Raw genomic sequence first — 72,089 nt, 5'->3', positions numbered from 1 at the left:
CACTAATAGTTCTATATGAATCCCTACACTAATAGTTCTATATGAATCCCTACATCAATAGTTCTATATGAATCCCTACACTAATAGTTCTATATGAATCCCTACACTAATAGTTCTATATGAATCCCTACACTAATAGTTCTATATGAATCCCTACACTAATAGTTCTATATGAATCCCTACACTAATAGTTCTATATGAATCCCTACAATAATAGTTCTATATGAATCCCTACACTAATAGTTCTATATGAATCCCTACACTAATAGTTCTATATGAATCCCTACACTAATAGTTATATATGAATCCCTACACTAATAGTTCTATATAGATCCCTATACTAATAGTTCTATATGAATCCCTACACTAATAGTTCTATATGAATCCCTACACTAATAGTTCTATATGAATCCCTGCATCAATAGTTCTATATGAATCCCTACACTAATAGTTCTATATGAATCCCTACACTAATAGTTCTATATGAATCCCTACATCAATAGTTCTATATGAATCCCTACACTAATAGTTCTATATGAATCCCTACACTAATAGTTCTATATGAATCCCTACACTAATAGTTCTATATGAATCCCTACACTAATAGTTCTATATGAATCCCTACACTAATAGTTCTATATGAATCCCTGCATCAATAGTTCTATATGAATCCCTACACTAATAGTTCTATATGAATCCCTACACTAATAGTTCTATATGAATCCCTACACTAATAGTTCTATATGAATCCCTCCACTAATAGTTCTACATGAATCCCTACACTAATAGTTCTATATGAATCCCTACACTAATAGTTCTATATGAATCCCTACACTAATAGTTCTATATAGATCCCTATACTAATAGTTCTATATGAATCCCTCCACTTATAGTTCTATATGAATCCCTCCACTAATAGTTCTATATGAATCCCTACACTAATAGTTCTATATAGATCCCTACACTAATAGTTCTATATGAATCCCTACACTAATAGTTCTATATGAATCCCTACACTAATAGTTCTATATGAATCCCTACACTAATAGTTCTATATGAATCCCTACACTAATAGTTCTATATGAATCCCTTCACTAATAGTTCTACATGAATCCGTACACTAATAGTTCTACATGAATCCCTACACTAATAGTTCTATATGAATCCCTACATCAATAGTTCTATATGAATCCCTACACTAATAGTTCTATATGAATCCCTACACTAATAGTTCTATATGAATCCCTACACTAATAGTTCTATATGAATCCCTACACTAATAGTTCTATATGAATCCCTACACTAATAGTTCTATATGAATCCCTACACTAATAGTTCTATATGAATCCCTACACTAATAGTTCTATATGAATCCCTACATCAATAGTTCTATATGAATCCCTACACTAATAGTTCTATATGAATCCCTAGACTAATAGTTCTATATGAATCCCTACACTAATAGTTCTATATGAATCCCTACACTAATAGTTCTATATGAATCCCTACACTAATAGTTCTATATGAATCCCTACACTAATAGTTCTATATGAATCCCTACACTAATAGTTCTATATGAATCCCTACACTAATAGTTCTATATGAATCCCTACACTAATAGTTCTATATAGATCCCTATACTAATAGTTCTATATGAATCCCTACACTAATAGTTCTATATGAATCCCTACACTAATAGTTCTATATGAATCCCTACACTAATAGTTCTATATGAATCCCTACACTAATAGTTCTATATAGATCCCTATACTATTAGTTCTATATGAATCCCTACACTAATAGTTCTATATGAATCCCTGCATCAATAGTTCTATATGAATCCCTACACTAATAGTTCTATATAGATCCCTATACTAATAGTTCTATATGAATCCCTACACCAATAGTTATATATGAATCCCTATACTAATAGTTCTATATGAATCCCTACATCAATAGTTCTATATGAATCCCTACATCAATAGTTCTATATGAATCCCTACACTAATAGTTCTATATGAATCCCTACACTAATAGTTCTATATGAATCCCTACACTAATAGTTCTATATATGAATCCCTACATCAATAGTTCTATATGAATCCCTACACTAATAGTTCTATATGAATCCCTACACTAATAGTTCTATATGAATCCCTACACTAATAGTTCTATATGAATCCCTACATCAATAGTTATATATGAATCCCTACACTAATAGTTCTATATGAATCCCTACACTAATAGTTCTATATAAATCCCTACACTAATAGTTTTATATGAATCCCTACACTAATAGTTCTATATGAATCCCTACACTAATAGTTCTATATGAATCCCTACACTAATAGTTCTATATGAATCCCTACACTAATAGTTCTATATGAATCCCTTCACTAATAGTTCTACATGAATCCCTACACTAATAGTTCTATATGAATCCCTACATCAATAGTTCTATATGAATCCCTACACTAATAGTTCTATATGAATCCCTACACTAATAGTTATATATGAATCCCTACACGAATAGTTCTATATGAATCCCTACACTAATAGTTCTATATGAATCCCTACACTAATAGTTCTATATGAATCCCTACACTAATAGTTCTATATGAATCCCTACACTAATAGTTCTATATGAATCCCTACACTAATAGTTCTATATGAATCCCTACACTAATAGTTCTATATGAATCCCTACACTAATAGTTCTATATGAATCCCTTCACTAATAGTTCTATATGAATCCCTACATCAATAGTTCTATATGAATCCCTACACTAATAGTTCTATATGAATCCCTACACTAATAGTTCTATATGAATCCCTACACTAATAGTTCTATATGAATCCCTACACTAATAGTTCTATATGAATCCCTACACTAATAGTTCTATATGAATCCCTACACTAATAGTTCTATATGAATCCCTACACTAATAGTTCTATATGAATCCCTACACTAATAGTTCTATATGAATCCCTACATCAATAGTTCTATATGAATCCCTACACTAATAGTTCTATATGAATCCCTGCATCAATAGTTCTATATGAATCCCTACACTAATAGTTCTATATGAATCCCTACACTAATAGTTCTATATGAATCCCTACATCAATAGTTCTATATGAATCCCTACACTAATAGTTCTATATGAATCCCTACACTAATAGTTCTATATGAATCCCTACACTAATAGTTCTATATGAATCCCTACATCAATAGTTCTATATGAATCCGTACACTAATAGTTCTATATGAATCCCTGCATCAATAGTTCTATATGAATCCCTACACTAATAGTTCTATATGAATCCCTACACTAATAGTTCTATATGAATCCCTTCACTAATAGTTCTATATGAATCCCTACACTAATAGTTCTATATGAATCCCTGCATCAATAGTTCTATATGAATCCCTACATCAATAGTTCTATATGAATCCCTACACTAATAGTTCTATATGAATCCCTACATCAATAGTTCTATATGAATCCCTGCATCAATAGTTATATATAAATCCCTACACTAATAGTTATATATGAATCCCTACACTAATAGTTCTATATGAATCCCTACATCAATAGTTCTATATGAATCCCTACACTAATAGTTCTATATGAATCCCTACACTAATAGTTCTATATGAATCCCTACACTAATAGTTCTATATGAATCCCTTCACTAATAGTTCTACATGAATCCCTACACTAATAGTTCTATATGAATCCCTACATCAATAGTTCTATATGAATCCCTACACTAATAGTTCAATATGAATCCCTACACTAATAGTTCTATATGAATCCCTACACTAATAGTTCTATATGAATCCCTACACTAATAGTTCTATATGAATCCCTGCATCAATAGTTCTATATGAATCCCTACACTAATAGTTCTATATGAATCCCTACACTAATAGTTCTATATGAATCCCTACACTAATAGTTCTATATGAATCCCTACACTAATAGTTCTATATGAATCCCTACACTAATAGTTCTATATGAATCCCTACATCAATAGTTCTATATGAATCCCTACACTAATAGTTCTATATGAATCCCTACACTAATAGTTCTATATGAATCCCTACACTAATAGTTCTATATGAATCCCTACACTAATAGTTCTATATGAATCCCTACACTAATAGTTCTATATGAATCCCTACACTAATAGTTCTATATGAATCCCTACACTAATAGTTCTATATGAATCCCTACACTAATAGTTCTATATGAATCCCTACACTAATAGTTATATATGAATCCCTACACTAATAGTTCTATATAGATCCCTATACTAATAGTTCTATATGAATCCCTACACTAATAGTTCTATATGAATCCCTACACTAATAGTTCTATATGAATCCCTACACTAATAGTTCTATATGAATCCCTACACTAATAGTTCTATATAGATCCCTATACTAATAGTTCTATATGAATCCCTACACTAATAGTTCTATATGAATCCCTACACTAATAGTTCTATATGAATCCCTACACTAATAGTTCTATATGAATCCCTACACTAATAGTTCTATATAGATCCCTATACTAATAGTTCTATATGAATCCCTACACTAATAGTTCTATATGAATCCCTACACCAATAGTTATATATGAATCCCTACACTAATAGTTATATATGAATCCCTACATCAATAGTTCTATATGAATCCCTACATCAATAGTTCTATATGAATCCCTACACTAATAGTTCTATATGAATCCCTACACTAATAGTTCTATATGAATCCCTACACTAATAGTTATATATGAATCCCTACATCAATAGTTCTATATGAATCCCTACACTAATAGTTCTATATGAATCCCTACACTAATAGTTCTATATGAATCCCTACACTAATAGTTCTATATGAATCCCTACACTAATAGTTCTATATGAATCCCTACACTAATAGTTCTATATGAATCCCTACACTAATAGTTCTATATGAATCCCTGCATCAATAGTTCTATATGAATCCCTACATCAATAGTTCTATATGAATCCCTACACTAATAGTTCTATATGAATCCCTACACTAATAGTTCTATATGAATCCCTACATCAATAGTTCTATATGAATCCCTGCATCAATAGTTATATATAAATCCCTACACTAATAGTTCTATATGAATCCCTACACTAATAGTTCTATATGAATCCCTACATCAATAGTTCTATATGAATCCCTACACTAATAGTTCTATATGAATCCCTACACTAATAGTTCTATATGAATCCCTACACTAATAGTTCTATATGAATCCCTTCACTAATAGTTATACATGAATCCCTACACTAATAGTTCTATATGAATCCCTACATCAATAGTTCTATATGAATCCCTACACTAATAGTTCTATATGAATCCCTACACTAATAGTTCTATATAAATCCATACACTAATAGTTCTATATGAATCCCTACACTAATAGTTCTATATGAATCCCTGCATCAATAGTTCTATATGAATCCCTACACTAATAGTTCTATATGAATCCCTACACTAATAGTTCTATATGAATCCCTACATCAATAGTTCTATATGAATCCCTACACTAATAGTTCTATATGAATCCCTACACTAATAGTTCTATATGAATCCCTACACTAATAGTTCTATATGAATCCCTACACTAATAGTTCTATATGAATCCCTACACTAATAGTTCTATATGAATCCCTGCATCAATAGTTCTATATGAATCCCTACACTAATAGTTCTATATGAATCCCTACACTAATAGTTCTATATGAATCCCTACACTAATAGTTCTATATGAATCCCTACATCAATAGTTCTATATGAATCCCTACACTAATAGTTCTATATGAATCCCTACATCAATAGTTCTATATGAATCCCTACACTAATAGTTATATATGAATCCCTACACTAATAGTTCTATATGAATCCCTACACTAATAGTTCTATATGAATCCCTCCACTAATAGTTCTACATGAATCCCTACACTAATAGTTCTATATGAATCCCTACACTAATAGTTCTATATGAATCCCTACACTAATAGTTCTATATAGATCCCTATACTAATAGTTCTATATGAATCCCTCCACTAATAGTTCTATATGAATCCCTCCACTAATAGTTCTATATGAATCCCTACACTAATAGTTCTATATAGATCCCTACACTAATAGTTCTATATGAATCCCTACACTAATAGTTCTATATGAATCCCTACACTAATAGTTCTATATGAATCCCTACACTAATAGTTCTATATGAATCCCTACACTAATAGTTCTATATGAATCCCTTCACTAATAGTTCTACATGAATCCCTACACTAATAGTTCTATATGAATCCCTACATCAATAGTTCTATATGAATCCCTACACTAATAGTTCTATATGAATCCCTACACTAATAGTTCTATATGAATCCCTACACTGATAGTTCTATATGAATCCCTACACTAATAGTTCTATATGAATCCCTACACTAATAGTTCTATATGAATCCCTACACTAATAGTTCTATATGAATCCCTACACTAATAGTTCTATATGAATCCCTACATCAATAGTTCTATATGAATCCCTACACTAATAGTTCTATATGAATCCCTAGACTAATAGTTCTATATGAATCCCTACACTAATAGTTCTATATGAATCCCTACACTAATAGTTCTATATGAATCCCTACACTAATAGTTCTATATGAATCCCTACACTAATAGTTCTATATGAATCCCTACACTAATAGTTCTATATGAATCCCTACACTAATAGTTCTATATAGATCCCTATACTAATAGTTCTATATGAATCCCTACACTAATAGTTCTATATGAATCCCTACACTAATAGTTCTATATGAATCCCTACACTAATAGTTCTATATGAATCCCTACACTAATAGTTCTATATAGATCCCTACACTAATAGTTCTATATGAATCCCTACACTAATAGTTCTATATGAATCCCTCCACTAATAGTTCTATATTAATCCCTACACTAATAGTTCTATATAGATCCCTATACTAATAGTTCTATATGAATCCCTACACCAATAGTTATATATGAATCCCTACACTAATAGTTCTATATGAATCCCTACATCAATAGTTCTATATGAATCCCTACACTAATAGTTCTATATGAATCCCTACACTAATAGTTCTATATGAATCCCTACACTAATAGTTCTATATGAATCCCTACATCAATAGTTCTATATGAATCCCTACACTAATAGTTCTATATGAATCCCTGCATCAATAGTTCTATATGAATCCCTACACTAATAGTTCTATATGAATCCCTACACTAATAGTTCTATATGAATCCCTACACTAATAGTTCTATATGAATCCCTACACTAATAGTTCTATATGAATCCCTACACTAATAGTTCTATATGAATCCCTACATCAATAGTTCTATATGAATCCCTACACTAATAGTTCTATATGAATCCCTACACTAATAGTTCTATATGAATCCCTACACTAATAGTTCTATATGAATCCCTACACTAATAGTTCTATATGAATCCCTACACTAATAGTTCTATATGAATCCCTACACTAATAGTTCTATATGAATCCCTACACTAATAGTTCTATATGAATCCCTACACTAATAGTTCTATATGAATCCCTACACTAATAGTTATATATGAATCCCTACACTAATAGTTCTATATAGATCCCTATACTAATAGTTCTATATGAATCCCTACACTAATAGTTCTATATGAATCCCTACACTAATAGTTCTATATGAATCCCTACACTAATAGTTCTATATGAATCCCTACACTAATAGTTCTATATAGATCCCTATACTAATAGTTCTATATGAATCCCTACACTAATAGTTCTATATGAATCCCTACACTAATAGTTCTATATGAATCCCTACATCAATAGTTCTATATGAATCCCTACACTAATAGTTCTATATGAATCCCTACACTAATAGTTCTATATAAATCCATACACTAATAGTTCTATATGAATCCCTACACTAATAGTTCTATATGAATCCCTGCATCAATAGTTCTATATGAATCCCTACACTAATAGTTCTATATGAATCCCTACACTAATAGTTCTATATGAATCCCTACATCAATAGTTCTATATGAATCCCTACACTAATAGTTCTATATGAATCCCTACACTAATAGTTCTATATGAATCCCTACACTAATAGTTCTATATGAATCCCTACACTAATAGTTCTATATGAATCCCTACACTAATAGTTCTATATGAATCCCTGCATCAATAGTTCTATATGAATCCCTACACTAATAGTTCTATATGAATCCCTACACTAATAGTTCTATATGAATCCCTACACTAATAGTTCTATATGAATCCCTACATCAATAGTTCTATATGAATCCCTACACTAATAGTTCTATATGAATCCCTACATCAATAGTTCTATATGAATCCCTACACTAATAGTTATATATGAATCCCTACACTAATAGTTCTATATGAATCCCTACACTAATAGTTCTATATGAATCCCTCCACTAATAGTTCTACATGAATCCCTACACTAATAGTTCTATATGAATCCCTACACTAATAGTTCTATATGAATCCCTACACTAATAGTTCTATATAGATCCCTATACTAATAGTTCTATATGAATCCCTCCACTAATAGTTCTATATGAATCCCTCCACTAATAGTTCTATATGAATCCCTACACTAATAGTTCTATATAGATCCCTATACTAATAGTTCTATATGAATCCCTACACTAATAGTTCTATATGAATCCCTACACTAATAGTTCTATATGAATCCCTACACTAATAGTTCTATATGAATCCCTACACTAATAGTTCTATATGAATCCCTTCACTAATAGTTCTACATGAATCCCTACACTAATAGTTCTATATGAATCCCTACATCAATAGTTCTATATGAATCCCTACACTAATAGTTCTATATGAATCCCTACACTAATAGTTCTATATGAATCCCTACACTGATAGTTCTATATGAATCCCTACACTAATAGTTCTATATGAATCCCTACACTAATAGTTCTATATGAATCCCTACACTAATAGTTCTATATGAATCCCTACACTAATAGTTCTATATGAATCCCTACATCAATAGTTCTATATGAATCCCTACACTAATAGTTCTATATGAATCCCTAGACTAATAGTTCTATATGAATCCCTACACTAATAGTTCTATATGAATCCCTACACTAATAGTTCTATATGAATCCCTACACTAATAGTTCTATATGAATCCCTACACTAATAGTTCTATATGAATCCCTACACTAATAGTTCTATATGAATCCCTACACTAATAGTTCTATATAGATCCCTATACTAATAGTTCTATATGAATCCCTACACTAATAGTTCTATATGAATCCCTACACTAATAGTTCTATATGAATCCCTACACTAATAGTTCTATATGAATCCCTACACTAATAGTTCTATATAGATCCCTACACTAATAGTTCTATATGAATCCCTACACTAATAGTTCTATATGAATCCCTCCACTAATAGTTCTATATGAATCCCTACACTAATAGTTCTATATAGATCCCTATACTAATAGTTCTATATGAATCCCTACACCAATAGTTATATATGAATCCCTACACTAATAGTTCTATATGAATCCCTACATCAATAGTTCTATATGAATCCCTACACTAATAGTTCTATATGAATCCCTACACTAATAGTTCTATATGAATCCCTACACTAATAGTTCTATATGAATCCCTACATCAATAGTTCTATATGAATCCCTACACTAATAGTTCTATATGAATCCCTGCATCAATAGTTCTATATGAATCCCTACACTAATAGTTCTATATGAATCCCTACACTAATAGTTCTATATGAATCCCTACACTAATAGTTCTATATGAATCCCTACACTAATAGTTCTATATGAATCCCTACACTAATAGTTCTATATGAATCCCTACATCAATAGTTCTATATGAATCCCTACACTAATAGTTCTATATGAATCCCTACACTAATAGTTCTATATGAATCCCTACACTAATAGTTCTATATGAATCCCTACACTAATAGTTCTATATGAATCCCTACACTAATAGTTCTATATGAATCCCTACACTAATAGTTCTATATGAATCCCTACACTAATAGTTCTATATGAATCCCTACACTAATAGTTCTATATGAATCCCTACACTAATAGTTATATATGAATCCCTACACTAATAGTTCTATATAGATCCCTATACTAATAGTTCTATATGAATCCCTACACTAATAGTTCTATATGAATCCCTACACTAATAGTTCTATATGAATCCCTACACTAATAGTTCTATATGAATCCCTACACTAATAGTTCTATATAGATCCCTATACTAATAGTTCTATATGAATCCCTACACTAATAGTTCTATATGAATCCCTACACTAATAGTTCTATATGAATCCCTACACTAATAGTTCTATATGAATCCCTACACTAATAGTTCTATATAGATCCCTATACTAATAGTTCTATATGAATCCCTACACTAATAGTTCTATATGAATCCCTACACCAATAGTTATATATGAATCCCTACACTAATAGTTATATATGAATCCCTACATCAATAGTTCTATATGAATCCCTACATCAATAGTTCTATATGAATCCCTACACTAATAGTTCTATATGAATCCCTACACTAATAGTTCTATATGAATCCCTACACTAATAGTTATATATGAATCCCTACATCAATAGTTCTATATGAATCCCTACACTAATAGTTCTATATGAATCCCTACACTAATAGTTCTATATGAATCCCTACACTAATAGTTCTATATGAATCCCTACACTAATAGTTCTATATGAATCCCTACACTAATAGTTCTATATGAATCCCTACACTAATAGTTCTATATGAATCCCTGCATCAATAGTTCTATATGAATCCCTACATCAATAGTTCTATATGAATCCCTACACTAATAGTTCTATATGAATCCCTACACTAATAGTTCTATATGAATCCCTACATCAATAGTTCTATATGAATCCCTGCATCAATAGTTATATATAAATCCCTACACTAATAGTTCTATATGAATCCCTACACTAATAGTTCTATATGAATCCCTACATCAATAGTTCTATATGAATCCCTACACTAATAGTTCTATATGAATCCCTACACTAATAGTTCTATATGAATCCCTACACTAATAGTTCTATATGAATCCCTTCACTAATAGTTATACATGAATCCCTACACTAATAGTTCTATATGAATCCCTACATCAATAGTTCTATATGAATCCCTACACTAATAGTTCTATATGAATCCCTACACTAATAGTTCTATATAAATCCATACACTAATAGTTCTATATGAATCCCTACACTAATAGTTCTATATGAATCCCTGCATCAATAGTTCTATATGAATCCCTACACTAATAGTTCTATATGAATCCCTACACTAATAGTTCTATATGAATCCCTACATCAATAGTTCTATATGAATCCCTACACTAATAGTTCTATATGAATCCCTACACTAATAGTTCTATATGAATCCCTACACTAATAGTTATATATGAATCCCTACACTAATAGTTCTATATGAATCCCTACACTAATAGTTCTATATGAATCCCTGCATCAATAGTTCTATATGAATCCCTACACTAATAGTTCTATATGAATCCCTACACTAATAGTTCTATATGAATCCCTACACTAATAGTTCTATATGAATCCCTACATCAATAGTTCTATATGAATCCCTACACTAATAGTTCTATATGAATCCCTACATCAATAGTTCTATATGAATCCCTACACTAATAGTTCTATATGAATCCCTACACTAATAGTTCTATATGAATCCCTACACTAATAGTTCTATATGAATCCCTACACTAATAGTTCTATATGAATCCCTACACTAATAGTTCTATATGAATCCCTTCACTAATAGTTCTACATGAATCCCTACACTAATAGTTCTATATGAATCCCTACATCAATAGTTATATATGAATCCCTACACTAATAGTTCTATATGAATCCCTACACTAATAGTTATATATGAATCCCTACACTGATAGTTCTATATGAATCCCTACACTAATAGTTCTATATGAATCCCTACACTAATAGTTCTATATGAATCCCTACACTAATAGTTCTATATGAATCCCTACACTAATAGTTCTATATGAATCCCTACATCAATAGTTCTATATGAATCCCTACACTAATAGTTCTATATGAATCCCTAGACTAATAGTTCTATATGAATCCCTACACTAATAGTTCTATATGAATCCCTACACTAATAGTTCTATATGAATCCCTACACTAATAGTTCTATATGAATCCCTACACTAATAGTTCTATATGAATCCCTACACTAATAGTTCTATATGAATCCCTACACTAATAGTTCTATATAGATCCCTATACTAATAGTTCTATATGAATCCCTACACTAATAGTTCTATATGAATCCCTACACTAATAGTTCTATATGAATCCCTACACTAATAGTTCTATATGAATCCCTACACTAATAGTTCTATATAGATCCCTACACTAATAGTTCTATATGAATCCCTACACTAATAGTTCTATATGAATCCCTCCACTAATAGTTCTATATTAATCCCTACACTAATAGTTCTATATAGATCCCTATACTAATAGTTCTATATGAATCCCTACACCAATAGTTATATATGAATCCCTACACTAATAGTTCTATATGAATCCCTACATCAATAGTTCTATATGAATCCCTACACTAATAGTTCTATATGAATCCCTACACTAATAGTTCTATATGAATCCCTACACTAATAGTTCTATATGAATCCCTACATCAATAGTTCTATATGAATCCCTACACTAATAGTTCTATATGAATCCCTGCATCAATAGTTCTATATGAATCCCTACACTAATAGTTCTATATGAATCCCTACACTAATAGTTCTATATGAATCCCTACACTAATAGTTCTATATGAATCCCTACACTAATAGTTCTATATGAATCCCTACACTAATAGTTCTATATGAATCCCTACATCAATAGTTCTATATGAATCCCTACACTAATAGTTCTATATGAATCCCTACACTAATAGTTCTATATGAATCCCTACACTAATAGTTCTATATGAATCCCTACACTAATAGTTCTATATGAATCCCTACACTAATAGTTCTATATGAATCCCTACACTAATAGTTCTATATGAATCCCTACACTAATAGTTCTATATGAATCCCTACACTAATAGTTCTATATGAATCCCTACACTAATAGTTATATATGAATCCCTACACTAATAGTTCTATATAGATCCCTATACTAATAGTTCTATATGAATCCCTACACTAATAGTTCTATATGAATCCCTACACTAATAGTTCTATATGAATCCCTACACTAATAGTTCTATATGAATCCCTACACTAATAGTTCTATATAGATCCCTATACTAATAGTTCTATATGAATCCCTACACTAATAGTTCTATATGAATCCCTACACTAATAGTTCTATATGAATCCCTACATCAATAGTTCTATATGAATCCCTACACTAATAGTTCTATATGAATCCCTACACTAATAGTTCTATATAAATCCATACACTAATAGTTCTATATGAATCCCTACACTAATAGTTCTATATGAATCCCTGCATCAATAGTTCTATATGAATCCCTACACTAATAGTTCTATATGAATCCCTACACTAATAGTTCTATATGAATCCCTACATCAATAGTTCTATATGAATCCCTACACTAATAGTTCTATATGAATCCCTACACTAATAGTTCTATATGAATCCCTACACTAATAGTTCTATATGAATCCCTACACTAATAGTTCTATATGAATCCCTACACTAATAGTTCTATATGAATCCCTGCATCAATAGTTCTATATGAATCCCTACACTAATAGTTCTATATGAATCCCTACACTAATAGTTCTATATGAATCCCTACACTAATAGTTCTATATGAATCCCTACATCAATAGTTCTATATGAATCCCTACACTAATAGTTCTATATGAATCCCTACATCAATAGTTCTATATGAATCCCTACACTAATAGTTATATATGAATCCCTACACTAATAGTTCTATATGAATCCCTACACTAATAGTTCTATATGAATCCCTCCACTAATAGTTCTACATGAATCCCTACACTAATAGTTCTATATGAATCCCTACACTAATAGTTCTATATGAATCCCTACACTAATAGTTCTATATAGATCCCTATACTAATAGTTCTATATGAATCCCTCCACTAATAGTTCTATATGAATCCCTCCACTAATAGTTCTATATGAATCCCTACACTAATAGTTCTATATAGATCCCTACACTAATAGTTCTATATGAATCCCTACACTAATAGTTCTATATGAATCCCTACACTAATAGTTCTATATGAATCCCTACACTAATAGTTCTATATGAATCCCTACACTAATAGTTCTATATGAATCCCTTCACTAATAGTTCTACATGAATCCCTACACTAATAGTTCTATATGAATCCCTACATCAATAGTTCTATATGAATCCCTACACTAATAGTTCTATATGAATCCCTACACTAATAGTTCTATATGAATCCCTACACTGATAGTTCTATATGAATCCCTACACTAATAGTTCTATATGAATCCCTACACTAATAGTTCTATATGAATCCCTACACTAATAGTTCTATATGAATCCCTACACTAATAGTTCTATATGAATCCCTACATCAATAGTTCTATATGAATCCCTACACTAATAGTTCTATATGAATCCCTAGACTAATAGTTCTATATGAATCCCTACACTAATAGTTCTATATGAATCCCTACACTAATAGTTCTATATGAATCCCTACACTAATAGTTCTATATGAATCCCTACACTAATAGTTCTATATGAATCCCTACACTAATAGTTCTATATGAATCCCTACACTAATAGTTCTATATAGATCCCTATACTAATAGTTCTATATGAATCCCTACACTAATAGTTCTATATGAATCCCTACACTAATAGTTCTATATGAATCCCTACACTAATAGTTCTATATGAATCCCTACACTAATAGTTCTATATAGATCCCTACACTAATAGTTCTATATGAATCCCTACACTAATAGTTCTATATGAATCCCTCCACTAATAGTTCTATATGAATCCCTACACTAATAGTTCTATATAGATCCCTATACTAATAGTTCTATATGAATCCCTACACCAATAGTTATATATGAATCCCTACACTAATAGTTCTATATGAATCCCTACATCAATAGTTCTATATGAATCCCTACACTAATAGTTCTATATGAATCCCTACACTAATAGTTCTATATGAATCCCTACACTAATAGTTCTATATGAATCCCTACATCAATAGTTCTATATGAATCCCTACACTAATAGTTCTATATGAATCCCTGCATCAATAGTTCTATATGAATCCCTACACTAATAGTTCTATATGAATCCCTACACTAATAGTTCTATATGAATCCCTACACTAATAGTTCTATATGAATCCCTACACTAATAGTTCTATATGAATCCCTACACTAATAGTTCTATATGAATCCCTACATCAATAGTTCTATATGAATCCCTACACTAATAGTTCTATATGAATCCCTACACTAATAGTTCTATATGAATCCCTACACTAATAGTTCTATATGAATCCCTACACTAATAGTTCTATATGAATCCCTACACTAATAGTTCTATATGAATCCCTACACTAATAGTTCTATATGAATCCCTACACTAATAGTTCTATATGAATCCCTACACTAATAGTTCTATATGAATCCCTACACTAATAGTTATATATGAATCCCTACACTAATAGTTCTATATAGATCCCTATACTAATAGTTCTATATGAATCCCTACACTAATAGTTCTATATGAATCCCTACACTAATAGTTCTATATGAATCCCTACACTAATAGTTCTATATGAATCCCTACACTAATAGTTCTATATAGATCCCTATACTAATAGTTCTATATGAATCCCTACACTAATAGTTCTATATGAATCCCTACACTAATAGTTCTATATGAATCCCTACACTAATAGTTCTATATGAATCCCTACACTAATAGTTCTATATAGATCCCTATACTAATAGTTCTATATGAATCCCTACACTAATAGTTCTATATGAATCCCTACACCAATAGTTATATATGAATCCCTACACTAATAGTTATATATGAATCCCTACATCAATAGTTCTATATGAATCCCTACATCAATAGTTCTATATGAATCCCTACACTAATAGTTCTATATGAATCCCTACACTAATAGTTCTATATGAATCCCTACACTAATAGTTATATATGAATCCCTACATCAATAGTTCTATATGAATCCCTACACTAATAGTTCTATATGAATCCCTACACTAATAGTTCTATATGAATCCCTACACTAATAGTTCTATATGAATCCCTACACTAATAGTTCTATATGAATCCCTACACTAATAGTTCTATATGAATCCCTACACTAATAGTTCTATATGAATCCCTGCATCAATAGTTCTATATGAATCCCTACACTAATAGTTCTATATGAATCCCTACACTAATAGTTCTATATGAATCCCTACATCAATAGTTCTATATGAATCCCTGCATCAATAGTTATATATAAATCCCTACACTAATAGTTCTATATGAATCCCTACACTAATAGTTCTATATGAATCCCTACATCAATAGTTCTATATGAATCCCTACACTAATAGTTCTATATGAATCCCTACACTAATAGTTCTATATGAATCCCTACACTAATAGTTCTATATGAATCCCTTCACTAATAGTTATACATGAATCCCTACACTAATAGTTCTATATGAATCCCTACATCAATAGTTCTATATGAATCCCTACACTAATAGTTCTATATGAATCCCTACACTAATAGTTCTATATAAATCCATACACTAATAGTTCTATATGAATCCCTACACTAATAGTTCTATATGAATCCCTGCATCAATAGTTCTATATGAATCCCTACACTAATAGTTCTATATGAATCCCTACACTAATAGTTCTATATGAATCCCTACATCAATAGTTCTATATGAATCCCTACACTAATAGTTCTATATGAATCCCTACACTAATAGTTCTATATGAATCCCTACACTAATAGTTCTATATGAATCCCTACACTAATAGTTCTATATGAATCCCTACACTAATAGTTCTATATGAATCCCTGCATCAATAGTTCTATATGAATCCCTACACTAATAGTTCTATATGAATCCCTACACTAATAGTTCTATATGAATCCCTACACTAATAGTTCTATATGAATCCCTACATCAATAGTTCTATATGAATCCCTACACTAATAGTTCTATATGAATCCCTACATCAATAGTTCTATATGAATCCCTACACTAATAGTTATATATGAATCCCTACACTAATAGTTCTATATGAATCCCTACACTAATAGTTCTATATGAATCCCTCCACTAATAGTTCTACATGAATCCCTACACTAATAGTTCTATATGAATCCCTACACTAATAGTTCTATATGAATCCCTACACTAATAGTTCTATATAGATCCCTATACTAATAGTTCTATATGAATCCCTCCACTAATAGTTCTATATGAATCCCTCCACTAATAGTTCTATATGAATCCCTACACTAATAGTTCTATATAGATCCCTACACTAATAGTTCTATATGAATCCCTACACTAATAGTTCTATATGAATCCCTACACTAATAGTTCTATATGAATCCCTACACTAATAGTTCTATATGAATCCCTACACTAATAGTTCTATATGAATCCCTTCACTAATAGTTCTACATGAATCCCTACACTAATAGTTCTATATGAATCCCTACATCAATAGTTCTATATGAATCCCTACACTAATAGTTCTATATGAATCCCTACACTAATAGTTCTATATGAATCCCTACACTGATAGTTCTATATGAATCCCTACACTAATAGTTCTATATGAATCCCTACACTAATAGTTCTATATGAATCCCTACACTAATAGTTCTATATGAATCCCTACACTAATAGTTCTATATGAATCCCTACATCAATAGTTCTATATGAATCCCTACACTAATAGTTCTATATGAATCCCTAGACTAATAGTTCTATATGAATCCCTACACTAATAGTTCTATATGAATCCCTACACTAATAGTTCTATATGAATCCCTACACTAATAGTTCTATATGAATCCCTACACTAATAGTTCTATATGAATCCCTACACTAATAGTTCTATATGAATCCCTACACTAATAGTTCTATATAGATCCCTATACTAATAGTTCTATATGAATCCCTACACTAATAGTTCTATATGAATCCCTACACTAATAGTTCTATATGAATCCCTACACTAATAGTTCTATATGAATCCCTACACTAATAGTTCTATATAGATCCCTACACTAATAGTTCTATATGAATCCCTACACTAATAGTTCTATATGAATCCCTCCACTAATAGTTCTATATGAATCCCTACACTAATAGTTCTATATAGATCCCTATACTAATAGTTCTATATGAATCCCTACACCAATAGTTATATATGAATCCCTACACTAATAGTTCTATATGAATCCCTACATCAATAGTTCTATATGAATCCCTACATCAATAGTTCTATATGAATCCCTACACTAATAGTTCTATATGAATCCCTACACTAATAGTTCTATATGAATCCCTACACTAATAGTTCTATATGAATCCCTACATCAATAGTTCTATATGAATCCCTACACTAATAGTTCTATATGAATCCCTACACTAATAGTTCTATATGAATCCCTACACTAATAGTTCTATATGAATCCCTGCATCAATAGTTCTATATGAATCCCTGCATCAATAGTTCTATATGAATCCCTATACTAATAGTTCTATATGAATCCCTGCACCAATAGTTATTCAGTGCCCTAGGGATAGTTATATGAATCCCTAGGGATAGTTATATGAATCCCTTCATCAAAAGTTCTATATTAATCCTTAGGGATAGTTATATGAATCCCTTCATCAATAGTTCTATATGAATCCCTAGGGATAGTTATATGAATCCCTACATCAATAGTTCTATATGAATCCCTAGGGATAGTTATATGAATCCCTACACCAATAGTTATTCAGTCCGTAATTATTGGGACAGTGAAGCATTGTTTAGGCTCTATACTCCAAAAGTTTGGATTTGAAATCAATGACTGACATTAAAGTGCAGACAGTCAGCTTTAATTTGAGGGTATTTTCATCCATATCAGGTGAACCGTTTAGAAATTACAGCACTTTTATACATAGTCCCCCCATTTTAGGGAACCAAAAGTAATGGGTTATACATTAGTTATACATTAATTATTTACCATTAGTTATACAGTACCAGTCAAAAGTTTGGACACACCTACTCATTCAAGGGTTTTTCTTTATTTTTACTATTTTCTACATTGTAGAATAATAGTGAAGACATCAAAACTATGAAATAACACATATGGAATCATGTAGTAACCAAAAAAGTGTTAAACAAATCAAAATTCTTCAAATAGCCACCCTTTGCCTTGATGACAACTTTGCACACTCTTGGCATTCTCTCAACCAGCTTCATGAGGAATTGCTTTTCCAACAGTCTTGAAGGAGTTCCCACATATGCTGAGCACTTGTTGGCTGCTTTTCCTTCACTCTGCGGTCCGACTCATCCCAAACTATCTCAATTGGGTTGAGGTCGGGGGATTGTGGAGGCCAGGTCATCTGATGCAGCACTCCATCACTCTCCTTCTTGGTAAAATAGCCCTTACACAGCCTGGAGGTGTGTTGGGTCATTGTCCTGTTGAAAAACAAATGATAGTCCCACTAAGCCCAAACCAGATGGGATGGCGTATCGCTGCAGAATGCTGTGGTAGCCATGCTGGTTAAGTGTGCCTTGAATTCTAAATAAATCACAGACAGTGTCACCAGCAAAGCACCCCCACACCATAACACCTCCTCCTCCATGCTTCACGGTGGGAAATACACATGCGGAGATCATCCGTTCACCCACACTGCGTCTCGCAAAGACACGGCGGTTGGAACCAAACATCTCAAATTTAGACTCATCAGACCAAAGGACACATTTCCACCGGTCTAATGTCCATTGCTCGTATTTCTTGGCCCAAGCAAGTCTCTTCTTCTTATTGGTGTCCTTTAGTAGTGGTTTCTTTGCAGCAATTCGACCATGAAGGCCTGATTCACACAGTCCCCTCTGAACAGTTGATATTGAGATGTGTCTGCGACTTGTTTGTGAAGCACAAAAATGTATGCACGCATGACTGTAAGTCGCTTTGGATAAAAGCGTCTGCTAAATGGCATATTATTATTATTATTATTATTATTATTATTAAGCATATTTAGTTATACATTAATTCCTTTACCATTAGTTATACATTAATTCCTTTACCTTTAGTTATACATTAAAGGCAATGAGGCCGGCCCCTTACCTACTTCCCCAGAGTCAGATGAATGCCCCTTATCTACTTCCCCAGAGTCAGATGAATGCCCCTTACCTACTTCCCCAGAGTCAGATGAATGCCCTTTACCTACTTCCCCAGAGTCAGATGAATGCCCCTTATCTACTTCCCCAGAGTCAGATGAATGCCCCTTACCTACTTCCCCAGAGTCAGATGGATGCCCCTTACCTACTTCCCCAGAGTCAGATGAATGCCCCTTATCTACTTCCCCAGAGTCAGATGAATGCCCCTTACCTACTTCCCCAGAGTCAGATGAATGCCCTTTACCTACTTCCCCAGAGTCAGATGAATGCCCCTTACCTACTTCCCCACAATCAGATGAATGCCCTTTACCTACTTCCCCAGAGTCAGATGAATGCCCCTTACCTACTTCCCCAGAGTCAGATGAATGCCCTTTACCTACTTCCCCAGAGTCAGATGAATGCCCCTTACCTACTTCCCCAGAGTCAGATGAATGCCCCTTACCTACTTCCCCAGAGTCAGATGAATGCCCCTTACCTACTTCCCCAGAGTCAGATGAATGCCCCTTACCTACTTCCCCAGAGTCAGATGAATGCCCTTTACCTACTTCCCCAGAGTCAGATGAATGCCCCTTACCTACTTCCCCACAATCAGATGAATGCCCTTTACCTACTTCCCCAGAGTCAGATGAATGCCCCTTACCTACTTCCCCAGAGTCAGATGAATGCCCCTTACCTACTTCCCCACAATCAGATGAATGCCCTTTACCTACTTCCCCAGAGTCAGATGAATGCCCCTTACCTACTTCCCCAGAGTCAGATGAATGCCCTTTACCTACTTCCCCAGAGTCAGATGAATGCCCTTTACCTACTTCCCCACAATCAGATGAATGCCCTTTACCTACTTCCCCAGAGTCAGATGAATGCCCTTTACCTACTTCCCCAGAGTCAGATGAATGCCCTTTACCTACTTCCCCACAATCAGATGAATGCCCTTTACCTACTTCCCCAGAGTCAGATGAATGCCCTTTACCTACTTCCCCAGAGTCAGATGAATGCCCTTTACCTACTTCCCCAGAGTCAGATGAATGCCCCTTACCTACTTCCCCAGAGTCAGATGAATGCCCTTTACCTACTTCCCCAGAGTCAGATGAATGCCCCTTACCTACTTCCCCAGAGTCAGATGAATGCCCTTTACCTACTTCCCCAGAGTCAGATGAATGCCCTTTACCTACTTCCCCAGAGTCAGATGAATGCCCCTTACCTACTTCCCCAGAGTCAGATGAATGCCCCTTACCTACTTCCCCAGAGTCAGATGAATGCCCCTTATCTACTTCCCCAGAGTCAGATGAATGCCCCTTACCTACTTCCCCAGAGTCAGATGAATGCCCTTTACCTACTTCCCCAGAGTCAGATGAATGCCCCTTATCTACTTCCCCAGAGTCAGATGAATGCCCCTTACCTACTTCCCCAGAGTCAGATGAATGCCCCTTACCTACTTCCCCACAATCAAATGAATGCCCTTTACCTACTTCCCCAGAGTCAGATGAATGCCCCTTACCTACTTCCCCAGAGTCAGATGAATGCCCCTTACCTACTTCCCCACAATCAGATGAATGCCCTTTACCTACTTCCCCAGAGTCAGATGAATGCCCCTTACCTACTTCCCCAGAGTCAGATGAATGCCCCTTACCTACTTCCCCAGAGTCAGATGAATGCCCCTTACCTACTTCCCCAGAGTCAGATGAATGCCCTTTACCTACTTCCCCAGAGTCAGATGAATGCCCTTTACCTACTTCCCCACAATCAGATGAATGCCCTTTACCTATTTCCCCAGAGTCAGATGAATGCCCCTTACCTACTTCCCCAGAGTCAGATGAATGCCCCTTACCTACTTCCCCAGAGTCAGATGAATGCCCTTTACCTACTTCCCCAGAGTCAGATGAATGCCCTTTACCTACTTCCCCACAATCAGATGAATGCCCTTTACCTACTTCCCCAGAGTCAGATGAATGCCCTTTACCTACTTCCCCAGAGTCAGATGAATGCCCTTTACCTACTTCCCCACAATCAGATGAATGCCCTTTACCTACTTCCCCAGAGTCAGATGAATGCCCTTTACCTACTTCCCCAGAGTCAGATGAATGCCCTTTACCTACTTCCCCAGAGTCAGATGAATGCCCCTTACCTACTTCCCCAGAGTCAGATGAATGCCCTTTACCTACTTCCCCAGAGTCAGATGAATGCCCCTTACCTACTTCCCCAGAGTCAGATGAATGCCCTTTACCTACTTCCCCAGAGTCAGATGAATGCCCTTTACCTACTTCCCCAGAGTCAGATGAATGCCCCTTACCTACTTCCCCAGAGTCAGATGAATGCCCCTTATCTACTTCCCCAGAGTCAGATGAATGCCCCTTACCTACTTCCCCAGAGTCAGATGAATGCCCTTTACCTACTTCCCCAGAGTCAGATGAATGCCCCTTATCTACTTCCCCAGAGTCAGATGAATGCCTCTTACCTACTTCCCCAGAGTCAGATGGATGCCCCTTACCTACTTCCCCAGAGTCAGATGAATGCCCCTTACCTACTTCCCCAGAGTCAGATGAATGCCCTTTACCTACTTCCCCAGAGTCAGATGAATGCCCCTTACCTACTTCCCCACAATCAGATGAATGCCCTTTACCTACTTCCCCAGAGTCAGATGAATGCCCCTTACCTACTTCCCCAGAGTCAGATGAATGCCCTTTACCTACTTCCCCAGAGTCAGATGAATGCCCCTTACCTACTTCCCCAGAGTCAGATGAATGCCCCTTACCTACTTCCCCAGAGTCAGATGAATGCCCCCTCAGGAGACTGCAAAGATTTGGCACGGGTCCCCAGATCATCCAAAAGTTCTACAGCTGCACCATCGAGAGCATCCTGACCGGTTGGCATCACCGCCTGATATGGCAACTGCTCGGCCTCCGACCGCAAGGCACTACAGAGGGTAGTGCGTACGGCCCAGTACATCACTGGGGCCAAGCTTCCTGCCATCCAGGACCTCTATACCAGGCGGTGTCAGAGGAAGGCCCAAAAAATTGTCAAAGACTCCAGCCACCCAAGTCATAGACTGTTCTCTCTGCTACCGCACGGCAAATCGGTACCGGAGCGCCAAGTCTAGGTCCAAAAGTCTCCTTAACATCTTCTACCCCCATAAGATGCTGAACAATTAATCATGGCCACCTGGACTATTTACATTGACCCACCCCCCCTTTGTTTTTACACTGCTGCTACTCACTGTTTATTATCTATGTATAGTCACTTTACCCCTACCTACATGTACAAATTACCTCAACTAACCTGTACCCCCGCACATTGACTTGGTACCGGTACCCCCTGTATATAGTCTCGTAATTGTTATTTTATTGTGTTACTTTTTATTTTATTATATTTTTTACTTTAGTTTATTTAGTAAATATTTATCTCAACTCTATTTCTTGAACTGCATTGTTGGTTAAGGTTAGTTGTAAGTAAGCATTTCATAGTTAGATCTACACCTGTTGTATTCAGCCATGTGACAAATACAAAGTTCATCTGACCCTGGGGAAGTAGAATAAGGGCCACATTGCCAAAATCCCAAATGATCTCTTTAATTCCTTTACCATTAGTTATACATTCATTACATTTACCAATAGCTAAATACATCTTCAACAGCATATCCTTTCAGCTCACTGTCTGCTATAGGCCCAAAGTGGTCTGATCTAACCTCAACTCAGGCCAGGAAGTGGTCTGATCTAGACTCAACTCAGGCCAGGAAGTGGTCTGATCTAGTCTCAACTCAGGCCAGGAAGTGGTCTGATCTAGTCTCAACTCAGGCCAGGGTAGAATAGAAGTACACTCCCCAACAAACATACCAGTCAATATTGAAACAACAGTCATGAAATAATGTGCTTTTATTGCTATAATATCCAGTGAGTTGTTCCGTCGGAGGAATCAATACCATAGAAGTAGAATTCATTCTATATAGGGAACCTTTCCAACAGCCTTCCAGGAAATCCTTCCAAAACTCTGGCTGGTTGGCTGGTTGCAATCCTTTCCACTGTCTGCTAACATGGTCTTACCAGGGCAGGTAAAATGAGCTAGTTAGACTAGTACATTAAAATAGCTCAAAACACGTCCACTCACCAGCTGACATCGTTTTTCTTCTAAACATTAGTTGTTTTTAAAATCTGTGTTTCTTTGCCATGTATCCCAGAAAGGAACCATGTTGATCTACAAACAACATATTTTAAAGGGTGAAATCCAGAAACCTTGTTCCAGAGTGAAGGGGTGTTTGAAAGAGAAACCAATGGGCCTATAAAAAGCCAACAGAGCAAAAGGAACGGTTGGTTCACAGTCTCTATTAAAGGGTGGACAAAACGACGTGGTCCTACTAAAGAAGTCATGAGCTGTCACTCCAACCCTGTTCCTGGAGGATACCCTCCTGTAGGTTTTCACTCCAACCCTGTTCCTGGAGAGCTACCCTCCTGTAGGTTTTCACTCCAACCCTGTTCCTGGAGAGCTACCCTCCTGTAGGTTTTCACTCCAACCCTGTTCCTGGAGAGCTACTCTCCTGTAGGTTTTCACTCCAACCCTGTTCCTGGAGGATACCCTCCTGTAGGTTTTCACTCCAACCCTGTTCCTGGAGAGCTACCCTCCTGTAGGTTTTCACTCCAACCCTAATCTAGCGCACCTGATTCAAATAATTAGCTGTTTTATAAACTGAACCAGGTTAGTTACAACTGGGGTTGGAGCGAAAACCTACAGGAGGGTATCCTCCAGGAACAGGGTTAGAGCGAAAACCTACAGGAGGGTATCCTCCAGGAACAGGGTTGGAGCGAAAACCTACAGGAGGGTATCCTCCAGGAACAGGGTTAGAGCGAAAACCTACAGGAGGGTATCCTCCAGGAACAGGGTTGGAGCGAAAACCTACAGGAGGGTCTCTCTCCAGGAACAGGGTGGAATTAAAACCTACAGGAGGGTTTCCTCCAGGAACAGGGTTGGAGCGAAAACCTACAGGAGGGTCTCTCTCCAGGAGCAGGGTTGGAGCGAAAACCTACAGGAGGGTCTCTCTCCAGGAACAGGGTGGAATTAAAACCTACAGGAGGGTTTCCTCCAGGAACAGGGTTGGAGTGAAAACCTACAGGAGTGTATCCTCCAGGAACAGGGCTGGAGAGCCCTGGTCTAAACACACAGAGGTCTAAGAAAACATCCTTTATTATAAAGGATCGACTCCTCCCTCACAGGGCCAGATCAGAACCCTCAGAAAACACGACCAACATTATTTCCACTCTGCTGCTCTATAGAATAGATTCTAACATGGAGACGATACATAGTAAAGACTGTCTCTAGATACAGACACACAGACAGGTGGTTAGAAGAGTCACCTGAGGCAAAGTCTCTAGATACAGACACACAGACAGGTGGTTAGAAAAGTCACCTGAGGCAAAGTGAGCCGCTACTCCAGCATTGTCTCTAGATACAGACACACAGACAGGTGGTTAGAAAAGTCATCTGAGGCAAAGTGAGCCGCTATTCCAACAGGAGGTGGAGAGAGGAGAGGGTGAAAGAAGAGGCCCAAAGGAGGGGACGGAGGAGTCTAGAAGAGGGGGAAGGAAGAGGCCTAAAGGAGGGGACGGAGGAGTCTAGAAGAGGGGGTAAGAAGAGGCCTAAAGGAGGGGACGGAGGAGTCTAGAAGAGGGTGAAGGAAGAGGCCTAAAGGAGGGGACGGAGTAGTCTAGAAGAGGGTGAAGGAAGAGGCCTAAAGGAGGGGACGGAGGAGTCTAGAAGAGGCTTGATCAGGGTCCTCCTGGTCCTCACTGGCTCCGTGGTCAGTAAGAATCCTTCCCCTGGGTCAGGTGGGGTCGACTAGCTGAACAGGTAACACTACGGATCACCTCCATCCACCTAGAGACAGACAGACAGACAGGTTAGAGAGACAGACAGGTAACACTACGGATCACCTCCATCCACCTGGAGACAGACAGACAGACAGGTTAGAGAGACAGACAGGTAACACTACGGATCACCTCCATCCACCTGGAGACAGACAGACAGACAGGTTAGAGAGACAGACAGGTAACACTACGGATCACCTCCATCCACCTGGAGAAAGACAGACAGGTTAGAGAGACAGATAGGTAACACTACGGATCACCTCCATCCACCTGGAGACAGACAGACAGGTTAGAGAGACAGACAGGTAACACTACGGATCACCTCCATCCACCTGGAGAAAGACAGACAGGTTAGAGAGACAGACAGGTAACACTACGGATCACCTCCATCCACCTGGAGACAGACAGACAGGTTAGAGAGACAGACAGGTAATACTACGGATCACCTCCATCCACCTGGAGACAGACAGACAGGTTAGAGAGACAGACAGGTAACACTGCGGATCACCTCCATCCACCTGGAGACAGACAGACAGGTTAGAGAGACAGACAGGTAACACTACGGATCACCTCCATCCACCTGGAGACAGACAGACAGACAGGTTAGAGAGACAGACAGGTAACACTACGGATCACCTCCATCCACCTGGAGACAGACAGACAGGTTAGAGAGACAGACAGGTAACACTACGGATCACCTCCATCCACCTGGAGACAGACAGACAGACAGGTTAGAGAGACAGACAGGTAACACTACGGATCACCTCCATCCACCTGGAGACAGACAGACAGACAGGTTAGAGAGACAGACAGGTAACACTACGGATCACCTCCATCCACCTGGAGACAGACAGACAGACAGGTTAGAGAGACAGACAGGTAACACTACGGATCACCTCCATCCACCTGGAGACAGACAGACAGGTTAGAGAGACAGACAGGTAACACTACGGATCACCTCCATCCACCTGGAGACAGACAGACAGACAGGTTAGAGAGACAGACAGGTAACACTACGGATCACCTCCATCCACCTGGAGAAAGACAGACAGGTTAGAGAGACAGATAGGTAACACTACGGATCACCTCCATCCACCTGGAGACAGACAGACAGGTTAGAGAGACAGACAGGTAATACTACGGATCACCTCCATCCACCTGGAGACAGACAGACAGGTTAGAGAGACAGACAGGTAACACTACGGATCACCTCCATCCACCTGGAGACAGACAGACAGGTTAGAGAGACAGACAGGTAACACTACGGATCACCTCCATCCACCTGGAGACAGACAGACAGACAGGTTAGAGAGACAGACAGGTAACACTACGGATCACCTCCATCCACCTGGAGACAGACAGACAGGTTAGAGAGACAGACAGGTAAAACTACGGATCACCTCCATCCACCTGGAGACAGACAGACAGACAGGTTAGAGAGACAGACAGGTAACACTACGGATCACCTCCATCCACCTGGAGACAGACAGACAGGTTAGAGAGACAGACAGGTAACACTACGGATCACCTCCATCCACCTGGAGACAGACAGACAGGTTAGAGAGACAGACAGGTAACACTACGGCTCACCTCCATCCACCTGGAGACAGACAGACAGACAGGTTAGAGAGACAGACAGGTAACACTACGGATCACCTCCATCCACCTGGAGACAGACAGACAGGTTAGAGAGACAGACAGGTAACACTACGGATCACCTCCATCCACCTGGAGACAGACAGACAGACAGGTTAGAGAGACAGACAGGTAACACTACGGATCACCTCCATACACCTGGAGACAGACAGACAGGTTAGAGACACACAGGTAACACTACGGATCACCTCCATCCACCTGGAGACAGACAGACAGGTTAGAGAGACAGACAGGTAACACTACGGATCACCTCCATCCACCTGGAGAAAGACAGACAGGTTAGAGAGACAGACAGGTAACACTACGGATCACCTCCATCCACCTGGAGACAGACAGACAGGTTAGAGAGACAGACAGGTAACACTACGGATCACCTCCATCCACCTGGAGAAAGACAGAATGAAGTCACCAAAACCAAAACACCACCCTACACTACTGAAGACAACACAACACAACACCACACTATGGAAGACAACACAACCAAACACTACACTACTGAAGACAACACAACCAACACCACACTACTGAAGACAACACAACACTACACTACTGAAGACAACACAACCAAACACCACACTACTGAAGACAACACAACCAAACACTACACCACTGAAGACAACACAACCAAACACTACACTACACTACAACGGACAACACAACAAAACACTACACTACACTACAACGGACAACACAACAAAACACTACACCATACTACTGAAGACAACACAACCAAACACTACACCACTGAAGACAACACAACCAAACACTAACCACTGAAGACAACACAACCAAACACCACACTACACTACTGAAGACAACACAACCAAACACTACACCACTGAAGACAACACAACCAAACACTACACTACTGAAGACAACACAACCAAACACCAAACTACACTACTGAAGACAACACAACCAACACTACTGAAGACAACACAACCAAACACTACACTACACTACTGAAGACAACACAACCAAACACTACACTACTGAAGACAACACAACCAAACACCACACTACACTACTGAAGACAACACAACCAAACACCACACTACACCACTGAAGACAACACAACCAAACACCACACTACTGAAGACAACACAACCAAACACTACACTACTGAAGACACACAACCAAAAACTACACTACTGAAGACAACACAACCAAACACCACACTACACTACTGAAGACAACACAACCAAACACCACACTACACTACTGAAGACAACACAACCAAACACCACACTACACTACTGAAGACAACACAACCAAACACCACACTACTGAAGACAACACACCCAAACACCACACTACTGAAGACAACACACCCAAACACCACACTACTGAAGACAACACAACCAAACACCACACTACTGAAGACAAAACAACCAAACACCACACTACTGAAGACAACACAACCAAACACTACACTACTGAAGACAACACAACCAAACACCACACTACACTACTGAAGACAACACAACCAAACACCACACTACACTACTGAAGACAACACAACCAAACACCACACTACACTACTGAAGACAACACAACCAAACACCACACTACACTACTGAAGACAACACAACCAAACACTACACCACTGAAGACAACACAACCAAACACCACACTACTGAAGACAACACAACCAAACACCACACTACTGAAGACAACACTACACTACTGAAGACAACACAACCAAACACTACACTACTGAAGACAACACAACCAAACACCACACTACTGAAGACAACACTACACTACTGAAGACAACACAACCAAACACTACACTACTGAAGACAACACAACCAAACACTACACTACTGAAGACAACACAACCAAACACTACACTACTGAAGACAACACAACCAAACACCACACTACTGAAGACAACACAACCAAAAACTACACTACACTATGGAAGACAACACAACCAAACACTACACTACTGAAGACAACACAACCAACACCACACTACTGAAGACAACACAACACTACACTACTGAAGACAACACAACCAAACACCACACTACTGAAGACAACACAACCAAACACTACACCACTGAAGACAACACAACCAAACACTACACTACACTACAACGGACAACACAACAAAACACTACACTACACTACAACGGACAACACAACAAAACACTACACCATACTACTGAAGACAACACAACCAAACACTACACCACTGAAGACAACACAACCAAACACTAACCACTGAAGACAACACAACCAAACACCACACTACACTACTGAAGACAACACAACCAAACACTACACCACTGAAGACAACACAACCAAACACTACACTACTGAAGACAACACAACCAAACACCAAACTACACTACTGAAGACAACACAACCAACACTACTGAAGACAACACAACCAAACACTACACTACACTACTGAAGACAACAAAACCAAACACTACACTACTGAAGACAACACAACCAAACACCACACTACACTACTGAAGACAACACAACCAAACACCACACTACACCACTGAAGACAACACAACCAAACACCACACTACTGAAGACAACACAACCAAACACTACACTACTGAAGACACACAACCAAAAACTACACTACTGAAGACAACACAACCAAACACCACACTACACTACTGAAGACAACACAACCAAACACCACACTACACTACTGAAGACAACACAACCAAACACCACACTACATTACTGAAGACAACACAACCAAACACCACACTACTGAAGACAACACACCCAAACACCACACTACTGAAGACAACACACCCAAACACCACACTACTGAAGACAACACAACCAAACACCACACTACTGAAGACAAAACAACCAAACACCACACTACTGAAGACAACACAACCAAACACTACACTACTGAAGACAACACAACCAAACACCACACTACACTACTGAAGACAACACAACCAAACACCACACTACACTACTGAAGACAACACAACCAAACACCACACTACACTACTGAAGACAACACAACCAAACACCACACTACACTACTGAAGACAACACAACCAAACACTACACCATTGAAGACAACACAACCAAACACCACACTACTGAAGACAACACAACCAAACACCACACTACTGAAGACAACACTACACTACTGAAGACAACACAACCAAACACTACACTACTGAAGACAACACAACCAAACACCACACTACTGAAGACAACACTACACTACTGAAGACAACACAACCAAACACTACACTACTGAAGACAACACAACCAAACACTACACTACTGAAGACAACACAACCAAACACTACACTACTGAAGACAACACAACCAAACACCACACTACTGAAGACAACACAACCAAACAGCACACTACTGAAGACAACACAACCAAAAACTACACCACACTAATCTACTGAAGACAACACAACCAAACACCACACTACTGAAGACAACACAACCAAACACTACCCTATTGAAGACAACACAACCAAACACCACACTACTGAAGACAACACAACCAAACACTACTGAAGACAACACAACCAACACTACTGAAGACAACACAACCAAACACTACTGAAGACAACACAACCAAACACTACACTACTGAAGACAACACAACCAAACACTACTGAAGACAACACAACCAAACACTACACTACTGAAGACAACACAACCAAACACTACTGAAGACAACACAACCAAACACTACACTACACTACTGAAGACAACACAACCAAAAACTACACCACACTACACTACTGAAGACAACACAACCAAACACCACACTACTGAAGACAACACAACCAAACACTACACTATTGAAGACAACACAACCAAACACCACACTACTGAAGACAACACAACCAAACACTACTGAAGACAACACAACCAACACTACTGAAGACAACACAACCAAACACTACTGAAGACAACACAACCAAACACTACACTACTGAAGACAACACAACCAAACACTACTGAAGACAACACAACCAAACACTACACTACTGAAGACAACACAACCAAACACTACTGAAGACAACACAACCAAACACTACACTACACTACTGAAGACAACACAACCAAAAACTACACCACACTACACTACTGAAGACAACACAACCAAACACCACACTACTGAAGACAACACAACCAAACACTACACTATTGAAGACAACACAACCAAACACCACACTACTGAAGACAACACAACCAAACACTACACTACTGAAGACAACACAACCAACACCACACTACTGAAGACAACACAACCAAACACTACACTACTGAAGACAACACAACCAAACACTACTGAAGACAACACAACCACACACTACACTACTGAAGACAACACAACCAAACACTACTGAAGACAACACAACCAAACACTACTGAAGACAACACAACCAAACACTACTGAAGACAACACAACCAAACACTACACTACACTACTGAAGACAACACAACCAAACACCACACTACACTACTGAAGACAACACAACCAAACACCACACTACACTACTGAAGACAACACAACCAAACACCACACTACACTACTGAAGACAACACAACCAAACACCACACTACACTACTGAAGATAAAACCACACTACAGGACGGTCAGCAAGACAACACCACTACAGGACGGTCAGCAAGACAACACCACTACAGGACGGTCAGCAAGACAACACCACTACAGGACGGTCAGCAAGACAACACCACTACAGGACGGTCAGCAAGACAACACCACTACAGGACGGTCAGCAAGACAACACCATTACAGGACGGTCAGCAAGACAACACCACTACAGGACGGTCAGCAAGACAACACCACTACAGGACGGTCAGCAAGACAACACCACTACAGGACGGTCAGCAAGACAACACCACTATAGGACGGACGGTCAGCAAGACAACACCACTATAGGACGGACGGTCAGCAAGACAACACCACTATAGGACGGACGGTCAGCAAGACAACACCACTACAGGACGGTCAGCAAGACAACACCACTACAGGACGGTCAGCAAGACAACACCACTACAGGACGGTCAGCAAGACAACACCACTACAGGACGGTCAGCAAGACAACACCACTACAGGACGGTCAGCAAGACAACGTACCTCTGGAAGGTGTACTGGCTCTCTGACCTGAAGTAGTACACATGAGACTTGAAGTGGAGCTTGAAAACGTAGTCCTTCTGGATGTTCTCCGTCTCCGCAGGAACTGTCAACGAGTAGCCTAGCAACGGGAGGCTGGCCAGAGGGTAGTCATCCTATAGGGGACAGAAGGAGAGGACCTTTAGACTACTGCATCCCATAATAAATACTATATAATACACTACCCAGAGGTTAGTCATCCTTTAGGCTGAAGTTGGTTAAGACCACCCAGAGTTAGGTTTAGGTTAGGGTTAGGTTTAGGTTAGGGTTAGGTTTAGGTTAGGTTTAGGTTAGGGTTAGGGTTAGGTTTAGGTTAGGGTCCTTACCTGATGGGATTTGTAGAAGAACAGGCTGAAGTTGGTTAAGACCACCCAGAGTTTCTGCCATCCATTACTGTTCTTAAACTTCCTCAGCAGGTTCCCTGATAACTGGTTCTGATAGGGGGAGAGAGGACCAATACGAAGAGACATTAAGACAGGATTAACCAATAGGAAGAGAGATTAACACAGGTCCAGCATGGCTACTGTATCAGGCATGCAAATGAATACTACGGCGTTCAGCAGAAAAAGAAACATCAGTACTGTCAGTAGCCTTTAACTCATTAACCCTTTATAGCTAGCAGGGATGCTAGGCCAACAGCCTCGTGGTACTACTGAACAACTCATTAACCCTTTATAGCTAGCAGGGATGCTAGGCCAACAGCCTCATGGTACTACTGAACAACTCATTAACCCTTTATAGCTAGCAGGGATGCTAGGCCAACAGCCTCATGGTACTACTGAACAACTCATTAACCCTTTATAGCTAGCAGGGATGCTAGGCCAACAGCCTCATGGTACTACTGAACAACTCATTAACCCTTTATAGCTAGCAGGGATGCTAGGCCAACAGCCTCATGGTACTACTGAACAACTCATTAACCCTTTATAGCTAGCAGGGATGCTAGGCCAACAGCCTCATGGTACTACTGAACAACTCATTAACCCTTTATAGCTAGCAGGGATGCTAGGCCAACAGCCTCATGGTACTACTGAACAACTCATTAACCCTTTATAGCTAGCAGGGATGCTAGGCCAACAGCCTCATGTTACTACTGAACAACTCATTAACCCTTTATAGCTAGCAGGGATGCTAGGCCAACAGCCTCATGGTACTACTGAACAACTCATTAACCCTTTATAGCTAGCAGGGATGCTAGGCCAACAGCCTCATGGTACTACTGAACAACTCATTAACCCTTTATAGCTAGCAGGGATGCTAGGCCAACAGCCTCGTGGTACTACTGAACAACTCATTAACCCTTTATAGCTAGCAGGGATGCTAGGCCAACAGCCTCGTGGTACTACTGAACAACTCATTAACCCTTTATAGCTAGCAGGGATGCTAGGCCAACAGCCTCGTGGTACTACTGAACAACTCATTAGCCCTTTATAGCTAGCAGGGATGCTAGGCCAACAGCCTCGTGGTACTACTGAACAACTCATTAACCCTTTATAGCTAGCAGGGATGCTAGGCCAACAGCCTCTTGGTACTACTGAACAACTCATTAACCCTTTATAGCTAGCAGGGATGCTAGGCCAACAGCCTCATGGTACTACTGAACAACTCATTAACCCTTTATAGCTAGCAGGGATGCTAGGCCAACAGCCTCGTGGTACTACTGAACAACTCATTAACCCTTTATAGCTAGCAGGGATGCTAGGCCAACAGCCTCGTGGTACTACTGAACAACTCATTAACCCTTTATAGCTAGCAGGGATGCTAGGCCAACAGCCTCGTGGTACTACTGAACAACTCATTAACCCTTTATAGCTAGCAGGGATGCTAGGCCAACAGCCTCGTGGTACTACTGAACAACTCATTAACCCTTTATAGCTAGCAGGGATGCTAGGCCAACAGCCTCATGGTACTACTGAACAACTCATTAACCCTTTATAGCTAGCAGGGATGCTAGGCCAACAGCCTCATGGTACTACTGAACAACTCATTAACCCTTTATAGCTAGCAGGGATACTAGGCCAACAGCCGCATGGTACTACTGAACAACTCATTAACCCTTTATAGCTAGCAGGGATGCTAGGCCAACAGCCTCGTGGTACTACTGAACAACTCATTAACCCTTTATAGCTAGCAGGGATGCTAGGCCAACAGCCTCGTGGTACTACTGAACAACTCATTAACCCTTTATAGCTAGCAGGGATGCTAGGCCAACAGCCTCATGGTACTACTGAACAACTCATTAACCCTTTATAGCTAGCAGGGATGCTAGGCCAACAGCCTCATGGTACTACTGAACAACTCATTAACCCTTTATAGCTAGCAGGGATGCTAGGCCAACAGCCTCGTGGTACTACTGAACAACTCATTAACCCTTTATAGCTAGCAGGGATGCTAGGCCAACAGCCTCATGGTACTACTGAACAACTCATTAACCCTTTATAGCTAGCAGGGATGCTAGGCCAACAGCCTCATGGTACTACTGAACAACTCATTAACCCTTTATAGCTAGCAGGGATGCTAGGCCAACAGCCTCGTGGTACTACTGAACAACTCATTAACCCTTTATAGCTAGCAGGGATGCTAGGCCAACAGCCTCATGGTACTACTGAACAACTCATTAACCCTTTATAGCTAGCAGGGATGCTAGGCCAACAGCCTCATGGTACTACTGAACAACTCATTAACCCTTTATAGCTAGCAGGGATGCTAGGCCAACAGCCTCATGGTACTACTGAACAACTCATTAACCCTTTATAGCTAGCAGGGATGCTAGGCCAACAGCCTCATGGTACTACTGAACAGTCATATTGCCTGTTATGTGATCGTGGACAACATCTTTGCATGGACAGCTTGTGTGCCTGGTGGGAAAACTAGGAGCACCAGTCTAAAGAACGTGTTGAAGTTACAATGTTGTTGTATCAAGTTATAAATCACACCTCTCTGTAACAAGCATGTTGTTGTATCCGGTTATAATCACACCTCCCTGTAACAAGCATCAACTGTATTCACTTTGGTTCAGTCCCATATTTTTGCTACATTCCTAAGAGTCAATGTATAATTGGAAGCAGACTAATATGTAACAGTATTTTGTGAAGTGCACCAGTCCCTCCTGCAGCAAAGCACCCCCACAGCATGATGCTGCCACCCCCGTGCTTCACGGTTGGGATGGTGTTCTTCGGCTTGCAAGCTCCCTCTTTTTCTTCCAAACATAATGATGGTCATTATGGCCAAACAGTTCTATTTTTGTTTCATCAGACCAGAGGACATTTCTCCAAAAAGTACAATCTTTGTGTCCATGTGCAGTTGCAAACCGTAGTCTGGCTTTTTTATGGCGATTTTGGAGCAGTGGCTTCTTCCTTGCTGAGCGACCTTTCAGGTTATGTCGATATAGGACTCGTTTTACTGTGGATATAGATACTTTTGTACCCGTTTCCTCCAGCATCTTCACAAGGTCCTTTGCTGTTGTTCTGGGATTGATTTGCACTTTTCACACCAAAGTACATTCATCTCTAGGAGACAGAACGTGTCTCCTTCCTGAGCGGTATGACGACTGCGTGGTCCCATGGTGTTTATACTTGCGTACTATTGTTTGTACAGATGAACGTGGTGCCTTCAGGTGTTTGGAAATTGCTCCCAAGGATGAACCAGACTTGTGGAGGTCTACAATTTTTTTCTGAGGTCTTGGCTGATTTCTTTTGATTTTCCCAAGATGCCAAGCAAAGAGGCACTGAGTTTGAAGGTAGGCCTTGAAATACATCCACAGGTACACCTCCAAGTGACTGAAATGATGTAAATTAGCCTATCAGAAGCTTCTAAAGCCATGACATCATTTTCTGGAATTTTCCAAGCTGTTTAAAGGCACAGTCAACTAAGTGCATGTAAACTTCTGACCCACTGGAATTGTGATACAGTGATTTAAGTGAAATAATGATGTCCTAACCGACTTGTCAAAACTATAGTTTGTTAACAATACATTTGTGTAGTGGTGGAAAAACGAGTTTGAATGACTCCAACCTAAGTGTATGTAAACTTCCGACTCCAACTGTAGATAATAGAACAGTAGATTGGCATGGTGGTTTGAATCAGCAGGTCAAGCTCTCCATCAGCCTCTCTATTGTTCTAGATCTATGTGTAACAGCAGTCCCATACAGTCAGGTTCAGTTCTACAGATCCAGTTTAATACTGTTGTGTTCTATGTCATTCTGTTGGCCCAGTCCCTTTCCTTCTCTTCTGGAGCTGGTGCCAGTAAAGGACAGGCTCTGGGCCCTCAGCTGGACCCTCAACTTTTTTTACTCACTGAGACACACTGAGACAAAATACACTAAGACACACTGAGACACAGACACTGAGACAATACACTGAGACACAATACACTGACACAGCAGACAATGACACAGGGAGGTTAGACAGACAGTACTGTGGGCCAGGGAGGTTAGACAGACAGTACTGTGGGTCAGGTAGGTACAGAAGACAGGGAGGTTAGACAGACAGTACTGTGGGTCAGGTAGGTACAGAAGACAGGGAGGTTAGACAGACAGTACTGTGGGTCAGGTAGGTACAGAAGACAGGGAGGTTAGACAGACAGTACTGTGGGTCAGGTAGGTACAGAAGACAGAGGTTAGACAGACAGTACTGTGGGCCAGGTAGGTACAGAAGACAGAGGTTAGACAGACAGTACTGTGGGCTAGGTAGGTACAGAAGACAGAGGTTAGACAGACAGTACTGTGGGTCAGGTAGGTTAGACAGACAGTACTGTGGGTCAGGGAGGTTAGACAGACAGTACTGTGGGCCAGGTAGGTTAGACAGACAGTACTGTGGGTCAGGTAGGTTAGACAGACAGTACTGTGGGCCAGGTAGGTTAGACAGACAGTACTGTGGGTCAGGTAGGTTAGACAGACAGTACTGTGGGCCAGGTAGGTTAGACAGACAGTACTGTGGGTCAGGTAGGTTAGACAGACAGTACTGTGGGCCAGGTAGGTTAGACAGACAGTACTGTGGGCCAGGTAGGTTAGACAGTACTGTGGGTCAGGTAGGTTAGACAGACAGTACTGTGGGCCAGGTAGGTTAGACAGTACTGTGGGCCAGGTAGGTTAGACAGTACTGTGGGCCAGGTAGGTTAGACAGTACTGTGGGCCAGGTAGGTTAGACAGACAGTACTGTGGGTCAGGGAGGTTAGGCAGACAGTACTGTGGGTCAGGGAGGTTAGACAGTACTGTGGGCCAGGTAGGTACCTCCACAGCCACACTAAAGTCCACCATGGACACGGAGGTGTTGCGGTGCCAGCAGACATGAACCGTAGTGTTTCCTCGCTGTGCTGCCTGGCGCTCCAATGAGCTACGAGACGCACTCAGCTCCTCCTCTGGGTCTGCCTCCCCGCCGCCCTCCTCTGGAGACTCTGAGAACAGCACCAATTGGAAATATTAAAGAGGTGATGAAGACAAACGGAGGAGAAGCTATTCTCTCCCCCAGTCCAACTGAGGACAGGTTTAACGCAGGAGAAGCTATTCTCTCCCCCAGTCCGACTGAGGACAGGTTTAACGGAGGAGAAGCTATTCTCTCCCCCAGTCCGACTGAGGACAGGTTTAACGGAGGAGAAGCTATTCTCTCCCCCAGTCCGACTGAGGACAGGTTTAACCTTGTTTCTCAGAGTACAAAACATCCTTGTCACAATAACTAAATAAGAGAAGTGATCATGTGAATAGATGGACTCAGAGTTAATCTTATAGGCTACATTTCTATACGGTCCGGTCATTTTAAATCTTGTTATTCCAAAACTAGAAAAAGTACTCCGACATCTGTGCTTGACAACCTGTAAAAGATACTTGGTGGAGAGACAATGGGCAGGTAATGACAGGTACATAAAGACAGGTACATAAAGACAGGTATATAATAAAGACAGGTACATAAAGACAGGTATATAATAATGACAGGTACATAAAGACAGATATATAATAATGACAGGTACATAAAGACAGGTACATAAAGACAGGTATATAATAATGACAGGTACATAAATACAGGTATATAATAATGACAGGTACATAAAGACAGGTATATAATAATGACAGGTACATAAAGACAGATATATAATAATGACAGGTACATAAAGACAGGTATATAATAATGACAGGTACATAAAGACAGGTATATAATAATGCCAGGTACATAAAGACAGGTATATAATAATGACAGGTACATAAAGACAGGTATATAATAATGACAGGTACATAAAGACAGGTATATAATAATGACAGGTACATAAAGACAGGTATATAATAATGACAGGTACATAAAGACAGGTATATAATAATGGCAGGTACATAAAGACAGGTATATAATAATGACAGGTACATAAAGACAGGTATATAATAATGACAGGTACATAAAGACAGGTATATAATAATGGCAGGTACATAAAGACAGGTATATAATAATGACAGGTACATAAAGACAGGTACATAAAGACAGGTATATAATAATGACAGGTACATAAAGACAGGTATATAATAATGACAGGTACATAAAGACAGGTATATAATAATGACAGGTACATAAAGACAGATATATAATAATGACAGGTACATAAAGACAGGTATATAATAATGACAGGTACATAAAGACAGGTATATAATAATGACAGGTACATAAAGACAGGTATATAATAATGACAGGTACATAAAGACAGATATATAATAATGACAGGTACATAAAGACAGGTATATAATAATGACAGGTACATAAAGACAGATATATAATATATAATAATGACAGGTACATAAAGACAGATATATAATAATGACAGGTACATAAAGACAGGTATATAATAATGACAGGTACATAAAGACAGGTATATAATAATGACAGGTACATAAAGACAGGTACATAAAGACAGGTATATAATAATGACAGGTACATAAATACAGGTATATAATAATGACAGGTACATAAAGACAGGTATATAATAATGACAGGTACATAAATACAGGTATATAATAATGACAGGTACATAAAGACAGGTATATAATAATGACAGGTACATAAAGACAGTTATATAATATATAATAATGACAGGTACATAAAGACAGGTATATAATAATGACAGGTACATAAAGACAGGTATATAATAATGACAGGTACATAAAGACAGGTATATAATAATGACAGGTACATAAAGACAGGTATATAATAATGGCAGGTACATAAAGACAGGTATATAATAATGACAGGTACATAAAGACAGGTATATAATAATGACAGGTACATAAAGACAGATATATAATATATAATAATGACAGGTACATAAAGACAGGTATATAATAATGGCAGGTACATAAAGACAGATATATAATAATGACAGGTACATAAAGACAGGTATATAATAATGGCAGGTACATAAAGACAGGTATATAATAATGGCAGGTACATAAAGACAGGTACATAAAGACAGGTATATAATAATGACAGGTACATAAAGACAGGTATATAATAATGACAGGTACATAAAGACAGGTATATAATAATGACAGGTACATAAAGACAGATATATAATAATGACAGGTACATAAAGACAGGTATATAATAATGACAGGTACATAAAGACAGGTATATAATAATGACAGGTACATAAAGACAGGTATATAATAATGACAGGTACATAAAGACAGGTATATAATAATGACAGGTACATAAAGACAGATATATAATAATGACAGGTACATAAAGACAGGTATATAATAATGACAGGTACATAAAGACAGGTATATAATAATGACAGGTACATAAAGACAGGTATATAATAATGACAGGTACATAAAGACAGGTATATAATAATGACAGGTACATAAAGACAGGTATATAATAATGACAGGTACATAAAGACAGGTATATAATAATGACAGGTACATAAAGACAGGTACATAAAGACAGGTATATAATAATGACAGGTACATAAATACAGGTATATAATAATGACAGGTACATAAAGACAGGTATATAATAATGACAGGTACATAAATACAGGTATATAATAATGACAGGTACATAAAGACAGGTATATAATAATGACAGGTACATAAAGACAGGTATATAATAATGCCAGGTACATAAAGACAGGTATATAATAATGACAGGTACATAAAGACAGGTATATAATAATGACAGGTACATAAAGACAGGTATATAATAATGACAGGTACATAAAGACAGGTATATAATAATGACAGGTACATAAAGACAGGTATATAATAATGGCAGGTACATAAAGACAGGTATATAATAATGACAGGTACATAAATACAGGTATATAATAATGACAGGTACATAAAGACAGGTATATAATAATGACAGGTACATAAAGACAGGTATATAATAATGACAGGTACATAAAGACAGGTATATAATAATGACAGGTACATAAAGACAGGTATATAATAATGACAGGTACATAAAGACAGGTATATAATAATGACAGGTACATAAAGACAGGTACATAAAGACAGGTATATAATAATGACAGGTACATAAAGACAGGTACATAAAGACAGGTATATAATAATGACAGGTACATAAATACAGGTATATAATAATGACAGGTACATAAAGACAGGTATATAATAATGACAGGTACATAAAGACAGGTATATAATAATGACAGGTACATAAAGACAGGTATATAATAATGACAGGTACATAAAGACAGGTATATAATATATAATAATGACAGGTACATAAAGACAGGTATATAATAATGACAGGTACATAAAGACAGGTATATAATAATGACAGGTACATAAAGACAGGTATATAATAATGACAGGTACATAAAGACAGGTATATAATAATGGCAGGTACATAAAGACAGGTATATAATAATGACAGGTACATAAAGACAGGTATATAATAATGACAGGTACATAAAGACAGGTATATAATAATGACAGGTACATAAAGACAGATATATAATATATAATAATGACAGGTACATAAAGACAGGTATATAATAATGGCAGGTACATAAAGACAGATATATAATAATGACAGGTACATAAAGACAGGTATATAATAATGGCAGGTACATAAAGACAGGTATATAATAATGGCAGGTACATAAAGACAGGTATATAATAATGACAGGTACATAAAGACAGGTATATAATAATGACAGGTACATAAAGACAGGTATATAATAATGACAGGTACATAAAGACAGGTATATAATAATGACAGGTACATAAAGACAGGTATATAATATATAATAATGACAGGTACATAAAGACAGGTATATAATAATGACAGGTACATAAAGACAGATATATAATATATAATAATGACAGGTACATAAAGACAGGTATATAATAATGACAGGTACATAAAGACAGGTATATAATAATGGCAGGTACATAAAGACAGGTATATAATAATGACAGGTACATAAAGACAGGTATATAATAATGACAGGTACATAAAGACAGATATATAATATATAATAATGACAGGTACATAAAGACAGGTATATAATAATGGCAGGTACATAAAGACAGATATATAATAATGACAGGTACATAAAGACAGGTATATAATAATGGCAGGTACATAAAGACAGGTATATAATAATGGCAGGTACATAAAGACAGATATATAATAATGACAGCTACATAAAGACAGGTATATAATAATGACAGGTACATAAAGACAGGTATATAATAATGACAGCTACATAAAGACAGGTATATAATAATGACAGGTACATAAAGACAGGTATATAATAATGACAGGTACATAAAGACAGGTATATAATAATGACAGGTACATAAAGACAGGTATATAATAATGACAGGTACATAAAGACAGGTATATAATAATGGCAGGTATATAAAGACAGGTATATAATAATGGCAGGTACATAAAGACAGATATATAATATATAATAATGACAGGTACATAAAGACAGGTATATAATAATGCCAGGTACATAAAGACAGGTATATAATAATGACAGGTACATAAAGACAGGTATATAATAATGACAGGTACATAAAGACAGGTATATAATAATGACAGGTACATAAAGACAGGTACATAAAGACAGATATATAATATATAATAATGACAGGTACATAAAGACAGGTATATAATAATGACAGGTACATAAAGACAGATATATAATATATAATAATGACAGGTACATAAAGACAGATATATAACAATGACAGGTACATAAAGACAGGTATATAATAATGACAGGTACATAAAGACAGGTATATAATAATGACAGGTACATAAAGACAGGTATATAATAATGACAGGTACATAAAGACAGATATATAATAATGACAGGTACATAAAGACAGGTATATAATAATGACAGGTACATAAAGACAGGTATATAACAATGACAGGTACATAAAGACAGGTATATAATAATGACAGGTACATAAAGACAGGTATATAATAATGACAGGTACATAAAGACAGGTATATAATAATGACAGGTACATAAAGACAGGTATATAATAATGCCAGGTACATAAAGACAGGTATATAATAATGACAGGTACATAAAGACAGGTATATAATAATGACAGGTACATAAAGACAGGTATATAATAATGACAGGTACATAAAGACAGGTATATAATAATGACAGGTACATAAAGACAGGTATATAATAATGCCAGGTACATAAAGACAGGTATATAATAATGCCAGGTACATAAAGACAGGTATATAATAATGACAGGTACATAAAGACAGGTATATAATAATGACAGGTACATAAAGACAGGTATATAATAATGACAGGTACATAAAGACAGGTATATAATAATGACAGGTACATAAAGACAGGTATATAATAATGACAGGTACATAAAGACAGGTATATAATAATGACAGGTACATAAAGACAGGTATATAATAATGACAGGTACATAAAGACAGGTATATAATAATGCCAGGTACATAAAGACAGGTATATAATAATGACAGGTACATAAAGACAGGTATATAATATATAATAATGCCAGGTACATAAAGACAGGTATATAATAATGACAGGTACATAAAGACAGGTATATAATAATGCCAGGTACATAAAGACAGGTACATAATAACAAGGTGAGATAAAGTTTCATAGCAGCCAGATGTAATATCCATAAGAGTCACAGAGAGGAACCGTGGTTCTCCGAAACATCAACAACTCCTCCAAGAAAAGAAAAGCGAGAGGAGAGAACTGGGAGAACACCTGGAGATCATCTGACAGCAGCTCCACCCTGTGGCTAAATGAGGTTAGCTAGGGCTCAGCCTGTACCCTGTGGCTAAATGAGGTTAGTTAGGGCTCAGCCTGTACCCTGTGGCTAAATGAGGTTAGCTAGGGCTCAGCCTGTACCCTGTGGCTAAATGAGGTTAGCTAGGGCTCAGCCTGTACCCTGTGGCTAAATGAGGTTATCTAGGGCACAGCCTGTACCCTGTGGCTAAATGAGGTTAGCTAGGGCTCAGCCTGTACCCTGTGGCTAAATGAGGTTAGCTAGGGCTCAGCTTAGTTAGGGCTCAGCCTGTACCCTGTGGCTAAATGAGGTTAGCTAGGGCTCAGCCTGTACCCTGTGGCTAAATGAGGTTAGCTAGGGCTCAGCCTGTACCCTGTGGCTAAATGAGGTTAGCTAGGGCTCAGCCTGTACCCTGTGGCTAAATGAGGTTAGTTAGGGCTCAGCCTGTACCCTGTGGCTAAATGAGGTTAGCTAGGGCTCAGCCTGTACCCTGTGGCTAAATGAGGTTAGCTAGGGCTCAGCCTGTACCCTGTGGCTAAATGAGGTTAGCTAGGGCTCAGCCTGTACCCTGTGGCTAAATGAGGTTAGCTAGGGCTCAGCCTGTACCCTGTGGCTAAATGAGGTTAGCTAGGGCTCAGCCTGTACCCTGTGGCTAAATGAGGTTAGCTAGGGCTCAGCCTGTACCCTGTGGCTAAATGAGGTTAGCTAGGGCTCAGCCTGTACCCTGTGGCTAAATGAGGTTAGCTAGGGCTCAGCCTGTACCCTGTGGCTAAATGAGGTTAGTTAGGGCTCAGCTTAGTTAGGGCTCAGCCTGTACCCTGTGGCTAAATGAGGTTAGCTAGGGCTCAGCTTAGTTAGGGCTCAGCCTGTACCATGTGGCTAAATGAGGTTAGCTAGGGCTCAGCCTGTACCCTGTGGCTAAATGAGGTTAGCTAGGGCTCAGCCTGTACCCTGTGGCTAAATGAGGTTAGTTAGGGCTCAGCCTGTAGGCTTGTGGACTGTAGATCAGAGGAAGGACCATTCATCTGTTCAGCCAGGTCTAGGGGTCAGGGGTTAGGGGTTAGGTAGTGGGACTTACTGCTGTCTGATAGGCTGGTGGACTGTAGATCAGAGGAAGGACCATTCATCTGTTCAGCCAGGTCTAGGGGTCAGGGGTCAGGGGTTAGGGGTTAGGTAGTGTGACTTACTGCTGTCTGATAGGCTGGTGGACTGTAGATCAGAGGAAGGACCATTCATCTGTTCAGCCAGGTCTAGGGGTCAGGGGTCAGGGGTTAGGTAGTGGGACTTACTGCTGTCTGATAGGCTGGTGGACTGTAGATCAGAGGAAGGACCATTCATCTGTTCAGCCAGGTCTAGGGGTCAGGGGTTAGGGGTTAGGTAGTGGGACTTACTGCTGTCTGATAGGCTGGTGGACTGTAGATCAGAGGAAGGACCATTCATCTGTTCAGCCAGGTCTAGGGGTCAGGGGTCAGGGGTCAGGGGTTAGGTAGTGGGACTTACTGCTGTCTGATAGGCTGGTGGACTGTAGATCAGAGGAAGGACCATTCATCTGTTCAGCCAGGTCTAGGGGTCAGGGGTCAGGGGTTAGGTAGTGGGACTTACTGCTGTCTGATAGGCTGGTGGACTGTAGATCAGAGGAAGGACCATTCATCTGTTCAGCCAGGTCTAGGGGTCAGGGGTCAGGGGTCAGGGGTTAGGTAGTGGGACTTACTGCTGTCTGATAGGCTGGTGGACTGTAGATCAGAGGAAGGACCATTCATCTGTTCAGCCAGGTCTAGGGGTCAGGGGTCAGGGGTTAGGTAGTGGGACTTACTGCTGTCTGATAGGCTGGTGGACTGTAGATCAGAGGAAGGACCATTCATCTGTTCAGCCAGGTCTAGGGGTCAGGGGTCAGGGGTCAGGGGTTAGGTGGTGTGACTTATTGCTGTCTGATAGGCTGGTGGACTGTAGATCAGAGGAAGGACCATTCATCTGTTCAGCCAGGTCTAGGGGTCAGGGGTCAGGGGTCAGGTAGTGGGACTTACTGCTGTCTGATAGGCTGGTGGACTGTAGATCAGAGGAAGGACCATTCATCTGTTCAGCCAGGTCTAGGGGTCAGGGGTCAGGGGTTAGGTAGTGGGACTTACTGCTGTCTGATAGGCTGGTGGACTGTAGATCAGAGGAAGGACCATTCATCTGTTCAGCCAGGTCTAGGGGTCAGGGGTCAGGGGTTAGGTAGTGGGACTTACTGCTGTCTGATAGGCTGGTGGACTGTAGATCAGAGGAAGGACCATTCATCTGTTCAGCCAGGTCTAGGGGTCAGGGGTCAGGGGTCAGGGGTTAGGTAGTGGGACTTACTGCTGTCTGATAGGCTGGTGGACTGTAGATCAGAGGAAGGACCATTCATCTGTTCAGCCAGGTCTAGGGGTCAGGGGTCAGGGGTCAGGTAGTGTGACTTACTGCTGTCTGATAGGCTGGTGGACTGTAGATCAGAGGAAGGACCATTCATCTGTTCAGCCAGGTCTAGGGGTCAGGGGTCAGGGGTCAGGGGTTAGGTAGTGGGACTTACTGCTGTCTGATAGGCTGGTGGACTGTAGATCAGAGGAAGGACCATTCATCTGTTCAGCCAGGTCTAGGGGTCAGGGGTTAGGGGTTAGGTAGTGGGACTTACTGCTGTCTGATAGGCTGGTGGACTGTAGATCAGAGGAAGGACCATTCATCTGTTCAGCCAGGTCTAGGGGTCAGGGGTCAGGGGTCAGGGGTTAGGTAGTGGGACTTACTGCTGTCTGATAGGCTGGTGGACTGTAGATCAGAGGAAGGACCATTCATCTGTTCAGCCAGGTCTAGGGGTCAGGGGTCAGGGGTTAGGTAGTGGGACTTACTGCTGTCTGATAGGCTGGTGGACTGTAGATCAGAGGAAGGACCATTCATCTGTTCAGCCAGGTCTAGGGGTCAGGGGTCAGGGGTCAGGTAGTGGGACTTACTGCTGTCTGATAGGCTGGTGGACTGTAGATCAGAGGAAGGACCATTCATCTGTTCAGCCAGGTCTAGGGGTCAGGGGTCAGGGGTTAGGTAGTGGGACTTACTGCTGTCTGATAGGCTGGTGGACTGTAGATCAGAGGAAGGACCATTCATCTGTTCAGCCAGGTCTAGGGGTCAGGGGTCAGGGGTTAGGTAGTGGGACTTACTGCTGTCTGATAGGCTGGTGGACTGTAGATCAGAGGAAGGACCATTCATCTGTTCAGCCAGGTCTAGGGGTCAGGGGTCAGGGGTTAGGTAGTGTGACTTACTGCTGTCTGATAGGCTGGTGGACTGTAGATCAGAGGAAGGACCATTCATCTGTTCAGCCAGGTCTAGGGGTCAGGGGTCAGGGGTCAGGGGTTAGGTAGTGTGACTTACTGCTGTCTGATAGGCTGGTGGACTGTAGATCAGAGGAAGGACCATTCATCTGTTCAGCCAGGTCTAGGGGTCAGGGGTCAGGGGTCAGGTAGTGGGACTTACTGCTGTCTGATAGGCTGGTGGACTGTAGATCAGAGGAAGGACCATTCATCTGTTCAGCCAGGTCTAGGGGTCAGGGGTCAGGGGTCAGGTAGTGGGACTTACTGCTGTCTGATAGGCTGGTGGACTGTAGATCAGAGGAAGGACCATTCATCTGTTCAGCCAGGTCTAGGGGTCAGGGGTCAGGGGTCAGGTAGTGGGACTTACTGCTGTCTGATAGGCTGGTGGACTGTAGATCAGAGGAAGGACCATTCATCTGTTCAGCCAGGTCTAGGGGTCAGGGGTCAGGGGTTAGGTAGTGGGACTTACTGCTGTCTGATAGGCTGGTGGACTGTAGATCAGAGGAAGGACCATTCATCTGTTCAGCCAGGTCTAGGGGTCAGGGGTCAGGGGTCAGGGGTTAGGTAGTGGGACTTACTGCTGTCTGATAGGCTGGTGGACTGTAGATCAGAGGAAGGACCATTCATCTGTTCAGCCAGGTCTAGGGGTCAGGGGTCAGGGGTTAGGTAGTGGGACTTACTGCTGTCTGATAGGCTGGTGGACTGTAGATCAGAGGAAGGACCATTCATCTGTTCAGCCAGGTCTAGGGGTCAGGGGTCAGGGGTTAGGTAGTGGGACTTACTGCTGTCTGATAGGCTGGTGGACTGTAGATCAGAGGAAGGACCATTCATCTGTTCAGCCAGGTCTAGGGGTCAGGGGTCAGGGGTCAGGTAGTGGGACTTACTGCTGTCTGATAGGCTGGTGGACTGTAGATCAGAGGAAGGACCATTCATCTGTTCAGCCAGGTCTAGGGGTCAGGGGTCAGGGGTCAGGGGTTAGGTAGTGGGACTTACTGCTGTCTGATAGGCTGGTGGACTGTAGATCAGAGGAAGGACCATTCATCTGTTCAGCCAGGTCTAGGGGTCAGGGGTCAGGGGTTAGGGGTTAGGTAGTGGGACTTACTGCTGTCTGATAGGCTGGTGGACTGTAGATCAGAGGAAGGACCATTCATCTGTTCAGCCAGGTCTAGGGGTCAGGGGTCAGGGGTTAGGTAGTGTGACTTACTGCTGTCTGATAGGCTGGTGGACTGTAGATCAGAGGAAGGACCATTCATCTGTTCAGCCAGGTCTAGGGGTCAGGGGTCAGGGGTCAGGGGTCAGGTAGTGGGACTTACTGCTGTCTGATAGGCTGGTGGACTGTAGATCAGAGGAAGGACCATTCATCTGTTCAGCCAGGTCTAGGGGTCAGGGGTCAGGGGTTAGGTAGTGGGACTTACTGCTGTCTGATAGGCTGGTGGACTGTAGATCAGAGGAAGGACCATTCATCTGTTCAGCCAGGTCTAGGGGTCAGGGGTCAGGGGTCAGGGGTTAGGTAGTGGGACTTACTGCTGTCTGATAGGCTGGTGGACTGTAGATCAGAGGAAGGACCATTCATCTGTTCAGCCAGGTCTAGGGGTCAGGGGTCAGGGGTCAGGTAGTGTGACTTACTGCTGTCTGATAGGCTGGTGGACTGTAGATCAGAGGAAGGACCATTCATCTGTTCAGCCAGGTCTAGGGGTCAGGGGTCAGGGGTCAGGGGTTAGGTAGTGGGACTTACTGCTGTCTGATAGGCTGGTGGACTGTAGATCAGAGGAAGGACCATTCATCTGTTCAGCCAGGTCTAGGGGTCAGGGGTCAGGTAGTGGGACTTACTGCTGTCTGATAGGCTGGTGGACTGTAGATCAGAGGAAGGACCATTCATCTGTTCAGCCAGGTCTAGGGGTCAGGGGTCAGGGGTTAGGTAGTGGGACTTACTGCTGTCTGATAGGCTGGTGGACTGTAGATCAGAGGAAGGACCATTCATCTGTTCAGCCAGGTCTAGGGGTCAGGGGTCAGGGGTCAGGTAGTGTGACTTACTGCTGTCTGATAGGCTGGTGGACTGTAGATCAGAGGAAGGACCATTCATCTGTTCAGCCAGGTCTAGGGGTCAGGGGTCAGGGGTTAGGTAGTGGGACTTACTGCTGTCTGATAGGCTGGTGGACTGTAGATCAGAGGAAGGACCATTCATCTGTTCAGCCAGGTCTAGGGGTCAGGGGTCAGGGGTCAGGGGTTAGGTAGTGGGACTTACTGCTGTCTGATAGGCTGGTGGACTGTAGATCAGAGGAAGGACCATTCATCTGTTCAGCCAGGTCTAGGGGTCAGGGGTCAGGGGTCAGGTAGTGGGACTTACTGCTGTCTGATAGGCTGGTGGACTGTAGATCAGAGGAAGGACCATTCATCTGTTCAGCCAGGTCTAGGGGTCAGGGGTCAGGGGTCAGGTAGTGTGACTTACTGCTGTCTGATAGGCTGGTGGACTGTAGATCAGAGGAAGGACCATTCATCTGTTCAGCCAGGTCTAGGGGTCAGGGGTCAGGGGTCAGGGGTTAGGTAGTGGGACTTACTGCTGTCTGATAGGCTGGTGGACTGTAGATCAGAGGAAGGACCATTCATCTGTTCAGCCAGGTCTAGGGGTCAGGGGTTAGGGGTTAGGTAGTGTGACTTACTGCTGTCTGATAGGCTGGTGGACTGTAGATCAGAGGAAGGACCATTCATCTGTTCAGCCAGGTCTAGGGGTCAGGGGTTAGGGGTTAGGTAGTGGGACTTACTGCTGTCTGATAGGCTGGTGGACTGTAGATCAGAGGAAGGACCATTCATCTGTTCAGCCAGGTCTAGGGGTCAGGGGTCAGGGGTCAGGGGTCAGGTAGTGGGACTTACTGCTGTCTGATAGGCTGGTGGACTGTAGATCAGAGGAAGGACCATTCATCTGTTCAGCCAGGTCTAGGGGTCAGGGGTCAGGGGTCAGGTAGTGTGACTTACTGCTGTCTGATTGGCTCAGTAGATCAGTAGGTCTGTTACTCTGCTCTGCCAGGTCTACAGCCATCCTGATGTCCTCCATCCATTTTACCATCTCTGATGCACAGCTAGGGACAGGGGACAGACATGGTTTAGATAGACAGCTAGGGACAGAGGACAGACATGGTTTAGATAGACAGCTAGGGACAGGGGACAGACATGGTTTAGATAGACAGCTAGGGACAGGGTACAGACATGGTTTAGATAGACAGCTAGGGACAGGGGACAGACATGGTTTAGATAGACAGCTAGGGACAGGGGACAGACATGGTTTAGATAGACAGCTAGGGACAGACATGGTTTAGATAGACAGCTAGGGACAGGGGACAGACATGGTTTAGATAGACAGCTAGGGACAGGGTACAGACATGGTTTAGATAGACAGCTAGGGACAGGGTACAGACATGGTTTAGATAGACAGCTAGGGACAGACATGGTTTAGATAGACAGCTAGGGACAGACATGGTTTAGATAGACAGCTAGGGACAGACATGGTTTAGATAGACAGCTAGGGACAGGGGACAGACATGGTTTAGATAGACAGCTAGGGACAGACATGGTTTAGATAGACAGCTAGGGACAGGGGACAGACATGGTTTAGATAGACAGCTAGGGACAGACATGGTTTAGATAGACAGCTAGGGACAGGGGACAGACATGGTTTAGATAGACAGCTAGGGACAGACATGGTTTAGATAGACAGCTAGGGACAGGGGACAGACATGGTTTAGATAGACAGCTAGGGACAGACATGGTTTAGATAGACAGCTAGGGACAGGGGACAGACATGGTTTAGATAGACAGCTAGGGACAGGGGACAGACATGGTTTAGATAGACAGCTAGGGACAGGGTACAGACATGGTTTAGATAGACAGCTAGGGACAGGGGACAGACATGGTTTAGATAGACAGCTAGGGACAGACATGGTTTAGATAGACAGCTAGGGACAGGGGACAGACATGGTTTAGATAGACAGCTAGGGACAGACATGGTTTAGATAGACAGCTAGGGACAGGGGACAGACATGGTTTAGATAGACAGCTAGGGACAGGGGACAGACATGGTTTAGATAGACAGCTAGGGACAGGGGACAGACATGGTTTAGATAGACAGCTAGGGACAGGGGACAGACATGGTTTAGATAGACAGCTAGGGACAGACATGGTTTAGATAGACAGCTAGGGACAGACATGGTTTAGATAGACAGCTAGGGACAGGGGACAGACATGGTTTAGATAGACAGCTAGGGACAGAGGACAGACATGGTTTAGATAGACAGCTAGGGACAGGGGACAGACATGGTTTAGATAGACAGCTAGGGACAGAGGACAGACATGGTTTAGATAGACAGCTAGGGACAGGGGACAGACATGGTTTAGATAGACAGCTAGGGACAGACATGGTTTAGATAGACAGCTAGGGACAGGGGACAGACATGGTTTAGATGGACAGCTAGGGACAGACATGGTTTAGATAGACAGCTAGGGACAGACATGGTTTAGATAGACAGCTAGGGACAGGGGACAGACATGGTTTAGATGGACAGCTAGGGACAGACATGGTTTAGATAGACAGCTAGGGACAGGGGACAGACATGGTTTAGATAGACAGCTAGGGACAGACATGGTTTAGATAGACAGCTAGGGACAGGGGACAGACATGGTTTAGATAGACAGCTAGGGACAGGGGACAGACATGGTTTAGATAGACAGCTAGGGACAGACATGGTTTAGATAGACAGCTAGGGACAGGGGACAGACATGGTTTAGATAGACAGCTAGGGACAGACATGGTTTAGATAGACAGCTAGGGACAGGGGACAGACATGGTTTAGATAGACAGCTAGGGACAGGGGACAGACATGGTTTAGATAGACAGCTAGGGACAGACATGGTTTAGATAGACAGCTAGGGACAGGGGACAGACATGGTTTAGATAGACAGCTAGGGACAGACTACAGACATGGTTTAGATAGACAGCTAGGGACAGACATGGTTTAGATAGACAGCTAGGGACAGAGTCCAGACATGGTTTAGATAGACAGCTAGGGACAGGGGACAGACATGGTTTAGATAGACAGCTAGGGACAGGGGACAGACATGGTTTAGATAGACAGCTAGGGACAGACATGGTTTAGATAGACAGCTAGGGACAGGGGACAGACATGGTTTAGATAGACAGCTAGGGACAGGGGACAGACATGGTTTAGATAGACAGCTAGGGACAGGGGACAGACATGGTTTAGATAGACAGCTAGGGACAGACATGGTTTAGATAGACAGCTAGGGACAGACATGGTTTAGATAGACAGCTAGGGACAGACATGGTTTAGATAGACAGCTAGGGACAGGGGACAGACATGGTTTAGATAGACAGCTAGGGACAGACATGGTTTAGATAGACAGCTAGGGGCAGACATGGTTTAGATAGACAGCTAGGGACAGGGGACAGACATGGTTTAGATAGACAGCTAGGGACAGACATGGTTTAGATAGACAGCTAGGGACAGGGGACAGACATGGTTTAGATAGACAGCTAGGGACAGACATGGTTTAGATAGAAAGCTAGGGACAGAGTACAGACATGGTTTAGATAGACAGCTAGGGACAGACATGGTTTAGATAGACAGCTAGGGACAGGGGACAGACATGGTTTAGATAGACAGCTAGGGACAGGGGACAGACATGGTTTAGATAGACAGCTAGGGACAGGGGACAGACATGGTTTAGATAGACAGCTAGGGACAGACATGGTTTAGATAGACAGCTAGGGACAGGGGACAGACATGGTTTAGATAGACAGCTAGGGACAGACATGGTTTAGATAGACAGCTAGGGACAGACATGGTTTAGATAGACAGCTAGGGACAGGGGACAGACATGGTTTAGATAGACAGCTAGGGACAGGGGACAGACATGGTTTAGATAGACAGCTAGGGACAGGGGACAGACATGGTTTAGATAGACAGCTAGGGACAGACATGGTTTAGATAGACAGCTAGGGACAGGGGACAGACATGGTTTAGATAGACAGCTAGGGACAGGGGACAGACATGGTTTAGATAGACAGCTAGGGACAGACATGGTTTAGATAGACAGCTAGGGACAGGGGACAGACATGGTTTAGATAGACAGCTAGGGACAGACATGGTTTAGATAGACAGCTAGGGACAGACATGGTTTAGATAGACAGCTAGGGACAGGGGACAGACATGGTTTAGATAGACAGCTAGGGACAGACATGGTTTAGATAGACAGCTAGGGACAGACTACAGACATGGTTTAGATAGACAGCTAGGGACAGACATGGTTTAGATAGACAGCTAGGGACAGACTACAGACATGGTTTAGATAGACAGCTAGGGACAGGGGACAGACATGGTTTAGATAGACAGCTAGGGACAGGGGACAGACATGGTTTAGATAGACAGCTAGGGACAGGGGACAGACATGGTTTAGATAGACAGCTAGGGACAGGGGACAGACATGGTTTAGATAGACAGCTAGGGACAGAGTACAGACATGGTTTAGATAGACAGCTAGGGACAGAGTCCAGACATGGTTTAGATGGACAGGGGACAGACATGGTTTAGATAGACAGCTAGGGACAGGGGACAGACATGGTTTAGATAGACAGCTAGGGACAGGGGACAGACATGGTTTAGATAGACAGCTAGGGACAGACATGGTTTAGATAGACAGCTAGGGACAGAGTACAGACATGGTTTAGATAGACAGCTAGGGACAGGGGACAGACATGGTTTAGATAGACAGCTAGGGACAGACATGGTTTAGATAGACAGCTAGGGACAGACTACAGACATGGTTTAGATAGACAGCTAGGGACAGGGGACAGACATGGTTTAGATAGACAGCTAGGGACAGGGGACAGACATGGTTTAGATAGACAGCTAGGGACAGACATGGTTTAGATAGACAGCTAGGGACAGAGGACAGACATGGTTTAGATAGACAGCTAGGGACAGGGGACAGACATGGTTTAGATAGACAGCTAGGGACAGACATGGTTTAGATAGACAGCTAGGGACAGGGGACAGACATGGTTTAGATAGACAGCTAGGGACAGAGTACAGACATGGTTTAGATAGACAGCTAGGGACAGGGGACAGACATGGTTTAGATAGACAGCTAGGGACAGGGGACAGACATGGTTTAGATAGACAGCTAGGGACAGACATGGTTTAGATAGACAGCTAGGGACAGGGGACAGACATGGTTTAGATAGACAGCTAGGGACAGGGGACAGACATGGTTTAGATAGACAGCTAGGGACAGGGGACAGACATGGTTTAGATAGACAGCTAGGGACAGGGGACAGACATGGTTTAGATAGACAGCTAGGGACAGACATGGTTTAGATAGACAGCTAGGGACAGGGGACAGACATGGTTTAGATAGACAGCTAGGGACAGGGGACAGACATGGTTTAGATAGACAGCTAGGGACAGGGGACAGACATGGTTTAGATAGACAGCTAGGGACAGACATGGTTTAGATAGACAGCTAGAGACAGGGGACAGACATGGTTTAGATAGACAGCTAGGGACAGACATGGTTTAGATAGACAGCTAGGGACAGGGGACAGACATGGTTTAGATAGACAGCTAGGGACAGACATGGTTTAGATAGACAGCTAGGGACAGGGGACAGACATGGTTTAGATAGACAGCTAGGGACAGGGGACAGACATGGTTTAGATAGACAGCTAGGGACAGACATGGTTTAGATAGACAGCTAGGGACAGGGGACAGACATGGTTTAGATAGACAGCTAGGGACAGGGGACAGACATGGTTTAGATAGACAGCTAGGGACAGACTATAGACATGGTTTAGATAGACAGCTAGGGACAGGGGACAGACATGGTTTAGATAGACAGCTAGGGACAGGGGACAGACATGGTTTAGATAGACAGCTAGGGACAGGGGACAGACATGGTTTAGATGGACAGCTAGGGACAGGGGACAGACATGGTTTAGATAGACAGCTAGGGACAGGGGACAGACATGGTTTAGATAGACAGCTAGGGACAGGGGACAGACATGGTTTAGATAGACAGCTAGGGACAGGGGACAGACATGGTTTAGATGGACAGCTAGGGACAGACATGGTTTAGATAGACAGCTAGGGACAGGGGACAGACATGGTTTAGATGGACAGCTAGGGACAGACATGGTTTAGATAGACAGCTAGGGACAGGGGACAGACATGGTTTAGATGGACAGCTAGGGACAGACATGGTTTAGATAGACAGCTAGGGACAGGGGACAGACATGGTTTAGATGGACAGCTAGGGACAGACATGGTTTAGATAGACAGCTAGGGACAGGGGACAGACATGGTTTAGATGGACAGCTAGGGACAGACATGGTTTAGATAGACAGCTAGGGACAGGGGACAGACATGGTTTAGATAGACAGCTAGGGACAGACATGGTTTAGATAGACAGCTAGGGACAGACTACAGACATGGTTTAGATAGACAGCTAGGGACAGGGGACAGACATGGTTTAGATAGACAGCTAGGGACAGGGGACAGACATGGTTTAGATAGACAGCTAGGGACAGGGGACAGACATGGTTTAGATAGACAGCTAGGGACAGACATGGTTTAGATAGACAGCTAGGGACAGGGGACAGACATGGTTTAGATAGACAGCTAGGGACAGGGGACAGACATGGTTTAGATAGACAGCTAGGGACAGACATGGTTTAGATAGACAGCTAGGGACAGACATGGTTTAGATAGACAGCTAGGGACAGACATGGTTTAGATAGACAGCTAGGGACAGGGGACAGACATGGTTTAGATAGACAGCTAGGAACAGACATGGTTTAGATAGACAGCTAGGGACAGGGGACAGACATGGTTTAGATAGACAGCTAGGGACAGACATGGTTTAGATAGACAGCTAGGGACAGACATGGTTTAGATAGACAGCTAGGGACAGACATGGTTTAGATAGACAGCTAGGGACAGGGGACAGACATGGTTTAGATAGACAGCTAGGGACAGGGGACAGACATGGTTTAGATAGACAGCTAGGGACAGGGGACAGACATGGTTTAGATAGACAGCTAGGGACAGACATGGTTTAGATAGACAGCTAGGGACAGGGGACAGACATGGTTTAGATAGACAGCTAGGGACAGGGTACAGACATGGTTTAGATAGACAGCTAGGGACAGGGTACAGACATGGTTTAGATAGACAGCTAGGGACAGACATGGTTTAGATAGACAGCTAGGGACAGGGGACAGACATGGTTTAGATAGACAGCTAGGGACAGGGGACAGACATGGTTTAGATAGACAGCTAGGGACAGACATGGTTTAGATAGACAGCTAGGGACAGGGGACAGACATGGTTTAGATAGACAGCTAGGGACAGAGTCCAGACATGGTTTAGATAGACAGCTAGGGACAGACATGGTTTAGATAGACAGCTAGGGACAGGGGACAGACATGGTTTAGATAGACAGCTAGAGACAGGGGACAGACATGGTTTAGATAGACAGCTAGGGACAGACATGGTTTAGATAGACAGCTAGGGACAGGGGACAGACATGGTTTAGATAGACAGCTAGGGACAGGGGACAGACATGGTTTAGATAGACAGCTAGGGACAGGGGACAGACATGGTTTAGATAGACAGCTAGGGACAGACATGGTTTAGATAGACAGCTAGGGACAGACATGGTTTAGATAGACAGCTAGGGACAGACATGGTTTAGATAGACAGCTAGGGACAGGGGACAGACATGGTTTAGATAGACAGCTAGGGACAGACATGGTTTAGATAGACAGCTAGGGACAGGGGACAGACATGGTTTAGATAGACAGCTAGGGACAGGGGACAGACATGGTTTAGATAGACAGCTAGGGACAGACATGGTTTAGATAGACAGCTAGGGACAGGGGACAGACATGGTTTAGATAGACAGCTAGGGACAGGGGACAGACATGGTTTAGATAGACAGCTAGGGACAGACATGGTTTAGATAGACAGCTAGGGACAGACATGGTTTAGATAGACAGCTAGGGACAGACATGGTTTAGATAGACAGCTAGGGACAGGGGACAGACATGGTTTAGATAGACAGCTAGGGACAGACATGGTTTAGATAGACAGCTAGGGACAGACATGGTTTAGATAGACAGCTAGGGACAGGGGACAGACATGGTTTAGATAGACAGCTAGGGACAGACATGGTTTAGATAGACAGCTAGGGACAGGGGACAGACATGGTTTAGATAGACAGCTAGGGACAAGGGACAGACATGGTTTAGATAGACAGCTAGGGACAGACATGGTTTAGATAGACAGCTAGGGACAGGGGACAGACATGGTTTAGATAGACAGCTAGGTACAGTGCCTTGAAAAAGTATTAATCCACCTTGGCGTTTTTCCTATTTTGTTGCATTACAACCTGTAATTTAAATGGATTTATATTTGGATTTCATGTAATGGACGTACACAAAATAGTCAAAATTGGTGAAGTGAAATGAATGATAACAATAACTTGTTTCAACAAAAAAAAAATGACGGAAAAGTGGTGCGTGCATATGTATTCACCCCCTTTGCTATGAAGCCCCTAAATAAGATTTTGGCCATCAAGGAAAACGCTATGTCTGGCGCAAACCCAACACCTCTCATCACCCCGAGAACACCATCTGTGGTAAGACTTAAAGATTGCTGTACACCAGCGGAACCCATCCAACTTGAAGGAGCTGGAGCAGTTTTGCCTTGAAGAATGAGGCAAAAATCCCAGTGACTAGATGTGCCAAGCTTATAGAGACATACCCAAAGAGACTTGCAGCTGTAATTGCTGCAAAAGGTGGCTCTACAAAGTATTGACTTTGGGGGGGGTGAATAGTTATGCACGCTCAAGTTTTCAGTTTTTTTGTCTTAATTCTTGTTTGTTTCACAATAAAAAAATATTTTGCATCTTCAAAGTGGTAGGCATGTTGTGTAAATCAAATGATACAACCCCCCCCAAAAAAATCTATTTTAATTCCAGGTTGTAAGGCAACAAAATAGGAAAAACGCCAAGGGGGGTGAATACCTTAGCAAGCCCCTGTACAGAGTACAGACATGGATTACTACCTACAGCGAGGGGAGAAGAGGAGAGGGTTATTACAGCAGGGGAACGCCACAGCAGAACAAAAGGTTCAGTATTGAGGTTAACACTCATTCATATTTCATAGAGTTATTCTGATGAGCATCTGTGCTTGATACATCATTACACAATGAAACGGTGTAGAACTGAGAATGGACCTATATTCATACAGATTTCTGACTGTGTCCAGCTCGCTAATAATCACCGAACTGAAAGCTAGACAGTCAGGGATCATCGGAAATTACCAAAACGAAGGATAGAGGACAATGTTTTGCTAATTTTGACAGCGAGGAAATATGACCAATTTTCAGTGAGGCCCTACGGACCTCGTTGATGACAGAATGCGGCCCCCGGGGAAAAATGAGTTTGACACCCCTGCTCTAGAACACTCTAAACCACCCAACAACACCCTAAACTCTCTAGAACACATCTAGAACACTCCTGAACACTCTAAACCACCCTACACTCTCTAGAACACTCCTGAACACTCTAAACCACCCTAAACTCTCTAGAACACTCCTGAACACTCTAAACCACCCTACACTCTCTAGAACACATCTAGAACACTCCTGAACACTCTAAACCACCCTACACTCTCTAGAACACTCCTGAACACTCTAAACCACCCTACACTCTCTAGAACACTCCTGAACACTCTAAACCACCCTACACTCTCTAGAACACTCCTGAACACTCTAAACCACCCTAAACTCTCTAGAACACTCCTGAACACTCTAAACCACCCTACACTCTCTAGAACACTCCTGAACACTCTAAACCACCCTAAACTCTCTAGAACACTCCTGAACACTCTAAACCACCCTACACTCTCTAGAACACTCCTGAACACTCTAAACCACCCTACACTCTCTAGAACACTCCTGAACACTCTAAACCACCCTACACTCTCTAGAACACTCCTGAACACTCTAAACCACCCTAAACTCTCTAGAACACTCCTGAACACTCTAAACCACCCTACACTCTCTAGAACACTCCTGAACACTCTAAACCACCCTAAACTCTCTAGAACACTCCTGAACACTCTAAACCACCCTACACTCTCTAGAACACTCCTGAACACTCGAAACCACCCTACACTCTCTAGAACACTCCTGAACACTCGAAACCACCCTAAACTCTCTAGAACACTCCTGAACACTCGAAACCACCCTACACTCTCTAGAACACTCCTGAACACTCGAAACCACCCTAAACTCTCTAGAACACTCCTGAACACTCTAAACCACCCTACACTCTCTAGAACACTCCTGAACACTCGAAACCACCCTAAACTCTCTAGAACACTCCTGAACACTCTAAACCACCCTACACTCTCTAGAACACTCCTGAACACTCTAAACCACCCTACACTCTCTAGAACACTCCTGAACACTCTAAACCACCCTACACTCTCTAGAACACATCTAGAACACTCCTGAACACTCTAAACCACCCTACACTCTCTAGAACACTCCTGAACACTCTAAACCACCCTAAACTCTCTAGAACACTCCTGAACACTCTAAACCACCCTACACTCTCTAGAACACATCTAGAACACTCCTGAACACTCTAAACCACCCTACACTCTCTAGAACACTCCTGAACACTCTAAACCACCCTACACTCTCTAGAACACTCCTGAACACTCTAAACCACCCTACACTCTCTAGAACACTCCTGAACACTCTAAACCACCCTAAACTCTCTAGAACACTCCTGAACACTCTAAACCACCCTACACTCTCTAGAACACTCCTGAACACTCTAAACCACCCTAAACTCTCTAGAACACTCCTGAACACTCTAAACCACCCTACACTCTCTAGAACACTCCTGAACACTCGAAACCACCCTACACTCTCTAGAACACTCCTGAACACTCGAAACCACCCTAAACTCTCTAGAACACTCCTGAACACTCGAAACCACCCTACACTCTCTAGAACACTCCTGAACACTCTAAACCACCCTACACTCTCTAGAACACTCCTGAACACTCGAAACCACCCTACACTCTCTAGAACACTCCTGAACACTCGAAACCACCCTAAACTCTCTAGAACACTCCTGAACACTCTAAACCACCCTACACTCTCTAGAACACTCCTGAACACTCTAAACCACCCTACACTCTCTAGAACACTCCTGAACACTCTAAACCACCCTACACTCTCTAGAACACTCCTGAACACTCTAAACCACCCTACACTCTCTAGAACACTCCTGAACACTCGAAACCACCCTAAACTCTCTAGAACACTCCTGAACACTCTAAACCACCCTACACTCTCTAGAACACTCCTGAACACTCTAAACCACCCTAAACTCTCTAGAACACTCCTGAACACTCGAAACCACCCTAAACTCTCTAGAACACTCCTGAACACTCTAAACCACCCTACACTCTCTAGAACACTCCTGAACACTCTAAACCACCCTAAACTCTCTAGAACACTCCTGAACACTCTAAACCACCCTAAACTCTCTAGAACACATCTAGAACACTCCTGAACACTCTAAACCACCCTAAACTCTCTAGAACACATCTAGAACACTTTTACCTTGCTGCCAGGACGACAGACTGGCGCTGACCAAACAGGGTGAAGGAATGAGGAACTCCCCAGTCATCCTCACTCTCCCTGATCTGAGGACACAGACACAGGGGTTGGATCAGAGGAGAGACAGAGCTCATTTACAGCTGTGGTATGTTATCTAAAGCTAACACCATAGGGCCAGCTTTATCTATGTCCAGGAAACTGGCCCATAATGTTACGGTTCAGGTTCTGGAGACTCGTACTGTCATGCCGTAGAGAGGCAGCTGGCCGTGAACCTTGAACTGGTTGTCTGCGGTCATCCCTCTGCTGGTGTACACCAGGGAATCACTGAACTGGAGGGGGAGAGGGGAACACAGAGAGGGATAGGATACCTGAATTGTGAGTGAGGAGCAGAGGAGTCATGTGACAGGAAGTAGGAAGTAATGACTAACCAGGAAGAACATCCTCTGCTGTAGTCCTTTCCCTGAGAGTTTACTGAGACATCCCAGTCTGATAAACTCCTGCATTGGGTAGATAAACAACACACTGAGTAAACAATGAACAACATCATCTCTGTAAATCAGAGACACTAAAGGACAACATGAGGATTGATGTACTACAACTTCAAATAAATCAGGACAATAGTTGTCAGAGCAAAGTCAGGTAAAACTGTTCCCTCACCCTGCCCGGTATAGCCAGGTCCTGGATGCCTGTCAGATCTTTCTTCAGTTCTAGAAGCTTCTGGAAGTTCTCCATCTTCATCATGGTTCCCTGAAGCTGCAGTACCATCTCTGATATATCAGCTAGGGCGGCTAGAGGAGGAGATTTAGTACACACACACCATCTCTGATATATCAACTAGGACAACTAGAGGCAGGGGATTCTCTCTCTAACACACACCATCTCTGATATATCAACTAGGACAACTAGAGGAGGAGGGTTCTCTCTCTAACACACACCATCTCTGATATATTAACTAGGACAACTAGAGGAGGAGGGTTCTCTCTCTAACACACACCATCTCTGATATATCAACTAGGACAACTAGAGGAGGAGGGTTCTCTCTCTAACACACCCCATCTCTGATATATCAACTAGGACAACTAGAGGCAGGGGATTCTCTCTAACACACACCATCTCTGATATATCAACTAGGACAACTAGAGGAGGGGGGTTCTCTCTCTAACACACACCATCTCTGATATATCAACTAGGACAACTAGAGGAGGGGGGTTCTCTCTCTAACACACACCATCTCTGATATATCAACTAGGACAACTAGAGGAGGGGGGTTCTCTCTCTAACACACACCATCTCTGAGATATTAACTAGGACAACTAGAGGAGGAGGGTTCTCTCTCTAACACACACCATCTCTGATATATCAACTAGGACAACTAGAGGAGTGGATTCTCTCTCTAACACACACCATCTCTGATATATCAACTAGGACAACTAGAGGCAGGGGATTCTCTCTAACACACACCATCTCTGATATATCAACTAGGACAACTAGAGGAGGAGGGTTCTCTCTCTAACACACACCATCTCTGATATATTAACTAGGACAACTAGAGGAGTGGGTTCTCTCTCTGCTGTAGCCTACCTCTGCTGTCTCTGAAGTCTTGGTGTGTGGGGGGGTAGTGTTTGCAGAGTCTCTCCAGAATCAGTTTGTAGTGCAGCAGGCGATGCAGGGGGCGCAGCAGGAACACGTTAAGGGGCAGGTAGCACACCTTCTGCTGCTCAAACTCCCGACACGCCTCCTCCAGCCGCTGGGACGAACGGCACGAACGCTCCAACTCCACCAACACCTCACCGTGACGCTGCAGGAGGGACGTCAACTGCTGCTGGGGCAGAGAGAGAGGGTTAGGTAGAAGATTTAGGGGTTAGTTAGCTGGGGCAGAGAGAGAAAGGAGAGAGAGAGGGGGAGAGGAGAAGGGTAGGGGGTTAGGGAAAGAGGACTGTTAGCTGGGGCAGAGAGAGAAAGGAGAGAGAGAGGGAGAGAGGAGAGGGGTAGGTTAGGTAGAAGATTTAGGGGTTAGGGAGAGAGGACTGTTAGCTGGGGCAGAGAGAGAGGAGAGGGTAGGTTAGGTAGAAGATTTAGGGGTTAGGGAGAGAGGACTGTTAGCTGGGGCAGAGAGAGAGAGGGGTAGGTTAGGTAGAAGATTTAGGGGTTAGGGAGAGAGGACTGTTAGCTGGGGCAGAGAGAGAGAGGGGTAGGTTAGGTAGAAGATTTAGGGGTTAGGGAAAGAGGACTGTTAGCTGAGGCAGAGAGAGAGGAGAGGGTAGGTTAGGTAGAAGATTTAGGGGTTAGGGAGAGAGGACTGTTAGCTGGGGCAGAGAGAGAGAGGGGTAGGTTAGGTAGAAGATTTAGGGGTTGGGGAGAGAGGACTGTTAGCTGGGGCAGAGAGAGAGGAGAGGGTAGGTTAGGTAGAATATTTAGGGGTTAGGGAAAGAGGACTGTTAGCTGGGGCAGAGAGAGGAGAGGGTAGGTTAGGTAGAAGATTTAGGGGTTAGGGAAAGAGGAATGTTAGCTGGGGCAGAGAGAGAGGAGAGGGTAGGTTAGGTAGAAGATTTAGGGGTTAGGGAAAGAGGACTGTTAGCTGGGGCAGAGAGAGGAGAGGGGTAGGTTAGGTAGAAGATTTAGGGGTTAGGGAAAGAGGACTGTTAGCTGGGGCAGAGAGAGGAGAGGGTAGGTTAGGTAGAAGATTTAGGGGTTAGGGAAAGAGGACTGTTAGCTGAGGCAGAGAGAGAGAGGGGTAGGTTAGGTAGAATATTTAGGGGTTAGGGAGAGAGGACTGTTAGCTGCTGCTGTAAAGATGCCAACCCCATGTGATAATCATGATCAACATCATGAGGTGTTCCTAGATGTTCATCAGATGGCTCCACCTTTAACCCACAGGTCCTACATTACTCTGAGGACATTTTGAAGGGTAAGAACGATATCCACATGTCCTGTACCTTTAACCCCTGAATGTTCTTCAGCATGACGTCACCGATACGCTGGTAGTCTCCTTTAATGTGGGCGTTGGACCGCCCCTCCCTGGAGAGAGAGAGAGAGAGAAATCAATATCAACATTTCTACCTGCATCTATGCCTAACTCTGCAGGACACAGACAGACACCTTTTCACCCTCTTTCTCCCTCTCTCTCATTGTCACCATATTGAGGGGGAACTGCGGAATGAACATCACTCATTCAGTAACCCATCTGTCCCTCTCTCTAATTGACACCACATTGCAACAGGGTGATTAACCGCTGAGAAGCATCAATCCCCAGGAGAAGATCAAACCCTTCCTGTGAGTGGTGAGGGAGTTATGACACCCTGACTGCATTGCTGAGATTCTCCAACCAACTTGTAGATGTACCATATGTAACTAATAAAGAACACTGACCTACTCAGTGTAGTTACACAGTTGAACCAGCAGACGGAGTAGTGGAGCAGTGTTCTCTATGTATCTCCTCTCAGAGGAGCAGTATTAGCTATGTCTCTCCTCACTGTTCTCTATGTCTCTCCTCTGTGTTCCCTGGGTCTCTCCTCAGTGTTCTCTAGGTCTCTCCTCAGTGTTCTCTAGGTCTCTCCTCAGTGTTCTCTAGGTCTCTCCTCAGTGTTCTCTAGGTCTCTCCTCTATGTTCTCTAGGTCTCTCCTCAGTGTTCTCTAGGTCTCTCCTCAGTGTTCTCTAGGTCTCTCCTCTCAGTGTTCTCTAGGTCTCTCCTCAGTGTTCTCTATGTCTCTCCTCAGTGTTCTCTAGGTCTCTCCTCAGTGTTCTCTAGGTCTCTCCTCAGTGTTCTCTAGGTCTCTCCTCAGTGTTCTCTAGGTCTCTCCTCAGTGTTCTCTAGGTCTCTCCTCAGTGTTCTCTAGGTCTCTCCTCAGTGTTCTCTAGGTCTCTCCTCACTGTTCTCTAGGTCTCTCCTCTATGTTCTCTAGGTCTCTCCTCAGTGTTCTCTATGTCTCTCCTCAGTGTTCTCTAGGTCTCTCCTCTCAGTGTTCTCTAGGTCTCTCCTCAGTGTTCTCTATGTCTCTCCTCAGTGTTCTCTAGGTCTCTCCTCAGTGTTCTCTAGGTCTCTCCTCAGTGTTCTCTAGGTCTCTCCTCAGTGTTCTCTAGGTCTCTCCTCAGTGTTCTCTAGGTCTCTCCTCAGTGTTCTCTAGGTCTCTCCTCTCAGTGTTCTCTAGGTCTCTCCTCAGTGTTCTCTAGGTCTCTCCTCAGTGTTCTCTATGTCTCTCTGTGTTCTCTAGGTCTCTCCTCTCAGTGTTCTCTAGGTCTCTCCTCACTGTTCTCTAGGTCTCTCCTCTCAGTGTTCTCTAGGTCTCTCCTCAGTGTTCTCTAGGTCTCTCCTCAGTGTTCTCTAGGTCTCTCCTCAGTGTTCTCTAGGTCTCTCCTCAGTGTTCTCTAGGTCTCTCCTCACTGTTCTCTAGGTCTCTCCTCTCAGTGTTCTCTAGGTCTCTCCTCTCAGTGTTCTCTATGTCTCTCCTCAGTGTTCTCTATGTCTCTCCTCAGTGTTCTCTAGGTCTCTCCTCAGTGTTCTCTAGGTCTCTCCTCAGTGTTCTCTATGTCTCTCCTCAGTGTTCTCTAGGTCTCTCCTCTCAGTGTTCTCTAGGTCTCTCCTCAGTGTTCTCTAGGTCTCTCCTCTCAGTGTTCTCTAGGTCTCTCCTCAGTGTTCTCTAGGTCTCTCCTCAGTGTTCTCTAGGTCTCTCCTCAGTGTTCTCTAGGTCTCTCCTCTCAGTGTTCTCTAGGTCTCTCCTCTCAGTGTTCTCTAGGTCTCTCCTCAGTGTTCTCTAGGTCTCTCCTCAGTGTTCTCTATGTCTCTCTGTGTTCTCTAGGTCTCTCCTCTCAGTGTTCTCTAGGTCTCTCCTCACTGTTCTCTAGGTCTCTCCTCTCAGTGTTCTCTAGGTCTCTCCTCAGTGGTCTCTAGGTCTCTCCTCTGTGTTCTCTAGGTCTCTCCTCTGTGTTCTCTAGGTCTCTCCTCTCAGTGTTCTCTAGGTCTCTCCTCAGTGTTCTCTAGGTCTCTCCTCTCAGTGTTCTCTAGGTCTCTCCTCAGTGTTCTCTAGGTCTCTCCTCTCAGTGTTCTCTAGGTCTCTCCTCAGTGTTCTCTATGTCTCTCCTCAGTGTTCTCTATGTCTCTCCTCAGTGTTCTCTGTCTCTCCTCAGTGTTCTCTGTCTCTCCTCAGTGTTCTCTATGTCTCTCCGCAGTGTTCTCTATGTCTCTCCTCAGTGTTCTCTAGGTCTCTCCTCAGTGTTCTCTAGGTCTCTCCTCAGTGTTCTCTAGGTCTCTCCTCAGTGTTCTCTAGGTCTCTCCTCTCAGTGTTCTCTAGGTCTCTCCTCAGTGTTCTCTAGGTCTCTTCTCAGTGTTCTCTAGGTCTCTCCTCAGTGTTCTCTAGGTCTCTCCTCAGTGTTCTCTAGGTCTCTCCTCTCAGTGTTCTCTAGGTCTCTCCTCAGTGTTCTCTAGGTCTCTCCTCTCAGTGTTCTCTATGTCTCTCCTCAGTGTTCTCTATGTCTCTCCTCAGTGTTCTCTATGTCTCTCCTCAGTGTTCTCTATGTCTCTCCTCAGTGTTCTCTAGGTCTCTCCTCAGTGTTCTCTAGGTCTCTCCTCAGTGTTCTCTATGTCTCTCCTCAGTGTTCTCTATGTCTCTCCTCAGTGTTCTCTATGTCTCTCCTCAGTGTTCTCTAGGTCTCTCCTGTCAGTGTTCTCTAGGTCTCTCCTCAGTGTTCTCTAGGTCTCTCCTCAGTGTTCTCTAGGTCTCTCCTCTCAGTGTTCTCTAGGTCTCTCAGTGTTCTCTAGGTCTCTCAGTGTTCTCTAGGTCTCTCAGTGTTCTCTAGGTCTCTCCTCTCAGTGTTTCACCAGGGTCTCTGATTGGTCGTCCACCAGGGTCTCTGATTGGTCGTCCACCAGGGTCTCTGATGATGATCATTCCTGTATGACAGGCTGCTGTAGTGACTCACTGAGTGATCCACTGAATTCAGTCCTGAGTGGTACTGAATACCTGGACGCACGGGGACACGCCCACCCCCGCCCCTCCTCACCATTGCTGCAGCCTCTGCTCCACCTCCTTCAGGAAGAACTGGTGGAACTGATAGACTGGATCATAGTTGGTGTTGATCAGAGTCCTCACTGAGTCTGGCAGGACATCCTCTTTACTCAGCACAGCCTGGAACCACTGGGACAAAACACAACACAGCTGTTACACTTCCTCTTTACTCAGCACAGCCTGGAACCACTGGGACACAACACAACACAGCTGTTACACTTCCTCTTTACTCAGCACAGCCTGGAACCACTGGGACACAACACAACACAGCTGTTACACTTCCTCTTTACTCAGCACAGCCTGGAACCACTGGGACACAACACAACACAGCTGTTACACTTCCTCTTTACTCAGCACAGCCTGGAACCACTGGGACACAACACAACACAGCTGTCAGACTTCCTCTTTACTCAGTACAGCCTGGAACCACTGGGACACAACACAACACAGCTGTCAGACTTCCTCTTTACTCAGTACAGCCTGGAACCACTGGGACACAACACAACACAGCTGTCAGACTTCCTCTTTACTCAGTACAGCCTGGAACCACTGGGACACAACACAACACAGCTGTCAGACTTCCTCTTTACTCAGTACAGCCTGGAACCACTGGGACACAACACAACACAGCTGTCAGACTTCCTCTTTACTCAGTACAGCCTGGAACCACTGGGACACAACACAACACAGCTGTCAGACTTCCTCTTTACTCAGTACAGCCTGGAACCACTGGGACACAACACAACACAGCTGTCAGACTTCCTCTTTACTCAGTACAGCCTGGAACCACTGGACACAACACAACACAGCTGTTAGACTTCCTCTTTACTCAGTACAGCCTGGAACCACTGGGACACAACACAACACAGCTGTCAGACTTCCTCTTTACTCAGCACAGCCTGGAACCACTGGGACACAACACAACACAGCTGTCAGACTTCCTCTTTACTCAGTACAGCCTGGAACCACTGGGACACAACACAACACAGCTGTCAGACTTCCTCTTTACTCAGTACAGCCTGGAACCACTGGGACACAACACAACACAGCTGTCAGACTTCCTCTTTACTCAGTACAGCCTGGAACCACTGGGACACAACACAACACAGCTGTCAGACTTCCTCTTTACTCAGCACAGCCTGGAACCACTGGGACACAACACAACACAGCTGTCAGACTTCCTCTTTACTCAGTACAGCCTGGAACCACTGGGACACAACACAACACAGCTGTCAGACTTCCTCTTTACTCAGTACAGCCTGGAACCACTGGGACACAACACAACACAGCTGTCAGACTTCCTCTTTACTCAGCACAGCCTGGAACCACTGGGACACAACACAACACAGCTGTCAGACTTCCTCTTTACTCAGTACAGCCTGGAACCACTGGGACACAACACAACACAGCTGTCAGACTTCCTCTTTACTCAGCACAGCCTGGAACCACTGGGACACAACACAACACAGCTGTCAGACTTCCTCTTTACTCAGCACAGCCTGGAACCACTGGGACACAACACAACACAGCTGTCAGACTTCCTCTTTACTCAGTACAGCCTGGAACCACTGGGACACAACACAACACAGCTGTCAGACTTCCTCTTTACTCAGCACAGCCTGGAACCACTGGGACACAACACAGCACAGCTGTTAGCGAGGAGAGGCCAGCTGGATACCACTCCATGTAGCTGGCTATGCTGGGGAAGGGAGGGACCTGTTGTTTTAACACACCCTCCCATTTGTTTACACCAGCAGCAATAATTACACACACACACAGCCTCACACAGAACCTCATTACAGTCTACAGGACACCAGCTGTATAGGTAGTGTAGCTGGGGGGGGGGGGGGTCTACAGGACACCAGCTGTATAAATAGTGTAGCTGGGGGGGGGGGGGGTTACAGGACACCAGCTGTATAGGTAGTGTAGCTGGGGGGGGGGGGGGGGGGTCTACAGGACACCAGTGTATAGGTAGTGTAGCTGGGGGGGGGAAGGGGGGGGGGGGGGTCTACAGGACACCAGCTGTATAGGTAGTGTAGCTGGGGGGGAAGGGGGGGGGGGGGGTCTACAGGACACCAGCTGTATAGGTAGTGTAGCTGGGGGGGGGGTCTACAGGACACCAGCTGTATAGGTAGTGTAGCTGGGGAGGGAGGGTATTAGGGGGGGGGGTCTACAGGACACCAGCTGTATAGGTAGTGTAGCTGGGGGGGGGGTCTACAGGACACCAGCTGTATAGGTAGTGTAGCTGGGGGGGGGGGGGGGGGGGTATAGGTAGTGTAGCTGGTGGGGGGGGGGGGGTCTACAGGACACCAGCTGTATAGGTAGTGTAGCTGGGGGGGGGGGGGTCTACAGGACACCAGCTGTATAGGTAGTGTAGCTGGGGGGGGGGGGGGGGGGTCTACAGGACACCAGCTGTATAGGTAGTGTAGCTGGGGGGGGGTCTACAGGACACCAGCTGTATAGGTAGTGTAGCTGGGGGGGGGGGGGGGGGGTCTACAGGACACCAGCTGTATAGGTAGTGTAGCTGGGGGGGGGGTCTACAGGACACCAGCTGTATGGGGGGGGTCTACAGGACACCAGCTGTATAGGTAGTGTAGCTGGGGGGGGGGGGGGGGTCTACAGGACACCAGCTGTATAGGTAGTGTAGCTGGGGGGGGGTCTACAGGACACCAGCTGTATAGGTAGTGTAGCTGGGGGGGGGGGGGGGGGTGGGTCTACAGGACACCAGCTGTATAGGTAGTGTAGCTGGGGGGGGGGGGGGGTCTACAGGACACCAGCTGTATAGGTAGTGTAGCTGGGGGGGGGGGGGGGGTCTACAGGACACCAGCTGTATAGGTAGTGTAGCTGGGGGGGGGGGGGGGGGGGGGGGGGGTATAGGTAGTGTAGCTGGGGGGGTGGGGGGGGGGGGGGGTCTACAGGACACCAGCTGTATAGGTAGTGTAGCTGGGGGGGGGGGGGGGGGTCTACAGGACACCAGCTGTATAGGTAGTGTAGCTGGGGGGGTCTACAGGACACCAGCTGTATAGGTAGTGTAGCTGGGGGGGGGGTCTACAGGACACCAGCTGTATAGGTAGTGTAGCTGGGGGGGGGGGGGGGGGGTCTACAGGACACCAGCTGTATAGGTAGTGTAGCTGGGGGGGGGGGGGGTCTACAGGACACCAGCTGTATAGGTAGTGTAGCTGGGGGGGGGGGGGGGGTCTACAGGACACCAGCTGTATAGGTAGTGTAGCTGGGGGGGAAGGGGGGGGGGGGGGTCTACAGGACACCAGCTGTATAGGTAGTGTAGCTGGGGGGGGAAGGGGGGGGGGGGGGGGTCTACAGGACACCAGCTGTATAGGTAGTGTAGCTGGGGGGGGGGGGGGGGGGGTCTACAGGACACCAGCTGTATAGGTAGTGTAGCTGGGGGGGTCTACTAGTCTTACCACGGTTATAACTATTTTTACTACAGTTATAACTAATCTTACCACGGTTATAACTAGTCTTACTATGGTTATAACTATTCTTACCATGGTTATAACTAGTCTTACCATGGTTATAACTAGTCTTACCACAGTAATAACCGCCAGGTCCTTCTGGAAGGTTCTCTCTGTGGTGAGAAGCTCCTTGGCGATGAAGTAGGCCTTGTCAGTCGGGAACTTCTGGAAGAAAGAGAGAGAAAATGTTAGAGAGAGCAAGAGTCCAACGCAACATTAATACCCTCAGACACCAAGATGGAGTAAACAACATATTAGCCTTTCCTGTATTTTCTTTCAATCGAAGCATATATCCCACTTCAGCTAACCGTCGTAAAATCTCATTAGAAATGAGGTGTTTTTGGTGTGACAGTTACAGTGGGGAGAACAAGTATTTGATACACTGCCGATTTTGCAGGTTTTCCTACTTACAAAGCATGTAGAGGTCTGTAATTTTTATTATAGGTACACTTCAACTGTGAGAGACGGAATCTAAAACAAAAATCCAGAAAATCACATTGTATGATTTTTAAGTAAATAATTTGCATTTTATTGCATGACATAAGTATTTGATCACCTACCAACCAGTAAGAATTCCGGCTCTCACAGACCTGTTAGTTTTTCTTTAAGAAGCCCTCCTGTTCTCCACTCATTACCTGTATTAATTGCACCTGTTTGAACTTGTTACCTGTATAAAAGACACCTGTCCACACACTCAATCAAACAGACTCCAACCTCTCCACAATGGCCAAGACCAGAGAGCTGTGTAAGGACATCAGGGTTAAAATTGTAGACCTGCACAAGGCTGGGATGGGCTACAGGACAATAGGCAAGCAGCTTGGTGAGAAGGCAACAACTGTTGGCGCAATTATTAGAAAATGGAAGAAGTTCAAGATGACGGTCAATCACCCTCGGTCTGGGGCTCCATGCAAGATCTCACCTCGTGGGGCATCAATGATCATGAGGAA

The 72,089-nt window shown here is 42.2% G+C and overlaps 1 protein-coding gene across 1 annotated transcript; it reads right to left on the bottom strand.

Moving 5' to 3' along the window:
* Positions 1–26,154: 26,154 nt before the first annotated feature.
* On the bottom strand, positions 26,155–71,307 carry LOC311125817 (FERM, ARHGEF and pleckstrin domain-containing protein 1-like; the record flags this gene model as incomplete). Its single annotated transcript, XM_084199848.1, has 13 exons — positions 26,155–26,564; positions 33,338–33,489; positions 33,700–33,807; positions 38,605–38,768; positions 50,928–51,031; positions 61,670–61,752; positions 61,906–61,995; positions 62,095–62,163; positions 62,324–62,454; positions 63,248–63,485; positions 64,603–64,684; positions 67,665–67,798; positions 71,218–71,307. Coding segments are annotated over 13 exons (1,521 nt in total), but the record flags the coding sequence as incomplete, so codon positions are not given.
* Between the last annotated feature and the right edge of the window lie 782 nt (positions 71,308–72,089).

Source organism: Coregonus lavaretus (assembly GCF_964263955.1).
Source record: "Coregonus lavaretus genome assembly, contig: HAP1_SCAFFOLD_1022, whole genome shotgun sequence".
Lineage (NCBI taxonomy): Eukaryota > Metazoa > Chordata > Actinopteri > Salmoniformes > Salmonidae > Coregonus > Coregonus lavaretus.
This window is presented reverse-complemented; position numbering and strand designations above follow the sequence as displayed.